The 60,948-nt window shown below is 36.1% G+C and overlaps 2 protein-coding genes across 3 annotated transcripts; one reads left to right on the top strand and one right to left on the bottom strand.

Moving 5' to 3' along the window:
• Positions 1-2,680: 2,680 nt before the first annotated feature.
• On the top strand, positions 2,681-39,177 carry LOC120346917 (pecanex-like protein 1). 2 transcript variants are annotated; one of them, XM_078117659.1, is made up of 49 exons: positions 2,681-2,936; positions 3,508-3,773; positions 4,366-4,399; positions 4,478-4,535; positions 5,069-5,389; positions 5,560-5,724; positions 6,195-6,322; positions 6,783-6,832; positions 7,059-7,131; positions 7,671-7,928; positions 8,476-9,031; positions 9,108-9,159; positions 9,309-9,384; positions 11,613-11,694; positions 12,265-12,454; positions 12,648-12,796; positions 13,328-13,451; positions 13,559-13,675; positions 14,165-14,270; positions 14,761-14,894; positions 15,605-15,791; positions 16,292-16,466; positions 16,988-17,098; positions 17,643-17,740; positions 18,249-18,346; positions 19,033-19,168; positions 19,577-19,669; positions 20,124-20,267; positions 20,865-21,007; positions 21,325-21,502; positions 22,690-22,928; positions 23,321-23,470; positions 23,780-23,904; positions 24,454-24,596; positions 24,839-24,949; positions 29,697-29,927; positions 30,282-30,385; positions 31,040-31,209; positions 32,212-32,350; positions 32,941-33,167; positions 33,705-33,831; positions 34,869-34,996; positions 35,459-35,568; positions 35,920-36,056; positions 36,617-36,805; positions 37,031-37,202; positions 37,454-37,609; positions 37,918-38,047; positions 38,773-39,177. In XM_078117659.1, exons 1-49 carry the CDS (start codon positions 2,778-2,780, stop codon positions 38,964-38,966), a joined length of 7,443 nt encoding a protein of 2,480 aa, XP_077973785.1. In that variant the 5' UTR covers positions 2,681-2,777; the 3' UTR covers positions 38,967-39,177. The 2 variants fall into 2 exon arrangements, with proteins under 2 accessions (XP_077973785.1, XP_077973784.1); XM_078117658.1 differs by having other exon boundaries at positions 6,192-6,322.
• A 9,858-nt stretch (positions 39,178-49,035) lies between these two features.
• On the bottom strand, positions 49,036-53,067 carry LOC120346921 (uncharacterized). The gene has a single exon (XM_039416712.2). It carries the CDS (start codon positions 52,981-52,983, stop codon positions 50,200-50,202), a length of 2,784 nt encoding a protein of 927 aa, XP_039272646.2. The 5' UTR covers positions 52,984-53,067; the 3' UTR covers positions 49,036-50,199.
• Between the last annotated feature and the right edge of the window lie 7,881 nt (positions 53,068-60,948).

The raw sequence follows: 60,948 nt of genomic DNA, 5'->3' as shown, positions 1-60,948 counted from the left end.
CTAAATTAAGAAATACAGGGTGAAATGACGCACCGTGTTTTCCCGAAAATAAGACCTACCCTGAAAATAGGACCTAACCTGAATTTTAAAAATGATTTTAATATAAGAACTCTCCCTAAAATAAGACCTAGTCAATAGCGCGAATTTTTTTTTTCGACCTCGCCGAGGTCAAGAAATATCTCCTACACCTACCCATTTGAAATGATTAATCTAAAACGTGCGAAAAGGGGTGGGAAACGTTGTTTATAAGTAAATGGATATAGGTTTTCACATTTTGTTTATTTTAAAATCCCTTAATTCTCTACTTTGTAATTTTGTTTTCGGGAAATGAGAATATAAGACATTCCCCGAAACCAGAGCGAAACTAAGCCTCAGTGCTATTTTTCGAAAAAAATTTGAAATAAGACCCAGTCTTATATTCGGATAAACACGGAAACAAGTATGCATTTGACTTGGAGCAGTGGTTCCCATAATGGGGATAATTACCCTCAAAAGGGTAATTTGACAATTTTCAGGGGGTAATCCAGTCGTTTACTGTCTTACCAGTCGATTTGTAATTACCATTCTTATCGCTGGTCTGTGAAAAAATGATCGTACAGTGTTCGCATCTAGTCAAAGAGCAGTGTTATGTCACAATGTGGTCAGTAGTGCATACATAATAACAATGCAGTCAGATATAATGGATGTTTCCCCGAGCATCGATTTTGGTTTAGTTACAGTAATCAAAAATTGATACCACAAAGGCTGTGATAAACCCGCCTAAAATTAGCTATATAAGTACCTATGAGCGACACCACGTTCATGGTTTTGAAATAGAATGATAGTTTTGAACATGTGAGCTAATTTGTTAGCGCCAACTCCCCAAAACACTCTCAAAACAAGAGAGCTACGCACAAATATATGAACACGTTAGACCAGAGCGAATCAGTCTTTACCGGTACCTTTGACGCTACCGGTACCGGTACCCTCAAAAAAGTTCTGAATTTCCAGTAGCAAGAATTTTGCAGAATCAAAACGTACAGCCAGTCATGACACCGACTAAAATCCGTGTTCCCATGGATAAAAAATGATACAGCAAAATTTTAGACGAAATATCAAATTTCATAGAATTCACGCAAAATTTTGAAATAAATAAAAGTAATAGCCTTCTAGCGAAGAAATTAATCTTTAACCACTGAAAATTTCAAAGCAATTGGTCCAGTATTCGAAGAGAAGAGCGATTTTTTAAATACGTGTCAAAGAACAAGAACAACAACAGCAACAACATAATATTGAAACGATCGTTATGGCCACTAAACGTGTCCAATAAGCGTTTGAAATTTTGCAATGAGAAAGTATAGGGATAATCTTCCAGGGGTCAAGGGTCGGTGAAACTTCTCTGAGATTCAAATCATAAAATCGACTTTGCAAAGACAGCAATTGCAATGTATTGCAAAATTTTGGGTATGTTTAAAACTCTACGTACTACAAGGACGCTCCAAAATGTCAAAATGTTCTCCCTTTTCGCGGGATTAAACATTTGAAGATCTGTTATGATATATCGTAATCAACAGTTTTTGATGTGCTAAGAATATTTTAGAAGAGATATCTTTTGTATTACGGCAATTTTGTTTGTCCCAGCCTTGCCAAACTTTTCTGAATATCTCTGTCAATCAATAAATTATCTCTTTCTCTCTCTGTTATCATTGAGTTCCCACGAAAAACCGTTCCCGCAAACAGTATTCGCGCAAATTATACCAAAGCAAAGTACAGTCCAGTCAGGCAGGAATTATTATTAGCAGACGGAAGTTTCGTGAGACATAAGTTTGGCAGTCCAGACAGTCTGATTTAGAATCCTGTTTCTTACAGACTGTTGTGCAATAGTGAGGTGGTTCATGTTATCAGTAGTTGTTAAGTCCTTGCATCTAAAAAAATACCTGCAGAACTCAGTAAATTGGGTAACTATTTCTATAACTACTGATGACTGGAACTATCGTCCCACAGATTGACAGACAGATGTTTCTGGCTGGACCCAGAAGGTTCAGACCATACAGGTTCGAGTAAGGCGATGTTTATCAACAATGCTATGTGATTGGAGACCTGGCTAATTCCTTCTATTATAACTGTTTTGTTTATGAAAGTGAAGTAATTTTTATTCTATCTAGGCTATCATTACAGCATTATAATTAACTTAAGGTACCGTATTTCGATATTACAATTCAGCAATTACAGAATTACCAAAACTGAAGGTGAAGTTCAAAGTTCCAATGTAAATAAAATAACACAATACTTGATTTCAACATAAATACTGAAATATGGTGGGTATAAAATCTCGGGTCTAGTGTAGTTTTGTACCTCAAGTACTTCCAGCTGTCCAGTGGGCGTATCATAACAATTTTTCTCATGTCAATCCTAACCCCCAACTGACTGCCTCGTCCAAAAATTACGTCACTACGATGTCACAATGATGTAATACTGTAATAGAGCTCTTCAAACAATACGAATTGTCATCCAAAACGCACATACGATCACTCCAAATATACCCCATTCCATTTGGTGTTTTTTTATTTGACGAGAATGCAGTAATGTCTAAAATTGACAATCCCTTTTTTTTTTACTCATTGTTTTCTTATTACTTTATTATTTGCAATGTTGTTTTGGCATACGGTATCTGAATATTTACACTTACATTATCAGGTGGTTAATAATTTTACCTTATTCAACTAGTCTGAAATCTAAGAACATGGAGCGATGACCAAATACCGTAGTCCTGTATATTATATCTTGGAATTATTACAATGGGTTCAGATGTTGTGAAAGTACTAAGGCAAGGAGTATGGGGATCTTTATCTGGAGGATGGTATTACGATCCGAGACATAGCAAATTTGCCAATGTTTTCCATCTATATGCGTGGTTGATATTATTGTGTCTTCCCTTCGTTTTTTACTTGGTTCCGGTAAGTCGATAGCCTATTCTGTAATCAAATTTTTGATGTATTCTGAAATGAGCAGTAGATTGAATGAGAAATCTGATAGGCGATTACCACAAAACCATGATTATACAAAATTGATTATTCTAATTGAAAGGCTGGGGAAGAATGTAATATGCTTGGAATGCAACAAAATTCTAAAATTAGAATAGATTTACAAATTAGGCGACTACAATAGCTGGACTATTTAATATTCTGGTATGAATAAAATTGGTACCCAGACAAAAATTATATTTTTGGTAAAAATTGGTATCCTTTGTTTTTGGTATTCCCTAACAATACTTTGAATTGCTAAATAACTTTCATATCACTATGCCATAAATGGTAAAAAAGGGAAGAGAATTGTTCTATTATGGATTATAATGGAAACGCATCTAGTTGGTTTGTTTAAGATACAGTATTTGATTTATAACAAACTCATTAGATGTCGAAAAATTCCTTCAATTTTTTCTTACTTCCCATTTTCCCCTCCTGTTAATTTAAAATAATGAGTTTCGTCTCTTTATTTAATTGTAATCAATTTATATATTCTCAACAGACATTCCAAGAACCATGGGCAGTTATTGTAACATATGGTGTTACAATTTTTGCGCTCTTTGCTGGAATAAAAATAACAAACTACAGACTCCACTCTATGTTTGACAAAGGGGATCCTGTCAATAAAAAAACTATTCCAGCAGATAATCAAAATATTGCTGTTGACCACCTGGTTTCTGAAGAGAATACAAGTCCAGTGGACTGGGATCAACCTACAGTTGCCGATGCTTTTCCAGTAGCTGGAAGCACAGAAGTTCTTGAACGACGGTTTGTGTATTTTTATTTTCTCCAGGCCAAGAACACTGGCCTCCGAACCTTTTTACCTCGGCGGATCGATAACCTCATATAACATTGACCTTGCCTACAAATTTTTGATGTCTTACCGAAGCATGCAAAGTGACCAAACCTTTCCTTACTAGGCTCTGCGGAAGCCTTCGGCGCTTTTTGAATAATGTGCCGTTTTCAATAAAACAACGTACAATCATATAGCATTTTCTAATCCTATATAATATGGTCTGAGGAAGACAAAAATGGGACACTGCTTGACTTAAAAGTCTTCGCTCGTATTTATTAAATAAGAATTCAAGTTTATTCACAAATTCAGCAGAATATAAATCACTTAACTCAGCAATGCAGCTTCGCCTTTTCTACTCGGTAAAGTAGTTGTGCCAGTAGATAAACAACAAAATTTCTTGCGAACTGGCAAAAAAATATTTGGGAACCACTGGTCTAGAAGATTGTTGCAGGCTCACAGTGAAAATCTGTTTTTGTTAGAGATTAGTAAATATTTATTATTATGCTTGTCTTATTTTCTGAACAAGTAAGCTAGATCAAATTATTCCAATCAATTTTGTTTCAGGGAAGAGAATGAAAACATTGTTGAAGTACACAAGGTAAGATCACAGTTAATTTTCTTGATTTTATCTTTATCAGATGAAACCAATATAACAATGTTGAATTTATCTATTTAGGAAGATGATGATCCAAATTGCAAAGGTGATGGGCCAGAAAAACCTGTGACAAAAAGAGGTATGTTATTAAGTTTTAAAAAATCAATGTCACCGACAATAGTAGCCATATTTTGTCAAAATAAAAAAGTCAAGAGTTTGATGGGTTGATCTCCTAATTGATCATATGTTGCCATAACTACGACCATCAAAATTCCCACTCCTGTGCTCACAGACTTCTGCTCTTCGAACTGACTTAGCTGAATGAAGATAAATCTTATTTTAAGCAACACCCAATTTCGACTGTGACTGTGATTTTGCATGAAACGCACATTTCAAACTCATTTACCTCATGCTTTTATCTTTTTTTTTTTTATTCATGTATTCTTTTTATGCCTACTAAGGAGTCAAAATAAACTTCCCTCAACTAATGTCTTTCTAATTTTTTTTTCATATTTGGATTGATTTTGATATGGAAGCAGGAAATTAATTTATTTATGAAAAAGCAGGAGAAACATTCTCGGGAAACTTGATTTACCTCCTTAGAGAATGCTTGAGTTCTGGAATGCTGGAATGAATTCAATTTTACTAGATTTAAGTTTTTTCTTATTTTAGATTTGGAGGTTGATGTTCACGTGGATTTAACAAACGTGAAAATTCATCCCAAATCTGCTGCAAAAGAAACTCAAACTGGTCTTCGAAAAAAGAAGCGTCGAGATCGTCGAAGAGCAAGACCTCAAAAAAGTGTTGCATTTGTTGATGGATCTCTATCTAGAGAACGAAGACTTAATATTGGAAGATGCGCCAGTCTGTCTTCTGCTACGAGTGATAGCGACAACACTGATGATGATGCTCCCTCTACAAACACTGATTCATCAGGAGATACTGATTCTGATGATGCGGAAAGTTCTGATCCAAATGGGGATTTTGAAAAAGGTTTGTGAATTACTGAGAATGAATAATCAAACAAACAAAAAAGGAGGCTGCGATGAAATTTAAAGCCAGAGGAGCAATGACAAATCAAAATGGTTCATTCTGTAATGTAATGCTAATATGATATACATAAATATCTTAAGTTCTTATTTTCTTTGTGGTATAACTTATAGATGGCCATGCTACTCGACATCGACAGAGAAGAACCAGAATGATCAAACGCCGAGCTGGTATTAGAGGTCACACCAAACATCCATGGTATAGTAAGTCTCGGCCGAAGACTGCTCTCGGAAATCATGAAGATGACAAAGATGAACTTGATTCCGATACCTCATCAGGTGAGTGCATTTTTTTCAAAACGAACTTCGCAAGCTCACTCTTCTACTCTTTTTATTTAATTGGATCAAATGCAGGAACAGAAATGATGGAGGAAGCCACCGTAATCAGTCAATGATGCCATGAATCACCACTGTTGTGATGAATTCAGCCATTCTTGTACACCACAATCATCCCTCTAATGCAAAATAGTTATAACCCATAGATTTCTTAGTAATTTCTATGGAAATGAAGAAAATTTATTCAACATTTGTGTTTGTCTGTTTGTGTATGATTGTATCCAGAGGATCTAAAATGCACAAAAGTCGTATTTTTTCCAGAACACGTTCCAGGTGTTATGAGTTCTTTGTTTGGTCATCATCTACAATTTACCTGAGCTTTTACCTCTATTACATCTGACAATTTTTTATCTTCAGGAGTCTTTTTTTTAATTGAATACAAAATAATTAAATCAATCCGACTTTCAAAGCAGGATCATCTCAAAGTTCAATAAGCATGAGAAGAAAACATACATCAGGAGAACGTTCTAATGAATCATCACAACATAAGAAACTACCTTCAGATCGAGAAGCTCGAGAAAAGCCTGTCGATGTTGTTGAGGTTAGTATTACATGAACTTTCATTTTGTTTATTTGTCACTCATGTATATGTTATTATTATACATCAGACTGAAAATAAAAGTCTCGATCAATCTATAACTGGAGTGCTAGTTATTTGTTAGATTTCTGATCTTATAGCCATAGAGTATGTATATATAAATGGGCGCTCCGGAAGTATTCGTACCAAGATATCGCACAACCTGAACAACCCCCAACCTGGTACACATACTATGTTCAGGTTGTGCGGCATCTTGGTATGAATACTTCAGGAGCACATATAAATGTTTACATTTTTTGGAATCTTTGGGATGGTTGTTACTTTGACATAGTCTCAATATTCATTAGATGAACGTTGAAAAAAGACTAGTTTGAAAACTAGAAGTTATGCCATAAAATAAGCATATCTTTCATGTATTAGTTTCATGTTTTCTTCCGATTTTATGAGTTGTAACTTTTAACAGATTCCTCAAGTTTTACTTGAAAACACATTGACACAGGAAAACAAGGATGAGTAAGTTGAACATTTTAAGTAGTTTTAAAAAAAAAATTGTTTGCTTTAACGTAATTTCAGTTGAGCGCTTAAATTGACAAGTCGGAATTAAATTTCTTGCAGATGTATACATTTGTGTCATGGCTATTATATTTGTATTTGCATGATTTATAAATTTTGTTATTTATGTTATATTATCTGCTTATTGATAAAGTTAAATCTTATCAAGTATAATCTTACCATGCAGAAATCAGGAGAAAGATGCACCCACTTCTGATCAAGAGCTATTGGCAAGGGATCCTGTCTGGAGAGCAAGAAGGGTATGATATTCAGTTATTTTATTATTCATATTACTAGTGGAAGTATAGTATGAAATATAATAAATTATTTTCCATGTATTTCAATGAATATGTCTCGATTTAGCTTGGTCACCTTGTTCAGTGGCTTTATTATAGTGTTAAATTTACAGTATCATATATTCGTAATATGCTTGTTACTACATGGTTGTCATTGTAAGTTGGAGATTTTGTGATACATCTCGACTGGTATAGTATTTTTACCATCTAACAAGATGATTTTGAAACTCAGTAGCTTTCTACATTTAATAAGGGACAGCTATCCAAAGATTGTTTGAAGTAATTGTGTGAAACCACATACTTGTCATAAACAGTGGCAAATTTTAAATAGGTTTTCGATTAGGATTTGTTGGTGTGTGCATGTTTGGAATCTTGCTCATGCCAGATTTTCATCTCAGATTCCATCATTAACTTTCTTTCATGTGAATTTATTAAATAATATTATTATTACTAAATAGGTTCCAATTTCAATCTGATCTAAGTATGTATGTTTATTTATTCAGTCTCAAAGATACAGTTCAGATCGAAGGTTACCATTTTTTCGCCGTCGTTCATACACTGTGAATTCCATAAGATCCAATCGAAGAGATGACAGGCGCCGACTTTCCACAGTTCCTCCATACAATGGTCGTCGCAGTTCCCCATCTAGACGTCCTGGTTCATCTCTTCAAAAGTTACTCAGTATGTGGTCTAGGGATCCTGTTCCTTCGTTAAGCCAAGGTGATGATGCACCTTCACCTGGACAAATATCCCCAGGACAAGTAATTGTGATTTCTATAATGTTTCTTTTTTCATTCTCCTATTTGTTTTGTCTAAGAACTTAAGATAAAAACTATTTGCAAGTTTGGCAATTTTTTGGGAATTGAATCATACATATTTATACTTTCTTTGGATTTTTCATTTTATTGCCTTACAAACGAAAATCTAGAATCCTGATGATATTGAATTGTGGTATTTGTCAGAATTTGATAAAAGTTTACAGAAAAAAATTACTCGAAATGGTGTTGATTTAAAATGGACAACTTCAAATTTGAATCAATACGACTTCTTCATTCTGATCATTGATTTTTCGGTTTGTTAGATTTCTCCGACTTCATTATACATACTGTATTTTGAGATCTCATTATGCAGTTTTTTGTAATTAACGTGATTGGAATATACTGTATAAACTGTGCTTTTTCTGGCATTATGAACATAATCAATATTGCAAACCAAATTTGTAGCTTTTCAATGGATGTACCATTGTCAGATAATTGTTTACTTCATCACTTTACTGAAACATTCTTGAAATTGTGCCTTTTTTTTCAGATACCAGTTGTATTGACAGGACATTCGGTGGACAATACTGTGTTTCTTGACACCAATAAACCATCTACTAGTGTTAGTTTTTTTCCACCAAACATTGAAGATTTACCATCTGACACTACAAGTGGAAAACTAGATGTTTCGGAGACCAATATTCGTGGTAGAAACAGGTCCGAAAGTGGATCTCATAACTCAAATCCACATTGCAATGAAATGTCTGGGACAAGCCCAAAAGCTGGTGGAGACTGTGATAAACCTACATCATCTAAAAGTAGTCAAGGAAAGGAACGTAAAACTCGGCCACGAAAACCAAAACGCAGTCGCACTTCTTCAAATCCTCCTGGTCCTACAGGTGATGCAAGAGCGGATTTTGAAAGAATGGACGAACATTATCGTGCATTGTATGGCATGACTGCAAGACCTCCGTCTTCTGACCTTCTCGCTACATCTCACAGAAAATCTTGCCCTGAATCTAATGAAGACGATTCAGAAGATATGAATAAATTTGTTACAAATTTACTCGGTGCTCAGGCGAGTTGGCAAGGCGCACAGCAAGCAAGTAAGTGCTTATTCTTTATTGTTTGATATTATCTCTCAAACTTCAATTACTAAACCTACTCTTCTGTTTTTATCAGATACTTCTTCGATAGATCCTGAAACGGGTGCCAAAGAGATTCCATTTAAGAGGTTTGTATTTAATGTTTGTTTTCAGTTTCTAATGGCATTTTTATAGTCGTTGGTCTGTGACAAATTTTCAATGTAGTATTTCATGTACTCATATCTTCTGACAAAAATCTTCATGTGAATCCTGCAAAATAATTTTGTTTTTTCATTAGCAAAATACCTGTCACTTCACTTCGTATCCAAAACAACAGAGATGTTTCAGCTATAGATGGACCAAGTTTGGACAAGGTGGGGTGACTTTTTTTAAGATACCGTAATTGAATGTACTTAGGTCCTATCTATCGTGTTTCCCCGGATTTCAATTTTCTTTTTAAAGATAACACTAGGGCTTATTTTGGGGGGATGTCCTTTATTTTCATTTATCAAAAACAAAATTACAAAGTTGAGAATTACGAGATTTTCAAATATACAAAATATGAAAACCGATATCCATTTAATTATAAATAACACGTTTTTGTTTAAAATAACTACAAAACATAGATTATTGATCATTTAAGATGTGTGGTAGAGATTCCTTGCTATCGACTAGGTTTAGGGGAAGGCTTGTAATAAAATCATTTTTGAAATTCAGGCTGGGTCTTATTCTTGGGGAAACACTGTAATAGCGTTGTATGGGGGATACACAGCCCTTGCTTTCCATGAGACTTTACTGCTCATTCCTTGAGAGTATACGAAGCTTGGTGGTATAGAACATTGGTTCCCAACCGCCGGTCCGCGGACCGGCACCGGTCTTTTTTGCCGGTCCGCGAAAAAATTTCGGTGTTTTGTTGTTTTTATACCGAGGACGAGGTCACGTTGGTTTATTACGCAATTTCTCTTCCGCCGTCATATTGCGACATCTAGGCGCCGAGTAATCATACTTTTCGCTTTTTCGGCTCCGATTCATCTCGAATGCGCTCCGATCTCTTTACTGAAGACGAGGTCGATTTATTACGCAATTTCTCTTCCGCCGTCATATTGCGACGTCTTTCGCGACATCTTGGCGCCAAGTAATCACACTTTTTGCTCATCGTGAATGCGCTCCATCAAATCTCGCAAGATTCAGAAACCTAAAAATTGGCACGCGTGCCTTTTCTGATTTGCATGCTTTTCCTGATTAATATGACCATCCAAATAAAACGTTATGCATATTTTTTTGTTCAAACCAAAAAACCGTCAAGAAAAGTATAATACTCCAGTAAAATATGGCAGGTGGTCACGAGGAGCGAAAAAAAGCTGAGATCTTTCCCAGTATCTTTAGCAGACAAAGTAGGATTTTGAGCCTGGTGCCAAATTAGCGACGACTTTGTCATTGTAATGTAAATTCATTCCGTTTGAAGCATCGATCAACTGCAGAGGGATTGATATGACAAACCCAATGAAAAAGCTTGATTCAAATTGTGATTCTACTTTACAGTCCAGATTTAAAAAAGAATCACTGTCACAATTTTGGATATCTCTTGATAACGAATACCCATCGCTAAGTAATCGAGCAATCAAACTGTTGTCCGTATTTTCAACGAGTTACTTCTATTTTTATTACTTATATATAAAAATATTTTCATCACTAGCAAAGCGAAGCAAGGAAATTGGCTGCACGCCGCTGCAGTGCTACGTGTTGCAGAAACTTCCTTGAGGCATCGTTTGCAATCCTATATTGGAAACTAAACAGCAGGAAAATTTTCACTAGGGTTAATTATGTTTGTACATGATTTGACATGTACATTTTTTTATGTGAGATGTTTTATGTGTGCCTTCCTTACGCATAATGGGTGCCCAGCACTGCATTTCATTACGCAAATATTTTTGGCCGTCATATTATTTGATAGTTTTTCTTCTTGTGAGCTGTTTTTAAGTTTGCCTTTTTTGTCCAGACTCTAGACTCTAGATGCATATTGAGTGCCCGACATTGCATTGTATTACGCAAATATATGTTATTCTTTTATGTTCCGGTCATTTCAATTTTTCGCCGGTCCGCGAGTACATTTAATTTAATTTTACCGGTCCGCCAGGGTAGAAAGGTTGGGAACCACTGGTATAGAATATTTGTGGAGTATGTAATTTTGAAGTGATTTCTGTCTGCTGTTATTCTAGCGTCTATGTGTATTGAATTCTTTATCAGAAAAAATTTGTTGGGAATTGTTTTTTTCAAAACCTTATCGCAAATAATATCATGTAGAAGTGGCCTCATGTACAATTTTGGGTACTCCTGTAGTATGTGTAGGGTTAGGCCATAATTTTATTCCGATTTTTCTTATTTTAGTTCTATTACGAGTTCGGAGACTGTCTATGTTAGTCAAGTGAATATACCCCCTTCCCATAGGCTTCAGTCCCTTTACACAACTTGATGTAAAGTAGGCGAACAAAATTAGTTACCTCCCATATTGGTACACAGTACACATACCTCTGGAGCGCCCTATATTGTTGTTTGGAAATTACTTTTAAACTCTTGTAAATCTTCTTACAATCATTTTCAGCCTTCAGCAAGTCTTCCTTCTACGTCGTCTCATTCAAACAGAGCAAGACATTCGTTGACAACTTTGTCTTTATCTACAAATGGTGAGTTGAAATCCATGTTGAAACTCACTAAATTTGGATAAATATGAGTCGAATTGACATTGGAAAATTCCATCTTGCATGAAACCAATGTTTTTTACGAAAATCAAGCTAGGATGTTTTTACATATTGACCAATGACAAAGTTTACTTTGGCATTAATACCACCTATTTCAAATTATTGTTGCAACTAGATAGGGATTTTTAAATTATTTCAAGTGTCATCTTTGCAGTAAATCACATTTCACCAAAATCTAAAAAATTTTGACTCAAGTCCATGTTGTCTTAACTCAAGTCTCCCAACACTGAATGTGAAAAATTTGTAACTACGGTAGGTATCAAGCAGAGACACTGGTACTCTCGTAGTGTGTACCAGGTTATGGTTAGGCCCTAGTTTTCTCCCGATTTTCCATTTTAGTTCTATTACGAGTTCGCGGACTGTTTGTGTTAGCCTAGTGAATATTCCCTTGCTCATAGGTTTCAGACCCTTTACACAACTTGATGTGAAGTAGGCAAACAAAATTAATTACCTCCATATTGCCCTGATCTAAAAAAATGTTCCTTTTTATACCAGATGCTAGCGGACAACGGCATGCAAGAAATACAGCTCTGAGATTTAGTGTGCCACCAGGTAGAACTAGAAGCAATAGCGGTAGAAGAGTTCGTCATCCAGCTGGAAACAGTGGATCACATTCTCGTTTAACATCAAACACGAGTGAGGAAGGTGTTATGGCAACGTCGCAACAAATTTCTGCTAATAGTTTGTGAGTTCGACACTTGATTAGTACTAAATAAATGGATGAAGCTATAGGCATACAATTGTTTGGTCTCTTGGAATTTGTTAAACAAAATTGTAATTAATTGTGTTAAAAAGTATTTGTGATGAATTAAGATAATCCACTTTATTATTCCTTTATTATTATGTTTTGCATTTTAAGGAATTTATCATTTTTTCAGCACAAGTACTACGGAACTACTGGGGAACATACATGATGACATTCCACCAGAAGTTGCCGAAAAATTAGGTGAAACAGAAAATGATGCCAGTGCTCATATTGCTACAGAACATGATGACACAACTGCTGGTGCTACACATGCTTTTCAAGGTTTGAATTTGATTCATAAATCGGGAATATTTTTTGTATGACCATCATTTTTTCGTGGAAAAAATTGGTTAAATTGAAGAAGTCCAGGATTTGAACCTGCGATGCCACCATAGTTAGGTCAAACGCTTTACCCAACTAGGCCGAATGCTAATGTTTATCATTTTTCAATGCTTTGTAATGAACATATCATTGAAGTCTGGTCCATTTTATGTATGGTTATATAAATAATATCTCTTGCAAACTGTAAACTGTTTGATTAATATTAGGTTAGGTTACCCATTTTACTGGACAGTTAGGAGTAGCAATATCTGGTTTCAATCGCTGTTTGAATGGTCTTCTTTGTAGAGGGTCTATCAGAATGCCATATAGATAACAGGTTTGATTTTTAAGACATCTACACAAGATGTGTACTGCAAGTCAAATTGAAACATTTCATGTAAATGCTTTTTTTCCAAATGACTCCACTAGCCCTAATAATAAAACTGGTAATTATGCTAAGATCTGTATTAAGAATCTGTATTTGTTCCACAGATGAGTATGGTAATTGGTTAACATATACATTTGGAGAATCCAGTGGAACAGCTCATATGTTGTCAGCTGCATCAACAAGAAGGACAAGCAGATCAAGAAATAGATTGATAACTCGTTATTCACTGTAAGTTCATTCAATGAGAAGTTATGCTTTATTCACACTGTAAAATTAAATCTTTTCTGATTAAAATTTGACGGAGGCTGAATTACGATCACTCCTCTTTTATTCAGGCAAAGTGGCGACACTTCTGATGAGGCAAAAAGTCCTCCCACATCCAGAAGAGAACATCGGAATAGTGGTAACAGTGGTAGAAGAATTACATTCCCAAGTATTACCAGGAGATTAAAGTAAGTTCTGATTTCTCTACTATTCTTTTAAGTCTCTACAAACTTTATGTACTCGGGGGCTAAATATACACATTTCCAGTTGAATGCGGCCACATTAAACTTCAAATGATGGCACTGGCACACTTGCAGTGTCGAAAGCCTGCCACAACGGGACATGTTTAGGCCACTCTTAATATATTATCAATACATTGTTTTCATTTACTTATTATCAATGTAAAGGATGATGTTGTTTTTTTGTCATGGTCCAAGCCCTGAAATTAAATGACAACTTTGTTGCCCTGCGGTACATCGTCCAAATGCCGATCTGACAGGCGAGTATGAAATTTATTCTAAGTGTAATGCATTTTAGATAAAGCCGCAGCTCACGGGCCCCAGTTTGCCAACCTCTGCTTTAAGTATTATCAAACCTGTATTTTGTTTGAGAAGATTTGCTTGTTTGCCCTTTACCAGTAGTGTGATAGCAGTAGAATGATCTCATCTCTTATCTAGCTCAAGGACAGGAAGAAATGAATTGTCCAATTTCTTGGAAGAATCAGACTTGAGCGGAAGTTTTACACAAGCTGAATCTCCTGAGATATCTCCCTTGGACTTTATTGTGAGTTTTTATTACTTTTTGTTTCTTTTATAAGCAGAAATAGCCTTTTTCTGCTTAAATTCATAAGAGGTTAAGTCACTTCATTTTAAGACTATTGTGTTGTGCAATCACAAATGTCCAAATTTTGTCAAATTCATTTAACTTGTTAAAACATCATGATTAATATTAAAAGTTTTTGAATGTTAAATTTGGCATAACCATGGCGTTAACATGCAGCAGAATGAGTACTCCATTCTTTGCAATATTTTTAAAATGGAAAATTGTTTTCAAAATGTCATTATTTGCCATATCAGCTTGACGCTAACTATATCATGATTTGTTGTGAAATTCTAAACTATTAAATTTATTAAATATTGAAAATTTATGTGAGCAAAGCTCGACACAAGCATATGCCAAGATATCATTCTGTTCTCTGCTGTCAAGATTTCAAGGAATTGGGAATTTTTTTATAATTATTTATTAGATATTTATTTATATTTTTCTTTATCAGCTCAACAGTGCAATGATTCCTCCTCGTCGTCCAATAACGCCAAAAGTGAAACTTTACTACAAATTTAATTTTCTTCCCTGTAAATCTATAATTCTTCAATATGATAGACTTGCTCTTCATGATTTATTGGACAGGTACATCTTGTTAATTCTTATGTATAAATTGGTAATTATTATGATTATATAAAATAACAATCCAAATAGGTATCTTTGGTATTTTTCATATTGTTTTTGCTAGGTGATACATAGGTTACATAGCAGTTGTATAAAATTTATATTATTTAAAATGTTATATAGTCTGATATATGAAGGCAAAAAATAATCTGAATTTATAAGGTTGAATGAAGAGAGTATAAGATTTTGGCACTAAATGAAATTTGTTTATTCATGTTATGCCTAACTCTCTCCTTTATTCTGAAAGTTGGAATGGTTATTTTCGTAATATATTTATCATAGCTATGTCCCATTTTTGCCTTGTGGTTCACTCTGACCAAGTCTCTGATATTGGAAGCATTGTTCTGTTTGCTGTTTGTTACCTAATCGCGTGGGTTCGCAGGTTCGAATCCCATGCGGGGATGGTCATGTGCAAGAGGATTGCTGGACTCCACACCGCCGTAGGGTGGTTCACGTAACCGCTGGTCGGTTACAGCTTCCTCCACCATCAAGTCCATGTTTCCGAAAACGAATAACTGGCCAACTAATCCCATACCGACATGGACTGGTAACCGGACAAGAGGCTGTGGTTCGTCATATGATTAAGTCGTCTAAGCAGCTTTCCTCTCCCCCGGGACAAATATGTAAATCCTATTTTAAATGTTTTAACTCATTCTAATTGTCTTTGCTAGGAATCTTCATCTGTTTGAAAATATCTTCTCTGTACTTCTTGCTATTATTGTTGCCATACTTGGATTCATTCTTTTGCAAAGAGGTTTCTTTTTTGATTTCTGGCTATTGTGGTTTTGTGCTGTCATAGCAACTGCTCAGTATTCTCTCATTAGGAGTGTTCAACCTGATTCTGCGTCACCTACTCACGTAAGTAAATTTTGAGGAGATTGGTGGCATTCATGATAGGTGTTTTGTATGGCAATGTCAGGTTTTGAATTATGTCATAACGAGCTTGTATATTTTTACTCTTCTCAATAAAGTACCAAATACACTTGTGTGGTATAATGATACTAAGAATAGACTTATTATGAAGGCATATAAATGTTTCTCTTTCTTGTCCTTCTGAAGAATGTGAGCTAATTGTTCACAGCGATGCTTATATAAATTTTAAAGATTGAAAATAAAAAAAATTTTGATATCAGAAGTGTTTTTGTTATGAGACATTTTTTATTTTTGATCTGAATAAAACTGTAGAGTCATGATCTATTTATTTTGGCGTCCAGTTTTTTTGAACAATTTCTTGCGCCCTGCACTAGGTGATGTGTTTTTGATAAACAATAGGAAGACTATATTTCAGTATTGTAATGCCAATACGAATTCAAGTTATCACATTCACAATATTTATTTTTTTAACTGTTTATTTTCAGGGACATAATCGGACAATCGCATACAGTCGTCCAATCTATTTCTGTATTCTGGCTCTTCTTATTTTATTGTTTGATTATTTGGTGACGAATCCAGCTTATCAACCAGACACATATCTGTATGCAAACATGAGATTTACGAAAGAAAGCTGTATTCTTGCAAGAAGTATTTTAATTTGTAAGGGCATTGATTTTTTTTATATAATGAAGTAGACCTTTTGCTAAATTATTGTTCATCTTGTTGTTGATAAATATCGCTTTTTTTCGCAATAAGTGGACTGGAACGATTTTATATTTTAGTACTTCAAAATTCCAAAAAGTTGCCAGGAGGCTATATGTTCCATTTATTTTTAGGACTACGGTGGTCGGATTTCAACTATTTTGCTATTTATTTAACTATGTTTAATTAATGGGAGCACTGTTCTGACATTTAACCGTTGTGGCATAATGTCAAGCTAATCCGCCACCTTCTCAAAATCCTGGTTCTCAGTTAACACCTTACTTGTCCAAATTTGAATTTCTGTAGTGATGGGACTAAATATGCAATTTTGATTGAAGCTTTTGAATTACCATATAGCATAGGTTATTGTTGGACTCTGTTAGTCATTAGACTTCCGTTTATATTTAAACGTTCTCTCTTGTTTTCTAACGTTTTGTTTACCACCAAGTTAATTTTTTTTCCACTTTTTCTTTTTTCAGTTTTGATAATGACCTTGCCTTTCATTTCTCTTTTGGGTTTATTACCTCAAATGAATACATTTATAATGTATCTTGCGGAACAAATTGATATTCATATGTTTGGTGGTACAGGTGAGTTTGCTAATCTTATTACTTACAGTGATTATTTCAGCAGAATTACTATGGCAGTTTTTTTTCTTGAACTTTTCCTGTGTGTTTACAAATTAATGTTTTCCCAACATATATATTCATATTGCAAAATATTTATTTTGAGTGTTTCAGAGCAGGGGTGTGCAACCTTTATTTAATACAGGAGGGTCAGATAGAAATATATGGGTGAAACTGGTGGCCGCACCCCAACATAGGCTATCTAGTAGTTGCAGACACAAAAATTTGGGTTATTGATCTTGAAACATGCGTCGTTTGCACAAGCGAGCTGTTAAGGCATTGTAAAGTCATAGTCCTAGATAATAAATTGAACTCGGGTGTAGGCTTCGCAACACAAAGGGATTTGGATTACTTGCACATACCAAATTAAATTAAAAACTTACTTCTCCGCAGTCTGCAGGTTGCTCACCTCTGTTTTAGAGAGTTTAGAGTAAATATGTGTGAATTTAAATCTTTTTCATTTATCAGAGTCAGTTTTTTTTAATCTCATTTTTTGTTGTTTTTTCAGCATGTACCGGATTGCTGACTGCATTGTACAGTCTGTTACGAAGTTTTATAGCTTGTTGTTTATTATTTGGGTTTTGTTATGGAGGAATGAAAACTGAGGTAAGACAGGTCAAATATTTGATAATATTTCTAAGACTTGGGGGAGAGCTGAAAAGATTGCCAGGCCATGTTCAAAACCACTGATACTGGTCATATTATGAGTATGTGACATAACTAACCAATGTAATGGATAGGCTTGTTTATTTGACGAATCACTGGCACTTATTTATAAAAGGTAAGCTCAGTCAAAATTGCAAATAAATGGTCATTGTCATCTTCTGGGTTGGGTCTGCAGCCTGGGTCTCTGCACTAGGTCATCAGGGTGTTAAAAAAGTAACGCAAAATTAACAGAAGTTAAAATGAAATGCTACTTAAACATTTTTAACGACTGACACTTTTTAACAGTATTGAATTACTGTGAAATGCTATTTTAACATTTCACGATTGAGGTCTTTTGATAGTTACTTTTTTGATGTTGCCATGACGAAAAATTTTATCTTATTTTGCGTAGCTTTTTTAACATCCTGTATATAAGTAAAATCATTTAATGTACTATTTATTTTTACAGGAAAAAAGTCAACATATTTTGTTTTCTGTGTTCTGTGGGTTGTTGATTTCATTCTCTTATCATTTGAGTCGTCAAACAAATAACCCTTTGCATTTATGGTAAGTTTATAATTATGAAAATGAAAATTTATGATTTTGTGGGTATTGAACCTGGACTCGTAATTTTACATTTGTCTGAGTTGAAATTATTCCTTTTCGATTATTCAGTCAGAACTATAGACTTCTTGGAATTGTTTTTTGTTTAAATAGTTCATATGTGCAAATATTTTGATATGTAATTCCAGATCTATTTTAAAACGATAGGATATTAATTTTGAAGCAGTGGTTCCCAAACGGTGGGGCTCACCCCACAAGAGTGGCATAGACAACTTTTTGAGGGGGCGTGAAGCTAATTAAAAATAAAACTATTTGTTAGATTTATTCTTGCCTGCCTTATTTGGGATATTTACATTTCAAAACTTTTCATTTCATTATTTACGTTTCATCCATGTATTCTCAAAGCGTTTTTTGAATAAAACGTACTTATGCCTTACTATCTGTTATTTGTAGCATGGGGCGCGAGACTCAACTGATTGAAAAAGGCGGCGTAGCTTAAAAAGTTTGAGAACCACTGTTTTAAAGTTTTCAGTAGATGATTGATGTGGATAGGATAAGCGATTAGAAAGGTCCAAAATTGAGGAAAAAGGCAGATGTACTTGGCTCAGCTATTCATTGAAGTTTTTATTCTTTAGCTGTTAAAAATATGTCAATTTCAACTGTATATTCACTTGTTCAAATTTATACAGGAAAATTATCAAATCCAAGTTCTTGTCAAAAGAAGATGATGCAAACAAATCAAATGCTGCTGCAGAAAGTGCAGATAAAAAAGACATAATGGAAAATCCCGATGAAATTAGTTCAATATATGTTCAAACTGCATTGGTGAATATTTTTTGTTTTTGCATGAATCTATAAAAAGAACTAAATCTGACCTACAGCGAAAATTCACACTTTTAAAATTAACGGCAGATAGGCCGTAATGCATTGAAAAGAAAATTTGACATTAATAACATTACGACAACTTGATTAAATAAATTTATAAGATGTGCACATTTAATCAATGCAATACATACATTTGTTTTTTGCACATCAATGTTCATAACTCGGTTGAATGTCTAATATTGTCAGTCACACTCTATATAAACGTTATTTTTTTACGAAGTTCCTAATGTGGGCAGATTGGTAATGATTCTTCAGGAAATAGATTAATATTGCACCCACGCTCAGAATTATCACTAGTTTTTTATACCTTTGAAACCTATTTAAAACTTCAATTTTTCATATTTTCAGTGTGAACGTCTTCAGTCAGACCTCATTGTCTGTCCATTAATTGCAATATTTTTGTTTGCAATACATTGCAGTACAGCGTTTACTGAATTACAGGTAACAAAATGACTTATTTTTTGTTATGGTTATTTATGCATCCCTTTTGATTTTTTTATCTATTGATATTTCTATTTTTCCACAATATTGTTACACCAATCTTCAATCCAAATGTTTTTCAAAAGCTTATTTTATATAAACACACTAGACATCTTTCAATTTGAAAACAAAGTCAAATAGCTGTGAGATATATAGATAGATATGAATTGGAATAAGTTTACAGCTTTGTCTTCCAAATCTATCAGTCCTTGGATGAGTTGGACCCTATTGAATATTGAATTTTTATGAATACTTTGGTCAGACTGGTTCTTAACCATGTTGAACTTCATTGTGTTATTACTATATTCGAGCTTTGTTCAATCATATATCGTTTTAAATTTAAACTATCATTAGAGTATTGCCAAGTTGAATTATGTGGTTTCAATCTAGGAATTGGTGATTTTTTTTTTTCCAGCCTTCATTGAGTCTTGTTTTGTATATAATTGCCGGTGTTTTGGGATTATTTGTTCATTATATTCTACCTCAATTACGCAAACAACTGCCATGGCTGCTGTTTTCCTGTCCAATATTGAAGGCAAAAGAATATGGTTTATTTGAGGTTGGTAAAATTTTTGTTGATGAATCAACCATTTATCAAGGCTCCTGAGCTGTGGAGTCCAGATCTTGTTGTTTTTTGTACCATCATGAAATCCCCAACAGATCTGTGGAGTCGGACTCATACTTCCAAACTGGTCGAAAAACTGTTCATTTTGAATTCTCTGGAGTTGTGAATTTCAGACTTGAGCTTTCTAATTAACATAAAAAAGCACTAAGTTGATTGAGAATTACTAATTGAAGGACTTGCGTATTGCATATGCCAAAGTTTTGGTATCAGAATGGAACTATACTCAAATTTTTTTGTTAACTTCAAGTCGGGGGGCAGAGTAGAGTTTAACCCTAGTTATCCGATCCCTAGGCTGAAATTTGATTTTTGATTCACCAACTGAGTGTTGGGATTCATTGAGAATGTAAAGAAACTTTTATTTAGTCAGGAGCTTGAATATTTGAAAAGCAGAGGAAATTTTACAGAATGATCTGATTCTAATTTTCTCCTTGATTCAAGAGCAACTTGGCAAAATATTTCAGTCGCTGTTGTATAGATGAAATCTTTAACTCTTCAAGAAGTTGTGTCTGAAAGTATTTTTTATTTTGTCAGGTTCAAGAAGAAGCGCAAGTGATGGGGTTTGAAAAAGTTTACGTTGTTTCATGTTTCATTGAAAGAAACATTATATACCCGCTTGTTATTATGAATGAATTAACACGAGATGCTCCGTCTGTTATAGAGTTATATGGTCTGCTGTAAGTACTACTTTTCCATGTCTTCTCTAAAACCGTTTTGAAATGAGAGGTGTTGGTAAAATATGAATTTAAGATCGAAACGAACTCTTCATTTCACTTCATCAGTCCTCATACTATTTTGATCTTTACCCCAGCTCAATGTCTTTTATTTGTTTCTTATCTCAGATGCTTACTGTTATTTCAATATTGTGTTCCTCACTTTTGATAATAGCTGAACTAAAATATCAAAAGTTTTTTACTGGATTGAGACTGCCCTATTCCATACCAAAACAGCACATATGAGTAGAATTTAATCTTTCAGTTTCCATACATTGCAGACTCGGGTGCATTTTACTGACGGTCATCGGCCTTAAACTTCTTCGAAGTTCATATAACGTCACATTACTTCAGTATGCTGCGCTCACGTTTTCTGTTCTTTTTACCGAATATGATGCCAGAAAACTACAAGATTCAACATTAGTGACATATTTTCTAGTCAGCATATTTATAGTAAAGGTCAGTATAAAATTTTTGAATCTTGTCCATCTGAAATTAGAATTGTATTCATCCCTTATTAAATGCCAACTTTTTATGCTCTTTCTGGTCTTTGCGCTATAGATATAACGCTTTGAATGTGCAAATAAAAATTGCCGGAAATTGCAAGTTTATTATAGCATTGCTTTTAAATTTTTAGTACCAATTTCGGTTTATTGCCAATTGTGCGTCTTCAATTTTTAGCCTTAACATTTTAAAATCACTTTATACATATAGTTTATCTTTTTTTTTAAAATACTTTTGTTTGGCCGTCCGAACAATTTATTTTTATATCCACTCTACTCATTTTAGTTAACATAAATATATAGAACCAGATAAGAAAAAATCTAAATATAAACCGTGATAGAAATTTTCATACCAGTTTGTATCCTAGAATTTTGTATTTTTTAAATGATTACTTGAATTGAAATTTGCGACAATGTCACATTGTATAACAAATTTTTTTTTTCTGTAAAAATTACACAAATCATATTACTGAGGAAATCTCATATTTTGCGTGAAAACTGTGTTTTGATCATTGGAATTGTCCTTGTTAAAAGTTTTATAAATTTGTTAATGTTTCAATTGAAGTGAATTGTTGTATATTATGTATAATATAATATCCAAGAATTTTAATAATGTCTTAAACGAGAATATCGGTTGGAAACCGAAGACTTATCGATCGATAGTTAGGGGATCCCCCAAAACAGAAACTGCAGTTTCGATTCATCCGCTCTTGTAACTTGCGCACTGCGCATCGCACACACACACTCGGCGGGTTTCAAAATTCTCTCGCTTTACAAAAATCTAGATCACTATATCAATAATTGATTGATAACTCGCTAATTATACGACATAATTCGCCCAAAATCAATAGGCTTCTGGTCCGAGATAAGATGAATGCACATGCAAAATCTGGAGCAGATTCAATCTCGCTTTCGTGAGATATCGCGTGCATCTAACAGACACACAGACAGACATACATACATACAGACAAATACCTATCAATATACTTACCGATCTTAAGATCGATAAGTAATAAGTAATGTTAAACCGCTAGAAAGCCCGCATTCTGCACTTCAGTCATTTAAAGTATTTTTATCTGTAACACTAAAATTAGTTTAGTAAAGACGATAGAAAATTGTTAAACAGTGAATTCTATTTTACAGTTGCAAGACATGCTTTTGAAACTACAATTTATTTACGTGTATATTGCTCCATGGCAAATCACATGGGGTTCAGCATTTCATGCATTTGCGCAGCCATTCTCAGTGCCACACAGTGGTATGTTGCTACTTCATACTCTTGTATCATCTATACTACATGCTCCTCTTGCACCATTTCTTGGGAGCGCAGTATTTTTGACTTCTTACGTGAGGCCGCTGAAATTTTGGGAAAGAAATTATAAGTAAGAATAACTTTGTTTTTTCCTACATTTTTTTTTGCAATGTTTTTCTAGAAAACATGAAATACAATGTCATGTTTTGCTTAATGTCTGTCATTTTAATTTATAGTTGTGCCTAGGCTTGCACGTAATTTACGGAATCAGGGAATTTATTTTCAGTAACGCCGGCAAATTCGTTATTTTCATAATTATGGAATTGATTTTGGTTAGTTACGTGCAAGCCTAGTTGAGTCTAAAAGAATTCAGTTCCTTTTTGGAATTATTGAAAAGTGCGCAATATAGTTAAATTTCACAATAATATGGAGTAGTATATAAGCATTGCTGGGGAACCGTGGGTCAGTGACTTGACTACTCTTCGACTAATCCTTATTTCTTTTCATATTATTAAATTTCAGTACTAAGAGAGTGGATCATTCTAACACGAGATTAGCAGCTCAGATAGACAGGGGACCATCATCGGATGATAATAACCTCAATTCAATATTTTATGAACATTTGACTCTTTCGTTACAAAAAAGCTTGTGTGGTGATATAGCAATGGGAAGGTAATTTATATCCAGTTTTTGATGTTGACATCAGGACTATGAGTATTTGACATGTTTTGGCCAGTGTTGGAGGGTAAGCTGGTGTCTTCACTTTCAAACTCCTCAAAAGCCGGAGTCAAAAATTTCTATTTTCGATGGTGATATGAAGTGCTCAGATAATTAATCACAATAACAGTTTCTACATCAAGTTTATTATTTTTTTCTCACATTTTCATCTGACAGACAAATTAAAGTTCTGAAGATAATTTGATCATTATATCATAATGCAGTGTCTTTGATTTTGTAATGATCCGGTTTATATTTTTCTAGATGGGGCAATGTCTATCCTGGTGATTGTTTCATTATGGCATCGGATTATTTGAATGCACTTGTTCATATTATACAGAGAGGAAATGGTGTTATCACGTTTCAATTACGTGGATTGGAATTCAGTGGTAAGGACATGTTGTTTTACGGATAGAAATGGACATATAGCCAGGGATTCTGTATGCCTTTGATTTTTAGGACTTGTGTCTTACAGTTACGTTATCAGTTTTTTTGTACTTATTTTGTCCTTATCATCAATGAGATAGATGCAATGTAAATTTAAATGTTAGAAAAAGTGTTGTTGATAATTTTTCAATCAAATAGTGTATTTGTGGGGGTTTTCGTTTGGATATCAGATGTTGTTAATGTTTGTTCATTTCTGTGCCTATGCTAAGAAATATTTTTACAGGAAGTGCATTTTTTTCTTCAGTTAACTTTGATTAGTTACATATCCTGCTGGATTTTAGTTTCAATGAAATGCTTTGAACTGTTTTAAACGATGAAAAATGATTGCAGCAAATCGTTGGTTAGGATGAGTATACTTGGGTCAACATCCTTCTTTTGTGTCAATGGAAGCCATGCATATAACACTACATATATCTTGCTATTCCCATTATCCTGTTTTTTGAACTTCTGTTTTATTGATTATTTTTTATTTGTGAGATGTGTTTCATCAGGTACATATTGCCAACAAAGAGAGGTTGAAGCAATTTCTGAAGGTGTTGATGATAATTCTGGATTATGTTGTTGTAGACCCGGTCATGCTAAAAATATGCTTTCTTTCAATGCTGCTTTCAGTCAGAGGTGGCTGGCTTGGCAGGTATTTAGACAGTTATTGTGGTTATAATCAGAACTTTGGCGTTGGAAGTTGGCGTGCTTATATTCATATTGCAGAGAGGCCCAATTTCGCCATGTTAAACTTTTTGAAGTCAAAATTTTGAATTCTTCGGAGTCCTGAATAGGAGTTGAAATTTGATACATTTAACTGATTGATAACTGAATTCAAAATTTTCAACAAAACTATTTTTCTGTTTTTTTATTTATTTCTAACTATTATTCCAGGTTCAGACTACAAAATTTATTCTGGATGGTTATAGTATAACAGACAACAGTGCAACAAGTATGTTGGGAGTTTATGATTTGAGAAAAATACTCCTGTCTTCAATGGTCAAGGTTAGTTATAGGACTCATAAGCACTTGAAATCTGAAAAAGTATGTCTATTTGTAGTAATATTTGAGAAGGTTTCAATATGAGTTATTGAGCTCCAACTCAATATTGATTCAAAATTTTCTAAATATGGTTTTATTGTAGAAGACTTATTTGTATAAGGTAAATTTTGGTTTGAGTGATCTCTTGTTGTTAGTGAACGTAGTTATTGTAGTGAAACCATTCGAGGAAAACTCATTTAGACTGTTTTCTAGGCTATTATTAACTTAAAGATTACTACTATACTAAAACAAGAAAAAGAACAAGTTACAAGATGTAGCAATCCTGACGCACGCTAACCAAATAAAACCTTCGCATAGCCACGAGACTATTAACGATGGTGCCACGTTGGCCACATTAGGTGGCGCTAATTCAATTTCATCACAATCACCCCACCCAGAAAGATCATGTATATATATAACAGAATATAAGGTATGCACGAAAATTACAAAATGAAAATAGTACTTCGTAGAATAAAGCTAAGAGATTCTATCTCCGTACCAATCCGGGCTCTTACGTATTCTACCAGAGCGACGAAGTTGAGGGCTTTCAGTATCTTCTACGGGAGTTTCCGAATTTTCATCCGAAGTAGAATTTAATTCATCCTGAGCTTCTGGCAAATCAGCGTCATTCAAATCATTTGGAGTCTCGGTTGGTTTAGCTTTAGATTGGTCGGGACATGGCGCCAAGTCTTTCACAGAAACTGTAGTTTGTCTTCCATCTGAGTGGCGTACCAGTGCATATTTGGAATTGGCATCCAATAGATCCACCACGTCGCAGAGAGGTTCGGTCTTTGTCCGAACGAATTTTCGAAGCAACACACTACCCCTTGAAAGTAGCCAATCGGGGAGCGATTGGCCCAGCATCGATCGTCGTTGAAAACCAAACAACCGTTCATGTGGAGTCGAGTTAGTAGACGTACATAATAAAGATCTTACGTTATGCAAGGCATCAGGTAAGACAACTTCCCAGGCAGCCTCTGGTAATTTTTGAGAAGCCAAAAGTAGCTTTATAGTCTTCCATAACGTTTGATTGATCCTTTCACACTGAGCATTTCCTGTTGGATGGTACGGAGTGGAATTGCTGTTAGCAACGCCCCTTCTTGCAAGAAACTCCGTAACATCTCTTGATAAGAATGACCGGCCTCTATCGCTATGTACGTATTCAGGTAATCCCACCAGTGAAAATAAGGAAGAAAGGCACTGTATCACAGTTGTAGAAGTCATATCTTTACAAGGATAGGCGAATGGAAAACGACTGTATTCGTCAACAATTATCAGAATATACTGCTTTTTACCGCAAACGGGACCCTTGAAATCAATGCTGATTCGTTCCAGCGGACGAGTTGCTCTAATTAATTCATGCTTGTAATTGCCTTTAAAATATCGCGGCTTTAGCTCCGCACATTGCTGACAGTTGGAGCAAATGTGTTTTACATCTTCAGTAGAGAAAGGCAGATTCTTAGATCTGATGAAATGTGACAATCTCCTAACACCCGGGTGACCAAGTTGTTCATGAATACTTTTGAGGTCAAAATCAGGATTGCCAAAAAGGCAACTTATTCGAGACATAGTATCAGGGGCTACATTATCAATCCCGGCTCGATGAACAACAGTATAATTGTAGCAACTAAGTTCCAATTTCCACAATGACAATTTAGTGTTTTTAATTTTGCTTTTATGGTTTTTTTGGAAAATGAAAGACAGGGCCCGTTGATCTGTAATTAAGCAAAACTTTCTTCCATGTAACAAATAACTCCATTTTCTGACTGCTTCTATAATAGAAGCAGCTTCTTTTTCAATTGAAGGGTACTTTATTTCACTTTTAGATAGTGTACGGGAAGTAAAAGCTACCGGACGACCACACTGATTTAAAATAGCAGCTATTGCGTTATTAGACGCATCACATTCAATGGTGAAAGTCTTGCTTTCGTCTATACTCCCGAGGCAGGCATTTAGTAGAACGCTTTTCAAAATTTCAAAACATCTCATAGCATTGTTTGAAAGTGGAAACCCCGAATTTCTAGTCAAGGGAATTATTTTATCAGAAAATTTAGGAATCCATTTGGAATAGTAAGCAAACATTCCAAGGCAACGCTTTAAACTCTTAGAATCACGAGGAGGCTTCATGTCGAGCAACGGTTTGAAATGCTGAGAATCCGGTTTAATAGTGTTATGTGATACTAGATGACCCAACAGTGATAGTTCAGTAGCAGAATAAAAGGATTTATCTTGGTTTAAAGTTAACTCACAATCTTTGGCAGCAGAGAGAAATGCTTTCAGTCGTTCATCGTGTTCTTCCTTGTTCGTACCATAAATAGTGACATTATCCAAGTAAGCCAAAGTTCCCTTCAAGTCGTATTTGGCAATGATAGAGTCAATATACCGCTGAAATGCAGCTACACCATTAGTAACACCAAATGGAAGCCTGCAAAATTGATAAAGGGAGCCAGAAGCTTCGAATGCAGTTAAAGGTCTATCACTTATTGCCAATGGCACTTGGTGGTAGGCAGATTTCAAATCTATAGTAGAAAATACACGTCCTTTAGCTACCTCATTTACTATCTTGTCAATTTTGGGCAATGGGTAGGCGTCTAAATAGGTGTATCGATTTACCGTTTGAGAATAATCAATAACGAGACGTTTCTTATGCCGGGCATCTTTGGTCACAATAACTTGTGCTCTCCATGGGGATCTTGAAGGCTCTATTATACCTTCCCCAAGAAGACGAGATATCTCGCTTTTAATAAATCGACGATCGTCTGAACAATAATTCCTAGACGGAGCTGCTATCGGTTTGCAGTTGGGTTCAATAAACTGAAAAATCTGAATAGGTTCACTAACCTTTGCAGCAGTTAGGTTACAGGTTTTCTCGACATTTAGATCCTCATAAGCGCCATCAAACCGAAATATAACTCTTCCGTGCTTGCTCATGAAGTTATGCCCCAATATAACATCCACACACAAGTTATTTATTACGCCAAAGTTGACATCTTTGTATGTTCGGGAATTAGCCCTAATATCGGCTGTCACAGATCCCAATATACGAGCTTCGGACTTCTTTGATGCTAGTGAAATTTTAGACATCGGTCCTTCTAGAGTAAGCCCAAGAGAAGACGCGAAATTGCTAGCCATATAATTATCAGAAGAGCCCGAGTCGAGAAGAGCATCAACTTGCCTGCCAGAGATTATTACAGAAACAAGAGCTAGTTTTAGACTGCTAGGTACAACAGCAGCTAAATGTGGGTTTTCAACTTTGTCACGATTTTCATTAGAAGATCTACATACTCTTGCAAAGTGTCCACGTCGACCACACTTGAAGCAATACACATTTCTGGCTGGGCAATTTTGACGTTTTAAGCGATGCACACCTCAACAATAACCACACCTTTTGACAGCAAAATCGAAGTTTGAAGTTCTCGATGTCACAGCTATAGATTTGAAATTGTCATCACGTCTTTCTTCTGTGTCTGATACAGTTTCAGATGCTTCTTTTTCTGACAATGTGGTCATTAATGTGCCATTCGTACATTCTTGATAGGAGTTAGCAAACTTTTCGGCTCTCTCTAATGAATCTGCAATCTGAAGAGCTTTGTCAAGTGTTAATACTTCGTGCTCCAACAACCGTTGACGAATTTCGGCGGATTTCAATCCAGTTATGAAAGCATCTCTTATAGCTTCTTCTCTATACTTATCAGCAGATACGGCTTCGAAGTTGCAGTCTTTAGCTAACGAAGACAATTGTTGGAAAAATTCTGTTACGCATTCGGCACTTCTTTGCTTATTCGTCGCCAATTTATGCCTGGCAAAAACGTCATTTTTCTTCTTCTTGTACAACTTCTCTAATTTGGCCATAGCAGTGTCATATGTTGTTATTTCTTCAATATAAACAAACACATCAGGAGACATGTAGCCCACAATAATTGCCAATTTGTCAATCACAGGCAATGTTGTTGTCGTAGAAGCTCTGGCAGTTTCTGCAGAATTCAAAAAGCTCTTGATCATGCGTTCCCAATGACTGAAAACCTTTTGAGCATATGGCGAATTCGGCGGAGTGTCCAAGACTGGTACACGGATAAACTTTTCCAATTGTTGAGCCATCACGCTTTGTAGTGGTAAAACCGAAGCTAATTTTTAAGTTAATAAAATTGTAGTGAAACCATTCGAGGAAAACTCATTTAGACTGTTTTCTAGGCTATTATTAACTTAAAGATTACTACTATACTAAAACAAGAAAAAGAACAAGTTACAAGATGTAGCAATCCTGACGCACGCTAACCAAATAAAACCTTCGCATAGCCACGAGACTATTAACAATGGTGCCACGTTGGCCACATTAGGTGGCGCTAATTCAATTTCATCACAGTTATTGTTAATATTGTTGCTGTTTGGTTATTGTGTTTGAGAAAAAATCAATTCTTTTGGCAACTAATTGACGAGTTGATTTCAATCTTTAAGATGGATGAAGGCTATTACTTTTATTAAAAAAAAATTCGAGTTCTGCGAGACTCAATATTTCACCAAAAAATGCTGCTGCTTTGTTTTAATTGAAATGGAAACACTTTTTGTCCTGTTACGCTTATACGTCAATCTTTTCAGGGAATTTTGATTCGTGACCTTGGTGTCCATATATTTGAGATTGCTCTCTTGTTTTTCTTGTATTTGACAATAATTTTGTATCTTTTAACATGTTAAATTCTATTTCCTATTCCAGGGTGTTGTCTATTTTCTGATATCTCACAAATCACTGGAAAAATGGTTGAAGGATGAAGCGATACTCGATGCGATAAAATTATGCGAAGTTCCAGATTACGTTGATATCGACCCAAGTTTTTCTGTTACGATTCATGATGATTACGACATGTGGTTGTCTGGAATATCACGAACTAAGTTTCAAGCAGTTTATGGAGAATGGATTAAATATTGTGCATCCAAGTGTGACAAGGTAGGATAGAATTTATTATTTACGTGTTTTAGATCTAGACTTCATGGAGGACGAAGCTGTAACCGACCAGCAGTTAACGTGAACCACCCTATGAAAATCGTAGGGTGATCGAAGGTGCGACAAGTGCATTCTCAAAGATTGACACCACCGAGACTTAATTCTACTGTCTTTATTTGATAACCTTTAAGAAAATGTGAATTTGTCACATATTTGATTAAGATCTTTGTAAAGTATTGTCCTTAGTCTTCAAAGCCATGAGAGACAATGAGTTACTTTTCTGTTTTGAGCATGGCCTTCCCAATGGAATGAGATTTTTATTTGACTATTTTCTTAATATGATCATTTCAATTACAGCCTGTTGAGGCAGATGCTGAATCAAAACTTGTTACATTATGTTTCATGATTTCTGTTTTGAGTCGACGTGCACTTGGCACTGCATCAAGTCATCTAACGGCGAGGTATGTTATTACACAAGTTTCTCACGGTGTATAGATTTTATTGAACACGAGGTGGTCCTCATTTTGATGATTGTTATTAGGGATGTTTGCGATGGGGAAACAGTCGACTACTGGATCAATCAATTTCAAATCAGTACTCAGTACTCAGAGGGTGGAAGAATTAGTTCGGAGGCTGTTGATTTTTCTCTTCCAAATTTGGAACTGGAATTATTCCAAACAAAAATAAATTGTTTATGAGTTCATGGGAACATTTTTATATATGACCTCTGACCTTTACATCCACATATTTAAGCATTAACCTCTTTTTTATTAAAACTTTGATTAGATACATAACTATCAAAATGTTTGGAATGAACTATTTATTTAATTCATATCATGAGATTTAATATAAAATTTTTTTAACATAAAATAATAACTTGTGCTATCGATTGAGTTTCTGTGAGACTAGCTGCTTCTTCGTCTTCTATGCTTTTGTACCCGTGGATCGGTATGCACATAATGCAAGGATGCTGTAGCAAAAGTAGAGATACCTATCCTAAGTGATTCAAAAGTCCTGCTGCACACTAGCACAAATATATTTCTGTTAGTGTGCACTGTGCAGCAAAACTCTTGAATCACATAGAATAATAAATTTCTAAAATATTCTTATTACAGCCATGTTGTTTTGGAGTCATTTTTGTATGGATTGCATTCGTTATTCAAAGGAGATTTTCGTATCACGTCTTCTAAAGATGAATGGGTTTTTATTGATATGGATCTACTTCATCATGTTGTTGCACCCGGGGTCAGAATGTCGTTGAAATTACATCAAGATCATTTTCAAAGTATGACAGAATATTTGTTGATTTATTTATGTGTTATAAATGTTATAAAAAATTGGGTATTCCCAAATTATGTTAACCAAGATGGAGGACACCGGAACGTAGTATTTGTACCTGAAATTATGGCCTATAACCTGGTACACATACTACGTTCCAGTGTCCGCCATCTTGGTTCACATACTTCGGGAGTACCCAAAATTACACTGAATATGTTCTTTTTCTGAATAGGACTATAAAAATAATTATGCTGGTACTAAATACATAACCTGATTTATTTGAGGAAGTATATTAGTCACTTGCTAAATGTAAATCACATAAAGAAAGCATATTTTTCATATAATTTATTTCAATCTAGGGTATATTTATTGTGCAAGGGTACATTTTCATGTGGTGGTTGGCGCATTATGCTGAGTGTTACATTACATTAGCTCACTATCACACCTAATTATCCCAAACATGTTTGCAGGTTCGAAAACCATGGTGGATACTTGGTTTTATGCTGTGGTTTAGGCTACTGGCTGTCGTAGGGTGGTTCACATAATCATTACCACATAAGTCATTTATAGCTTTCTCCACCATCAATCTGAAGTCCATGTATCTGAACAAATAACTGGTTGACTATTCTCATACTCGACCTACATGGATTAGTAACCAAACAAGAGGCCATGGTTAATTATAATACTAGGCAGCATTATCATCATTGATGAGCATTTGACTTATTCTTCTAAGATCATTGTGTTGGGTTAAGTTGTTTAATACATATTGTTTCAATTTGCTTATACATACATCTTTTTGTTTCAAACTCATCTCAAGAAGCCACACATGCAGTTATTTTTTAATTCGGCAACCGCTATCTTTTTAAAAGAATTTTACTGTTTGACTTATTTTCAACCCAATTCATTATACTATATATACTTTGTGGACTGATTGACATTTAACCTGTGTTGTCAACATAGTAGGATCCAACGATCCAAATCACTTTACAAGTTTAACATTTTTTTCCAGATTTGGATGATGAAAATAATTTTGAGGCATTGCATGAAGTGATAACAGAAAATATCAAAGATATGGTTATAACACATGAAGCTGATCCACAATGGAGAAGAGCGGTTTTATCAAACAGACCTTCATTGCTAGCCCTGAGGTTAGATTTATGTAATGATTTCACACACTCTGAAACACGTACAGTACAATATTCTTTAAGCAAAACATCTTTATATGGTATTCAAGTTGTACGTCTTGAATATAGGAAGACATACACATCATATGTAGAACTGCTGGACTTGATACCTCTTCTAAATTTGTTAACGTAATACTTTTATCAAACATGCTTTAACTTTAGTTGAAGTTTTAGCAACTTTCCTGTGTGTTTGTCTTATGTGTGTTGTCATTTGTTGGACTATGACCCGAAGTTCAAATATATTATCTCAACTATCTTATAACTGTTCCACTTCTGTAACATATCGCAATTGATTACACATGAATTGGTAGAATAGTTATCCGCGAAACTTATAGAACTGGTGCTTGAATCTCAAACTGAGATACTCATTGTTTACAGCCAATTCTGGTAAGCTTTGATTTATCTATTATAAGTTATACAGTGGGACCCCCAAAAAAGATTTTAATTACTTATACGAAAGTTATCCTTAGATTATGTTCCAAATTATGTTTTTAGGGAGTCACCTACTTATCATTCATGTGGATTCTAATGTTTATGTATATATTCACATTCAGGCATGTTGCTGGAGATGCAGTGGATTCGTATTTTGTCATCACATTGAAACGTAGATCTCAAGGCTTCAGGGTAGTTCGTGTGAATAAAGAATGTGTTAAAGGTTTGTGGGCGGGACAACAACAAGAACTAGTTTTCCTGAGAAATAGCAACCCCGAACGAGGAAGTATACAAAATGCTAAACAAGTTTTAAGGAATATGATCAACTCATCATGTGATCAACCTATAGGTTTGTATAATTTGATAGTCATGAGTGAATAATCAAGAGAAAGCAAGGATGTGGAGTTGCGGAAAAATTTGGTGATAATTTACACTCTAGTCACACACCAAACCATTTTAAAAACAATCTCCCACTCATAGTTGACAAAAACTTTGACTCGGCTTCCAACGCCAGTTTGAACGTGTTTTTCTGTATTTGTTCAATTTATCCAAAACAGTATAAAAAAGTAGTTTGCTAGTCTCGGAGGGTGAACTGGAGTCATATTTTGAAATTCTGTTGAATGTCTGAGTCGGAACTGAATGTGAATTGTAATTTCAGTCTTGTAAAAATCTGCATTTGTGGCTTCAACAAAGCAGACTTCGTCCTGAGTCTGAGAGTCATTTTAAGAATGACTGCAAGTCGAGCGGAACTTTTCAAAGATTTCACAGCACAGACCACTGGCTAGCTACCATGCCTGCTCTTTTTGCTCCTACAATGAAAATTAATCAATAATACATACAGATTCACACTGGTATTAAGAAGTATTAACTGGTATTATCATTTCAGGTTATCCAATTTATGTATCACCCGTGACAACATCTTTCTCGAATACTCACGATCAATATAAAAAAATAGTTGGAGGATCCATGAGTTTACAGACTATAAGATCATGGTTGTCTGCTGCATGGTCATGGTAAGATTTTTTATATAATGTGATTGAGAGAACAATGCTCGATCATATAGACATCAAGGTTGCACATCAGTATCTGTTAAGGCAGGGTTGTGCAACAGGCAGCCTGTGGGCCACAACCCGGCCTGCCAAGTCTTTTAGTGTGGCCCTCGTCAACAGTCAGATTCTTCCCACTCGAGAATAAAATCCAGTTTATGTTTTAAATCGCGTAAAAATACATAATGTAATGCTCTTGTCGCTGTGTTAAATCTTCTGCCGTTTTGTCTGGTGCCTTTATCACCGTAAGGCTAAGCAATAGCCGCATTCTCTTGTCTTTTCCGCCGCGCTCTGGTTGTTGCTAATGTATTTTTTTGCAGCAGGCATTCATGATGCTTGTTTACAACAATATATTTTTATATAATAATCCTTCACTGTGATTGCTGGTCACTTCTGTCATCAGATTGTTGAAGCAGTTCAGTAGCCTATTTTGCTACTCTGCAATAACTAAATATTTGTGTGGCCCAGCTAGATGTTCGAAGTTGGTTATATGGCCCACCGACAAAATATGTTGCACGCCCCTGCGTTAAGGTAAAGCTATCTAGCTGAGCAATGAGTTTGCTGAGAAGATCTGCTGATTAGCATGAAGGAATATGTTTCTGAGTGAGTGGTAGCGTGTGACCTCTCTTTGAGCAATGTAATTTTGAGTATTCATTCATCTTTAGTACAAGGATGGGATAGGATTTACATATTTATCCCGGGGGAGAGGAAAGGCGATAAGACGGCTTAACCATATGGCGAACCACGCCCTCTCGTCCGGTTACCAGTTCATCTCGGGTATGGGATTAGTTAGCCAGTTATTTGTTTTCAGAAGCATGGACTTGATAGTGAAGGAAGCTGTAACCGACCCGCGGTTACGCGAACCACCCTACGGCGGCAAGCAGTCCAGCAATCCTCTTGCACATAACCATCTCCGCATGGGATTCGAACCTGCGAACCCTCGCAGAGTAATCAGGGGTGCGCCATACCGCTGAGCCAAATTTCTTATACTGTTCTCTATTTAGTTTGCAGCGTAGTTGTGGTGGAGGATGTAACAGCGGAGGAAGTGCTGGAATACATATTGGTGCTGATATTGCTAGAATACGTCATCCAATAACAACAACAACAACAGCTGCTCCACCTACTCAATCTGGTCAGTAATATTCAGACATGATAATTTTTTAATTTAAGTTAATGAAAGTTCAATAACAAAGTGTGAAAATGGATCATTTTGTTGAATTGACCTTTGAGTTGTTGCTGAAAAAATTGGCTTCTACTACTGCACCAATCTATTTTGAATTTTTCAGTATGTGTAATAAAGAAGAAGTCACTAGGAGGCTATTACTTTTATTTTTCCTGGGATATTCACCCATCTATAACAATAAAGCATCTAGAACGCAAAAAAACATAAAGTGTTAAACTATTTCAGTTAAGTTCAGTGGGCCATATTAAATCGCTACGTGACCCGAGGGCCACGGTTTGGGAACCACTGTTTTAAAGGTAAGGTGGTGAGTTAGGTGTTAACCCAATATCCTAGAACTGCACCTATGGCATAGTTAATTTTAAATATTAAATATCTAATTTTTGCAACATGACCTCTATTCATTTTTTTCAGTTCGTACAAGTGTTTCTGGAAGTCAATCTAGTGGAGGTTATCAATCACAATCAAACGTTCCTACTGCACCTACCCATACTTCTTCGTCCGTTAATGTTGATAATGATCAGGTAGTTATATCAAGTCAAACTCATGCAGGAATAATAGTTTGAAATTTGAATTTTACTAGTTAGTCAATAAATAAGAAAGGCTAATCCGGTGATGATATGTAGAAGTCTGTGCTGAAAGTTTGAGTACAAATTACCTCCATATTGGTACACACACTTCTAGAGCGCCCAATGTTTAAAGGGCTTGGCAGTCGGGGGTCGAGTATAAATTTTCCTCGACTCTTCGGCCCTGTTTGCGTTGCAGTAGCAACATAACTTGCCCTCTTTCTATTTTTATAAATTGAAATTCTGCCTTACATCACATTGTTGCATAGAATTAAAATCTTGTAAACTATTTTTTCTCAATGTTTTCAGGCTTCTGTACCTCAATGGCGAAGTTCTCAGTCACCAGTAAGATCGTTATCAAATGAGAATAGAAAAATACTGAGGTCAAACACAGATGACTATGGTGGAAGTGAAAATGTCTTTATGAGCAGTTCATCATTATCCGGGTAATTGTGTATCTGTAATTCCCCAAGTGTCTGTCTTTCTGCGCTCTGTGTCGCTAGAAAATTTCGAACGTGTTGCGAAATATCTATCAATTTTTTTGGAATTTGCTTTTCATCTGCCTGCATTTAGAACGTGAACTAAAACGAATAAATCTGTTAAAATTAACGTAAAGGCTATCACTATTGTCTATTTTAAAATTTTTCTGAATCCTGCAGTACTCTTTGAAAATTTTGCAGTTCTATCCTATGCAAGGATACACTGTTATATGGTGCATGTTTATCCGATACAAAACTTCATTTAGTACAATATTTTTAACATCTGAATAACGTTATGCGTGCATTTTATCTTCATGTGTATATATTTGAGCATTGCTTTCTTGTTTTAAGAAGAAATACAATATTACAAACAGTATAGGTATTGTTTTGTATCGTTTGAAAAAAGTTCGGAATGTATTTAATAAAAATTGAAATGTTTCATTTCATCATCATATTTTTAATATAGGACACTCTGTATAAATTTTAGTGAAAATCCTGCATTTATGAACTTCTGTTTTATTATTCAGAGCAAGGTCTTCTTCACGTTGGAGAACTGCAACCGGTCATCATCCATCAGGCAGTGCATCAATAGAATTGAAACCAATCAATACCAGACATCTGTTGGCACCTGGGATAAGTACTCGTGGTGCTAGACTTGATGGCACTGGTGGTCATGCAAATAGCGATACATTTATTTTCAAGTCATCAAGATCGAGGTATATATATATATGCTTGGTTGTCTACAAAATATAAAAAAGATTTTATCTAAGTAAATTGTTTTTTTCTGTGTAATTTTACTGAACAAAATATAACATATATGATCAATTTTCTATAATATACATTCTTTTAACATTTTTATTATTATTCCAAAATTGTATATATGTAAAACTAAGTAAAAATCCTCAAAACTGGCATCTTCTAATGCAAATTTTTTTTTCTAGCTTACCAACTGATGAACCTCGTGCTGGACGATCTATCTTAACTACAGTTAGTGGGAGTGGTAGAAGGATGCACAAGAGTGTGAGTGGGATTACAGCAGCATCCTCCTCTTCCTCCAGCATGAGTAGAGGAGATTCTATCACTGTGATTGGCGGACAGTTGGCCCCACCTAAGGTATATTGAACATATCATGGAAGTTGTAAACATTTGCTGGAGATTTATTACAAGTTTTCTTTACGGAAACTCACATGAGTTCATGACCGCTGGCTGAGTTGGGAAACACTGCTATGAACTCTTACTTTATCTTATTCATTTTTTTGTGCCATGGGCCACATATGGATTCAGAATTACAGGAAAGTGGATGAGGGCAGTTCATCACATGACTCACCACATAGTTTAGCTATATTATTGCTTTTATATTTTAGGCTGTTCGCAAAGGTTCTGGTGATTCGGTTGTGAATACAAATGTTAAACAATCTTCACGACCAAAACGCACAAAGAAAAATACAAAAGACATTGGAAAGGAGAAAGATAAAAACGATCAAGTCAATATAAATGAACCGGAAAAAGAAATGGTTATGGTTAGTACATTATGTAATATCGGGTGAATATGAATGATGGTTTGCGCTCCAGAAGTATGTATAACAATATGGAGGTAACTAATTTTGTTCGCCTACTTTACATCAAAGGGACTGAAACCTATGGGCATGGGGTATATTTACTTGGCTAACACAGACAGTCCCCGAACTCGTAATAGAACTAAAATACAGAAAATCAGAATAAAATTATGGCCTAACCCTAACCCGGTACACATACTACGGTATCAATATATGAGAAGTAGAATTGATTCTGCATACTACTTGCTCATATCATCTTGCGAATTTAACAGATCACAGATCCAAGCAGAGTATTTGAAACTCTTGAAGTACGTCGACAGGTTGATTACGTTAAATGGCCAAATGAAGAATGGAGAAAATATGGCGGAAGAAGTAAATGGGGAGATTGGAGACCGAAGAAAGGTATGGTATAGTAACTTTCAATTTGCAATATATATTCTAATTTTTATTTTTTTAGTCGTAGGTTCTATATAAATCAGAACTTTGATTGTTTTTGAAAAGTGATTGGGAGTACCTTCTGGCTTCTTTATAGATTAGAATACCTTGATTCTGCCTTGCTAACAATAATGTTAATCAAAATATTTAGGGTGACCCAAAAAACACATTAATTTCTTAATTACTCCTAAGAGAATGAAGAAAATTTAAACACTCCATATTTTGTCTGTGTATGATTGTACCCAAGAGTTTCAATAACCAGAACGCTTTGTACAAAATTCATGTTCTTTTCTAGAACAGTGGTTTCCGACCTTTTATGGCTCGTGGCCCACTTCTGAAGAAGTTTTAGCACTCATGCCCCCCCCTGTTTATCATTGCAGTAATATTTATAGTGTTATTTTTTATTGGAAGATTCAGAATCCCATTAGGTTCCAACAATTCATGCTCAACAAGGTGAAAACACCCTGTGAAATAACCTTGTCGAGCAATAAAACTGGGAAGAACGGGGAGTTTTCTTGTAAAGGGACAAGTAAAATAAGATTTGCGCCCAGCATTGTGGCCCCCGTCAACTGCTCTGTGGCCCCTTTTGACCTGGATCTGTTTATTCGGTTAACACCATAAATTATTTTATTTTTGCCAACTGTGACTAGTGCTCATGTTTGTGCCTTTTCACAATTTTCTACATTCAACAGGTATGGTTGGGGAAGTTGTCTTCAGATGGTATCCAAGTCACAGGGACGCATCTCAGCGATCTCATGTCGGTGAAGTTATTGTACTTATGAAGATGGAAGATGCTAAATTCGACAAGCCCTTCTATGTTCCTATCCCTGAAAAGTGTGTGACGGAGCACGATACTAAAAATGGTTTGGAAACGACTCAACTGTAAATGTGACACTGTATTTAAATATGTAATATATTGCTAGTATTAATTATTGAGTTAGTTCGTCTTTTCGTTGCATTTTACCACGATTTTTATATTTCGTAATTTTGCCTTTTTTGCTATATTCTTTTTTCTTAATTCTGTTCTATTGTATTGTATTCTTGTGCTTGAGGCAATTGCAATATGCAAGTAATATATTAAAAAAATGCAATACATATTTGTGTTTTGTGAAATGTTTTTTGAAAATTGGCTTTTTGCTGAAGTTCGAAATTTGCAATCTGAAAAGGGGATAACAACTGCCCAAAATTGTTCCATCTCAATTGGTTGCAAGCTTAACTACACTCTAAAAAAACAGCCAAACAGCAAACTATTAAAGAAAATTTTACCAGTCACATGCGATGCGTATAAATATTGACTCGTTTTCATAATACCAGGCGTCATTGTCAGTTTTCAGGTATGCTTTGAGAATTATGAATTAACTCGGCGGTTATAAGAAAATTTATTTAAAGTTTGGTCACACGACGAAGAAAGTTTGAAGTTGAAGTGACCTGCTGTAATCCCCATTACGAAATAGGTATGATGAACTGGAATAAAATGATCTGTTAGTACTTTTTATCAATCAATCGTTTATTTTGTCATCACAAAAAAAAACACGTTCAAACATAAAGTGACACAATGAATAAATTACAGTACTAATCATGTTTTTGCGTGACCGGAGTCGCGAGGGACCTAAGAAGATCTTCAAGCAGCGACACCTACAGCGCTACAGGTTAGAATAAACATAATTAAATGAGGGATAAAATGAATAAATTCTAGGAATAAGTCACAACTGATACAATTACAGCGACATTCGAAATGTATGCGATTATGACACAGTAAAACAGAAAATGTAACTTTCACGGAATAATTACTAACAACTAATAAAAACGCGAGGAAAGCAAGATAAAAGCACAGAAAAAATATAGGAAGGGCAAGTTTGGCGGAATATGCAACTAAAAGCAATATAAGGCAAACAGTAAATCGAAAATATTTACAGCAAATGCAATTTAGGAGACATTTACGAAAAATTGATAGAGTCTAATGAGGAATACAAACAAACTATTACATATATAACGTACATAATAAAGAGGAAAAGATAAAAGATTTTTACAGAGGCTGCTTTGAAATTTTAGTACTAAACAATGATTTCCAAAGTACAAAAACATAGAAGCCAATGCTCTGGAAACATCTATAAACCGTGCACACTCTGAAATACCAGAATTTGAGGTTTGATAACAATGTTCAAAAAATTTGGTTAGACATTAAGATTGGCAGTTTTCCAAGGGGATTCATAATGTATGGCGCATGTTATAGCAAAGTGGTATGAAAATGAGATCCGATGAAGAAGAACAACGTATTTGACTTTTCTAAACCACCGCCGGGATATAGGAATTGTTTTTGCCGAAGCAAGCACATACGATCCGTTGAACGTGCCTGACTTTCCTAAATCCTTGCCAGAATATAGATAGAATTTGTGCTCGTCGAAGCATGCACATACATCATATTAAAATGGCATGACTGTTTCTAGCTACAAACAATGAAGTGGAGAATTTTCATTGATTTTTTGGCAATTTGCGACATGCAAACGTATAAAAATCTTTCAATTTTGTTTTTTTTGTAGCCCTGTATTTGAATTGAATACGTGTTTTTTTTTCACTTCGAGCTGTCAAGCCGTTGTTTTTATAAATATTCCTTTCTATGCCAAAACTGATCGATACTATTTTAAAATTCCTACAGCATTTATATATAATGTATTACTGAATGTACTCACCTTTAACTACAACCGCACGCAACGAAACGTCTGCAGAACCTACCATAATCTGTTTAATGAAAGTGTTGAAACAAACTTTTGAATACGTAGGCTACTCTCAAAGCAATTTATGATGCAATTAATTCAAGTGCTTTAAACCGTTAGATGTGCCCTAAATGACACATCATTCACGCATCTGAATCACAAATATCATTTTCTCATGTTCTAGAATACTTGCTCTTCAAATTGGAAAAAAAATGAAGAAAAATGTGCAATTTAAATGTAAGTCGCAGACTTTCTATCCCGTCCGTCCCGTATAATCAAAATGATAACAATACAACAATATACAAACAAAAATGAATATATATATAATTGGAATAGCGACTTTTTGAAATACCGGCGTATCGTTATCGGCATTTTTTCGTTGGAATCGGTATCAAGTACATACTCTGATGCGGGGGTAACGAACCTATTTGCTATCGCGGGTCAATTCATCAGTTACCACTGAGTAAGCACACCTTTTCAGTCATACTATGATATCAGTTGATCACATAAGAATGTCGTAGAATGTAGTTCGAAGATGGTTGTACAATGGGCTTCAAACTGGAGCATTATGGCGCTACCCATAGCGCAAGTGTAAAACTTTTAGCCTACTGTGCAGAAATGGTTCCATTATCTTTGAACCCGCGTACATTTGAACCCGTACATCTGAACCCGTAATTTGAACCCAGAACAATTGCACCTGTATACTATTGCACCTATGGACATTTGCACCTACGGACATTTGAACCCATACATTTCCACCCAGGGATTTTAGCACCCGCATACAGATTGAACCCGCGGACATTTGAACCCGTGTACGTTTGCACCCGCGTACTTTTGAACCCATGTACATTTGCACCCGCGGACATTTGAACCAACGGACATTTGAACCCGCGTATATTTGAACCAACTTATATTATATTTGAACTCGCGAACATTTGAACCCGCGTACATTTGAACCCACGTACATTTTCACAAAAAATGTTTGCCCCAACGGCAATTTCCAGTCGCAAATAATTTTCATGTTACAGAAATCATGTACATTTCTCAATATTCTAAATTTCAACACTGTTTCTCTTATAGTTAGTTTTGGTGTATATGCATTTACCCGCTTCCACGAAGCAAGCATTTTTGAGTGTCATTGTAGTCCGAGGGATAAACGTCTGTTAACGATATAAACAACATTGTTCTGCCAAGGTCTTTTTTCTTTTGCTGTTTTTTTTACATTGCCATTTGTAAATCCTTATCTCATTCGTTAGCCGCGATCTCCAAAACAGACGATGACCTAAAAAGCGGTATTTCAACGAAATACCAGGGCTAATACGGAACAAATATCTCACAGACCAATGAAGTCTTAAATGAGGGTCTTACTAAAACTAGCTTTACAGTAATATTTTTAGTGGTCAACTCCTATAAATTTGTTCTGAAATTATTGCACCGAAAACGCCTACTATGATATCCCGCCCAGCATGAGATTTGGGAGCTCTGTGGCCACTTCATGTTTTCTTGCTAGCATGTTTACAAAATTGTTATATGTATGCATACACGACCACGCTTTACTGTTGAAAATGAGTGTTGTCTCAAATCAGGTTTTGTCATTTTTCCTAAAATCAATCTATAAATTGAATACTATTGTCTGTATATAAATAAATAAACGCACAGATTCTTCGTTTCTAAGAAAATATGAAATTAAGATAATGAAACTATGCCATTATTGTAACAACATGTTCATAGCCAAATGCCAGTTTTATTGAAGTATTGTTTCATTAGAATGTCAGAACAAAACTATACATAGAAATCGTAAGTCATGTAAATATGTTGAATATTCGAAAGTGAAGAAGTTTTAAAATCATTATCGTGGCCAAAAATGGTTTTTGCTGTCTACACTATTTAGAGTAAATCGCACATATTCAGCATATAGGGTTTGTTAAATATGATATTGCAATTTACAAACGACGTCATAGGTTACGGATTACATTTATTTTAATATCTCAATAAAGTTATCACTCACAAATTTGTGTCGAATGGGCGATCAATTTTGAGATAGAGTAGCTATGGACGTTTTACAAAATATAAATTTATCAATTATGATATATACAATAGTTAAACAACAAATCAAAATAATGACGACAAACGAAATTTTACGATATCACGATCAAAGTCAAAATCAAATAGACTGCATTTAAGCTATTGAGTGGAGATACCTCAGCTTGCCGGTTTCAGTTCCATATGAAAAAACTTTAACTGACAACCTAACAGCAAGTTGTACATACTTTGATCTTTGGTGGGCCGTAACTCCTACATGAGCATTTGCCGCAGTCAGTTTGTGGACCGCAATGTTTTTTCGTAGGCCATTCAGCAAACCCCATATACTCGGATGTTTGCATCGGAACATTCCTTGTAAGGCGTTGTGAAATTCTTCTACAGCGTTTGTTGTTCTTGGGCCCGAAGGCATCATTTCAATCTCTTTGGCATAGTTCCACAATCGAGGGGGAAATCTTGCTTCTCTTGGACGTAAACCCACTTGAGGTCCACGAATGTAGGTAGATTCAAAATATTGCAAAAGTTGATTGCCTTCGGGCGAATCTTCGAAGGTGTCGCAAAGCAAGGTGAAGACTTCGGCAACCTCGAAGGTTCAAATAAGGTTCCATTATCTTTGAACCCGCGTACATTTGAACCCGTACATCTGAACCCGTAATTTGAACCCAGAACAATTGCACCTGTATACTATTGCACCTATGGACATTTGCACCTACGGACATTTGAACCCATACATTTCCACCCATGGATTTTAGCACCCGCATACAGATTGAACCCGCGGACATTTGAACCCGTGTACGTTTGCACCCGCGTACTTTTGAACCCATGTACATTTGCACCCGCGGACATTTGAACCAACGGACATTTGAACCCGCGTATATTTGAACCAACGTATATTATATTTGAACTCGCGTACATTTGAACCCGCGTACATTTGAACCCACGTACATTTTCACAAAAAATGTTTGCCCCAACGGTAATTTCCAGTCGCAAATAATTTTCATGTTACAGAAATCATGCTCAATATTCTAAATTTCAACACTGTTTCACTTATAGTTAGTTTTGGTGTATATGCATTTACCCGCTTCTACGAAGCAAGCATTTTTGAGTGTCATTGTAGTCCGAGGGATAAACGTCTGTTAACGATATAAACAACATTGTTCTGCCAAGGTCTTTTTTCTTTTGCTGTTTTTTTTACATTGACATTTGTAAATCCTTATCTCATTCGTTAGCCGCGATCTCCAAAACAGACGATGACCTAAAAAGCGGTATTTCAACGAAATACCAGGGCTAATACGGAACAAATATCTCACAGACCAATGAAGTCTTAAATGAGGGTCTTACTAAAACTAGCTTTACAGTAATATTTTTAGTGGTCAACTCCTATAAATTTGTTCTGAAATTATTGCACCGAAAACGCCTACTATGATATCCCGCCCAGCATGAGATTTGGGAGCTCTGTGGCCACTTCATGTTTTCTTGCTAGCATGTTTACAAAATTGTTATATGTATGCATACACGACCACGCTTTACTGTTGAAAATGAGTGTTGTCTCAAATCAGGTTTTGTCATTTTTCCTAAAATCAATCTATAAATTGAATACTATTGTCTGTATATAAATAAATAAACGCACAGATTCTTCGTTTCTAAGAAAATATGAAATTAAGATAATGAAACTATGCCATTATTGTAACAACATGTTCATAGCCAAATGCCAGTTTTATTGAAGTATTGTTTCATTAGAATGTCAGAACAAAACTATACATAGAAATCGTAAGTCATGTAAATATGTTGAATATTCGAAAGTGAAGAAGTTTTAAAATCATTATCGTGGCCAAAAATGGTTTTTGCTGTTTACACTATTTAGAGTAAATCGCATATATTCAGCATATAGGGTTTGTTAAATATGATATTGCAATTTACAAACGACGTCATAGGTTACGGATTACATTTATTTTAATATCTCAATAAAGTTATCACTCACAAATTTGTGTCGAATGGGCGATCAATTTTGAGATAGAGTAGCTATGGACGTTTTACAAAATATGAATTTATCAATTATGATATATACAATAGTTAAACAACAAATCAAAATAATGACGATAAACGAAATTTTACGATATCACGATCAAAGTCAAAATCAAATAGACTGCATTTAAGCTATTGAGTGGAGATACCTCAGCTTGCCGGTTTCAGTTCCATATGAAAAAACTTTAACTGACAACCTAACAGCAAGTTGTACATACTTTGATCTTTGGTGGGCCGTAACTCCTACATGAGCATTTGCCGCAGTCAGTTTGTGGACCGCAATGTCTTTTCGTAGGCCATTCAGCAAACCCCATATATACTCGGATGTTTGCATCGAAACATTCCTTGTAAGGCGTTGTGAAATTCTTCTACAGCGTTTGTTGTTCTTGGGGCCGAAGGCATCATTTCAATCTCTTTGGCATAGTTCCACAATCGAGGGGGAAATCTTGCTTCTCTTGGACGTAAACCCACTTGAGGTCCACGAATGTAGGTAGATTCAAAATATTGCAAAAGTTGATTGCCTCAGGGCGAATCTTCGAAGGTGTCGCAAAGCAAGGTGAAGACTTCGGCAACCTCGTTAATGACCAGTTAACAAAAGCCAGAGCTGCCAAACTTCTAATTTTCAGATTGAAAGAGGGTGAACATTCAAACTTCTCTTTTAATCCGATAGAACCAACTTTTCGAATTATAGCTTGTGACAGGTGAAAATAACATCCTTTAATATAGGCCAGAGGAAATTGTGCATGGAATGCATTGATAGCTGCTATTTCAAAATCAACAATGATTTTGGTGGGGTTAGCATTTGGGAAAATGATTTTCAACACTTCCAACATCTGAACGTATGTTTCTTGTCGCTTGTCTCGTAATAGGAAATATACGCATGGTGGATAGGATGCGCCCACTTTACAGTGAATTGTATACAACTGGAAGAAAATATCGGGCACCACATCAAATGTACCGTCGCCAAGATATGTGTCACTATCTAGATGTGCAAGTAGTGTTCGATCTCCAATGGCCATTATCCGATGACGATCCTCCGGGCCAGTGTCATGCAAAATGATATCTAAATATTCGCTCGGAATATCAAAGCTTGCACTTGTAGGATTCGTACGTGAACAATTTTTCTGTCGCCTTACTCTGCGTATATTGGCCTCCAGAGTCGACTTGCCTGGCAAACGCATTAGTACATCTGTTGATCTATTATTCAATACTTCACCTAAAATATATCTTGTCGATGTATTTGATGGTGTTGATGCTGCTTCTTTTAATGTTGCACCGATGATCCCAACTTCAGTCTTAATGCTGTCGCCAGAATGACTGTGATATCCTAGTTCTTTTAGTACATTTTCACCGATCGTAATAACAGTCGATTTACATTGAAATTTCCTAAACTGACGGCAGCGCCAATGAGTAGCATCTGAAACCCGATCATTTCGCTTACAATATTCGTGGCCTTTGTAAATCAGTAAGTCGTTTCCTCTTGTGGTCTTGGAAAATGTAGGCGCCATGTTTCCAACTTATTTTCGCAAAGGGACTTGTCATCTTCGCAGCTGCAACGTCCTGAAGAAACAGTGTGGAATTGTCTGCGAGGGAAAAAGGGCATTGATGCGAGGAAAAATTTTGCGCGGGATCGAACTATCTGCGAGGGAAAAAGGGCATTGATGCGAGGAAAAACTTTGCGCGGGATCGAACTAACACATCAATTAAAATCCTTGCTAGCGCTCTTCATGAGTCGTCGACCGTTCAAAGCACAAATCATACTCCCCAATTTTGGCTCGCATTCTACAGCGGAACATTTTGTCCATTGAGTCTTATGATATCGACAATTGCGATGACAATGACAGACGGAGTATAATATAAATATATAATATAATTTAAATATATAGAAAATAGTTGTAATAAATTCTTCGAGTATATAATCGAGAATTCCATGGTGTTTTCGCAACGTATGCATTTGGAGAAAGTGTACCTTCCAATCCTTTATACTATAGTATATAGCATGGAAGGATAAGGGTGTATATGTAAAGACGCTAATATCCGTAAATGCAAATGCCCATGGGTGTAGATGTTCATGGGTGCAAATGTCTGTGGGTACAATTGGACGCGGGTGTAAATGTATGTAGGTTCAAATGTACGCGGGTTCAAATGTACATGGGTTCAAATATCCGTGGGTGCAATTGTACATGGGTTCAAATGTCCGCGGGTGCAAATGTTCGTGGGTTCAAATGTTCGTGGGTTTAAATGTACATGGGTTCAAATGTCCGCGGGTGCAAATGTACATGGGTTCAAATGTACGCGGGTGCAAACGTACACGGGTTCAAATGTCCGCGGGTGCAAATGTACATGGGTTCAAATGTACGCGGGTGCAAACGTACACGGGTTCAAATGTCCGCGGGTTCAATCTATATGCGGGTGCTAAAATCCATGGGTGGAAATGTATGGGTTTAAATGTCCGTAGGTGCAAATGTCCATAGGTGCAATAGTATACAGGTGCAATTGTCCTGGGTTCAAATTACGGGTTCAGATGTACGGTTCAAATGTACGTAGGTTCAAATGTGCTGTCACCTGCAGAAATATGTGCAAATCGTCCCAAGAAGAGGTGACGAGCCAAAGCCGTAAAAACTAATTGTTGTCCTAGATTACGTGGAGTTAAATTCGACGATAATTATCTCAAGCATAAAAATTTCAAAACCAGAAACTCTATCCTATAAACGCCTATTTTTTTTGGATTTCAGCTTTCTAATTAGTTCACATTTCAAGTGAATCCGTAGACTACCGTCAGAAAAATAATTTGCTTTTTTTAGATTTCAGCCTCTTATTGATTCCGAAATCACGCCACATTGAAGAAAACCGTTACTTGTTATTTTCACCAGCACATTTAGCTTTTTAAGAAGATTTTTCAGAGAAGAAACTTCTTCCGTCGAATTTTAGTGACATTATTTACCTTAGCACGGGAAGGAATTTCAGCGAATAATTTCTTTCGAATTTCAGCGTTTGAGTGACTGCATTTGCCCAACTTTCCCGTTGTAGGTTTCAGTCTTATAACATTTTTAGGTTTAAAGAGCACTGAGATTTCCAGATTTCATCGACATCGTTTTTTCCTTCAGTCGTTTGGCGCTGTCGGTACATCTGCTAAACCAGGGATGGCATTTCCTACTGTGTGACGCGATCGTGTAGTTTAGTTAGAACAAGCAATGCCATATTTCTTGCTAATTTAGGCCTATAAATAATTATTAACAACGGTATGCGCAATGTCTTTGCATCGATGTTAATAATGATAAGATGATAATAAGCATATTAAAATATTTCTACCGATAAATAAAGCTTTTATCCAGAATTTGACTCTATATTACGTCAATTGAAATCTGCATTATATGTAGCTTCATCTGATGAAGAGCATAGCCAGCCCAAACAGGGGGGGATACGACGCCCACTCGTGCCTTTTGCTTCGAACAAAGCCAGATAAAAGTAGCCACTGTTATCCAGCAATATCTTAAAGCATCGCTCTACAGATGTACTTTACTGTTAAAGTTTTACAATGCAAATAAAAGCGCATTTTCATCTAACTCGTTTGGTTCATTTGGTGAAAGAATTATTGTTTTTAGTGAAGCAGTCAAAAATAGAGCAAACTTGTGCTGGAAAAGATGTATGAATTTATGTCTTGCTGCAAATCACGCAAAATTTCCTTTGGGGAGGGGGACATGTACCCCCACCCTTCCAGTCTGACGACTTGAAAAATCCCGTAAAGATTGATAGCGAACATGGGCTTTACATCTAGTGTCGAAGCCAAAAGTCAATTGTTGACTTAGGAAAAATTAATATTGCCTGTATACGAAGTAAAATTATCGGCTTCACTCGTAAGCTTCTCTACTCATTTTATTTGGGGCGTGTCAACTGAGTGAAATATTTAACATAAGGGCTACTTATTGAACCAACAACTGCCAAAACCAATTTCTTGGTCAAAGGATAATGGTTGAACTATGATAATGAACAAAAGTTCCAACACGCAATATAGTGCTATTCATTCCCATAATAAATCCATAGTCATAATATGAACTAAAGTATCGCACAACTAAGAAATTTCAAAACTACTGCAATCTTTATCTTCAAGTTGAGATATGTAAGAAAAAACCTGGTTATAAAATGACTTCTAACAAACAAGTGTAGTGAGAGCACTTTTCCTCATTAAAAACAATTTTATTAGAAAAGAGCAAAAAATGATACACTGTAAGTCAACATCAAATAATGCGGCAGGTAATGACTAGTTAAGATGATATCAACAAGGAACAAATGGTCTTTTGTAAAAGATATTCAAAGCTACACATAAACAGAAGTTATTAAGTAACCAACATTACAAATCTTGCACTAAAACAGAACTTATTGTAGATGGTACAATTGAATAGGGGAAAATTTCAACCTTTCAAAAATTAAATAGCCTTCAGTTAAATGACATTTAAAGCATGTTTATTTGAAAACATATTTTGATACTCCTGAAGTATGCGCACTAAGATGCCGCACAACCTGAACCTTAACCTGGTGCACAACCTGAGTTCAGGTTGTGCGCCATCTTGGTGCGCATACTTCAGGAGGTCCCATATTTTTTAAGAACGTGCCATAAGTTCCTAACGAATCTTTTTAAATAGGTTATATACAGCCTTTCGAGGAAAACAGATGAAGCGTACTAATGGAATCAAACAAGGTGTTCAAATGGTCTGAAATAGTAAAAAATATTTGCCGAAAGAAGTTGGTACAAAGATGACTAAACGCGTAGATAGGCACTGGCAATTTTCCATTCTAGCAAAATGCGGCTTGAAGGATTTATCCTATAATAAAATGGCATATTACCTAGTATATGTCAGATCAAATTACACCAACAATATTAATTAACCGATTTTTTCTATCATACACTTAAATATAATAAATCATCCCTCCCCTCAACTCAAAAGGAAGTTGTAATGCAATTGTTTCTTTAAACTGTTTCATATCCCTAGCATCTGATATAATTGCGGGAGAGTCGCATACAAACATTGCTGAGATTTTGCTGCATATCAGATCAATTCATAGAGAATAAGATCAATGATGTTGGAATCTGGAACCTTGGAAAAAATGAAACCAGTGAGTGATATATATCTGTTTATATACTGCAACAATGACAATGTTCAGTACATTTCATCTCTCTTTCAATGTTTCACACAGGTTCACCACACAGTATAATACATCTGATAGCAGGTATCTCCAAACTCAGACAATCATGGTGGATTCGTCACCAAATAATTGGATTGACATCGTGCTATCTCAGCAAGAACCATTTAAACAAAGGTCATTTGTGTATTATCGCGATCAATTCAGTTTTGCACGTTTTCTTGCAATTGCATCCTCGACTGCCCTTAATTGTTCAAGTAATTCAACTCTCCTATTAGATGGTGGCTTCTTGGTTTGACCTGAAAGTTCAGAAGCAGGGCGTTTCCGATCTTTAGCAATACCTGGTTTATCAATGATTGTCATTTTAACGTCTTTTCGGCCAGGTTTAGATGGAACTGCTACCTTACCTTTTTGAGCAGCAACCTTGGGAACAGTGGGAGGTTTGTTACCACCTGCTGATCCAGTAGACTTGGCAGATTTTTTTGATTTTGTTTTATCTCCATCAGAATCTGAAGAAGATGAACCAGAAGATGAAGTATAACTAGAAGATGAACTGCCGCTACTTCCAGAATCAGAGCCAGAACCGCTTTTGTTTTTACCTCTAGATGGTGATGGAGACGCTGAACTATCCGACCGAGAAAACTCACTACTACTTGAGGATTTTCTCTGTTTCTTGGGCAATGCTTTATCTTTTTTAGCAACAATAGGCTTAATGGTAAGATTAGTAGGTACAGGAAGGGATGCATTGTTGGCAGCATTAGAAAAGTTTTTGGCAACATCAGGTGGAGCCTTGGCCTGTGGAATAATTTGTTTGTCTTTGCTTGACTTAATTTGTGTTACTGGTTTCGTACCAGTGGTATTTTTACCTACAATTTGTGGGGCTTTCTTTTGTGCACCAACAGCGGCATTGCGTTGTTTAGCGGAGGCTAGAATTTTTTTCTTCGACTTTACACCTTTCGAAGGTGCTGGAGATCTACTTGAATGACTGCTATACGAGCTGGAATGTGAGGAACCCGATGATCTTGATGATGATCTGCTGCTTCCTGAAGATGACCTCGATGAATATGATGAATGAGAGGATGAACGGGAAGAAGAACCTGAACTTGACCCTGATGATGATGAAGAAGAATCTTTATTCTTATTTCTTCCTCTAGCTTGAGGCCGGGCACGAGCCCATGGATCCACCCATTGATCACTTCTTACATTAGGGGCCCCGTTTTCAGCTAACTTGAATTCATCTATTTGGAACTTTTCATCTTTGGTCTGGTCACGAGGCGCTTCCCTGCGATCATCATGCAACGGCAAATGCTGGTCTGGTCTTTGCATATCTTTATCAGGACGTCTATCTCGATTTCCATCTCTCTGCTCATCCACGCGATGAATAAATCCTGAATCTTTTGGATGACGATCTTTGCCATAGATGGGTTGATGTGGTGACATTCTCCTCATGTCTGGTGGATAATGGCCAGGTGGTGGTAACCTGTGAGGTGAAGGGGGCCTTCTTTCGTGAGATTTTGGATGTAAAAGATGCTCTGGAGGGGGAAGTCTGTGGTCTTTCCCAGGTGGGTGACGAATTGGGGGTGGTGGACCCCCACGCTGTCTTTCACGATGCATTCTCGCTTGACGACGCATTTCTTCAGGTGTTGGTACAGCATATTCATCCGCTTCAATTTCCTGAAATGGATCGAATCCTTTGTTTGCTGGTCCAAGAGGTTTATGATCTACAAATTCCATATCACGATCCTCATTCAAAGCCAGATTTAGAGATAACACCTCACGTTTTTGAACAAAGTCAGGCTCCTGTACTTTGCGCTGCAAAGCTCTCTTTTTTAATTCCTTTGCATGTCTCAAACCTTTTTCCCAAGCAGTTTCAGCAACTGGAGGGGGCATAAAAGGTGGAGGTTCATTTTCCCATGGTGATCTGTATCCTTGGGGTTGTTGATGAAATTCTGGAATGTCCCTTTGGGTTTGCCTATTGCGTTCATTATCACTGAACATATTATAATTACCTCTGTCATTTACTCCAGGGTGGAGATATCGACAACGGTCACCCCAAGTACAGTTCCCCATTAAAAAAAATCTACAAGGTCTTTTCTGTTCTTGAGGGACATCTTGTGGACCATCTCTAGTCTCTCCTTCTTCAAAATCTTCTCCATCACTTTTAAGTTCACCATCGCTATCACTATCAACTTCACCATCAGATCTTTCTTTTACGGCACGATCAATTACACGAAACGCATCAGTTGACAAATCTGTGTTTTTTATTCTAATATCAGTGTCATCCTCATCATAGTCCAATTGTTCAAGATCATCCGGTCTATTATCATCTATTCCATACCCTCTTGGATCATCATTTACTGATTCTGAACGTTTTATTCCATCACCAGCCGATGTATTTTCTGGTTTCGATTCAATATTTGTTCTAGCAGTTTCATTGATTGCAATATTGTTATTTGTTGTTAAATCATCAGGAACATTATCTTTTTCATCATTTGAATCATCTAGTTCACCCTCTTCAGTTTCAGTAGTGTCCTTAACCATGACCGCACCATCCAAATTCTGTCCATCACTTTCCACTTTAATCGTGTTGTCGATTGGTTTAGATGTTTGATCAGTATCATATGTCATCTTACTAGTTTGATTATCATTATCCGATTTAATTTCATCCTTTACATCAGAAATATCTTGTTCCAATGACCTGCTTGGTTCATCTTTAATTTCAGATAAATTTTCATTTAATTTAGCAACAAAATCAGGTTCTGTTTTCACTGTATCAACATTAGTTTCACTGGAAATGTTAACATTATCTTTCTCATTTGTTTCACTGTTTTTATTAGGTAATCCAGCTTCCACAGGTTCCAGTGATTGATCCCCACTTTCTAGTTTTTCCTCAACATTACTTTCAGTTAACTCACTATCATCATCATTAGAAATAATGGAGGGATTGGCAGATTTATCAGTGATTATTTCACCTTCTTCCATATCACAGGTATAACTGCACAATGTGACAATGTCAGATTTTTAAGAATATCAAGTCCTGCTATATATAACTAAACAATATCAATGTAAAAAATATGAGTTAATTTTATAAATTAAAAACCCAGCAAAAATGATTAGCATTTGTCAAATTAGAGACAACTAAGCTCATCAGTGGGAATACACAGCCATGTTCATCCATAAAAATTTAAGCTCTTAGATAGGGCTGGGAATTTTAGTGAAAATACTTTAACCGGGTAAAATTAACCGGTTAATCGCAGCGTGGAGTTTGACGTAAAAAGATAAAAGTTTAAGGATTGTCACGTCACAATGGCCCCAGAACAAATGTACAATTTTTTTTATTTTACGCGGTGGCGAGGTGTTTTTTTTGACAATGGCAAAAAATATTGTAAATTTAAAGCGTTCGTCACTACTTCTCTAGAATGTCAATATGCTAATATCCCTGCGGCAGAATGCACATTAAATAGACACTCTTGCAACAAAATCGTGAACATTATAAACAACAACTTTTTTCATAATCAGCAAGACTAGTACTTCAATTATTTCCCTACATTTTCATGGTGCTCACCATATAGTGATATCCTTTTGAATTGTACGTCACAGGAAATAAATTTGTGAAAAATCTTACCACTTCATGGCAGCTCCTGCCACGAAATAACCGCGGCAGCTCTCGTCATGATTTCATAGCGCTATTCAGTAATCCGTATTAACAGGATATTCACAAATTGATGTACCAGATTTTAATTGATCATGTGGAATTATATCTACTTAAACCCTACCCCAAATCCATCAAAACTGTATCCATAAGAAAAACGTTCCAACTTACCCAATATTTGTCACCACCTGTTCTTACGGCCCACCTGCCATGGTTACGGCAGCAAAATTTTACATGCAATTGGTTTGGTTTTCAATTTGCTGCCTCGGTAACGCAGCTCGTCATTGGTTTGTGGCAGCTAAAAAGTCAGTCGCCATAGGTTTGGCCGTAGCGGCCATGGTATGGAAATACCGTCATGGTTTTGCGGCAGCTGCAGACGCCACAGAATACCTAAAACTGCACTTGCGTAATAGAGCCCTTCAAACTATACAAACTGCCATCCAAGACGGGCAAACGAGCACCCGAAATTGAACAGTTATCGGCACCAATGCCATTTCGGGCGATTGTACGTATATTCAGATATTAGGCAAGCTCTATGACGTGATTGTGATGTCGTACCGGTAGTGACGTAATTTTTGGATGGCGCAGTCAGATGGGAGTTAGGATTGACATATCAAAAAAATTTTATGCTACGCCCACTAGAAGTATGTTTGGTATGCCTAAACTTGTTTCTGGGGTCTAGCGCAAAACCCCTTTTGGCATGGAAAATAAGTTCAAAACATACAAATTTTCCATCACATACCTGCATACCGGTAGGATTTAGGATCACATAATTATGATGCACAAGTGCCGCCATTATTCACTGGTCATATCAGTCATTCTGTACGGTACCGTACCGGTACCTTAGTTGCAGTAATGCAAATTCATCAACTCAAAAGTCCGAAAATGTTTTGCTTTTCTAGTTTCACTGCAGTACCGGTACCGTACGGTACAGTACTGTTTTATCGTACCCTATATCTAGCTCTACATCTACGATATTTTAGTATTCAGGTCACAAGCTCAGGTACCGTACTGCAGCGTGTAGACGCAGGCCCAGTACCGGTACCGTACCGATAACCCTTACCGGTACCTTGTTACTCCCACCCTTTCTGTATTTTGTACGGTACCGTATCTCAAATTGTCGTCGCCATTCTCGCTAAGACCTTAATAAATATTTTTTTTTTTTTGATAAGAATAGTGACGGGGTGAACAAAATAGATACTGTATTGAATTTTGAACTCGTATATTTTATAACTCCATATATTACGATATAATGCACCTCATGCATTCATGAGGTTTCCAATATCTGGACATGCGAAAAAGCAAGTGCGCCAAGCTTAGTACGACGTCAAAGTGTGTGTGTGTGTGTGTGTGTGTGATAGGGGTCGTAAAGTGCTTACAGCTCAATCAAAGCTTTTTGCACCAGGTCGTGATAGGCTATTTATTTATCTAGGGGAAATTATTTAAAATAATTTCTTTGTTGCTATTAAATGGGTCTACCAGTAGATTCGACAAATTTTAGCACATGAAATAAAATTTTACAATCTGTTAGTAAATATTGAAGCCGAAATGGTACATCATATTCGGCACATAATTTTAGTAAATTGGATCGTTGATTGTTGAAACGTCTGCAGAACAGAATTAAATGAGCAACGGTTTCTTTTACGTGACAAAAAGAGCATAGTCCGTCTTGATGACATCCCAGTTTTTGTAAATGGCTATTTAATCGACAATGTCCCGTCTGTAAACGAAAGAGCATTATTTCGTACTTCCGGTGTAAGTTTGAATATTGAATTATGGGTAGTTCTGGGTGAAACATTTTAAAATGATTTGTATCTTCACTTTGTATATATTCGGTATCCCATTTGCGATGACAAACATCAGACAACAAAGATTTAGCTTCATTTTCTTCAATGTCTATACAAGCAGCAGAGTTTGGAGAAATGGTAGCTTGCTTTGCTAGTAAATCAACACGTTCGTTTCCCAGAATGTCCTTATGCCCGGGGATCCATAAAAAGGTGACTCGTTTCCCCATAGCGATAGTTTGAAAATATGAAGATTTGATGTCAACGACGAATTCATTAGAGGAATCCGTGCAGGCTTCAATAGATTGTAATGCACTTTGGCAATCTGATAAAATAACGGTTTCGTATGCATTGCATTGATCGTTGACCCATTTCAGCGATTGTAGGATTGCATTTAGTTCTGCATTATATGAAGAGCTCAGTTGAGGTAAGGAGTAGCTGTGTTCGACCGATCTCGATGGTACGAAAAAAGCGGATCCACAGCCATTTTCATTTTTTTGATCCGTCTGTGAAAATTATTGAATAGTTTGGATAGTAATGTTCGAGATGTTCCGTCAAAGTCAAACGTACTACATCGCGAGAAACATCTTTTTTCAGAGTTTCAGCTAGGGTAAGATCAACATATGGGCAATCATAGTTCCAGTATGGTAACGATGATGTTATTCTTGGTTTTATTTTAAATTGTTGGAATATTGAGGATTTCGTGAGCATATTGAATGACTTAAATGTGACGGAGTCTGGATATATCTCTTGCCACGAGTCTTTAATTATGGAATGAGCAGGATGATCAATTATGCTGTATGATAATAGATGACATCTATAAGTTAGGCATTTCAGAAGATGTCGGATGTGTAGTGGCATTTCTTCAGATGCCGCTTGCAAAGATTTGATGCTGGAACTTGACATTGAGCCACAACATATCCTTAGACATGATTTTTGAATTTTCATCATTGGATCGAGCCATGTTCGTGGGGCAAAAAAATATGCTTCAAATCCGTATTCAATCAATGAACGAATGAGTGTCCTATATAGTATGAGTAATGGACCTTTGGCAGATCCCCAAGTATTTCCTGAAAGTAAACGTAGTAAATTTATTCTTTTGATACACTTTGTCTGAATATATTCAATATGCTTTTTATAATTAAGAAGCGGGTCGAATATAACAGTGGTTCCCAACCGCTCGTCCGCGGACCGGTGCCGGTCCGTGAAGCATTTTTGCCGGTCCGCGGGAAAATTCATTTTGTTGTTTTTCTACCGTCTCAATCGCTTCACCGAAGTCGAAAAGACGAAGTTACGTTGGTTTATTACGCAATTTCTCTTCCGTCGTCATATAGCTGTTTGATGCGTGTGGGATGGCCCGGCTACGTCTTAGCGCCGAGTAATCACACTTTTGGGTTTTTCGGTTTCGATTCATATCGACAGCGCTCCGTCAAATCTCGCAAGATTCAGAAAACTGGAAATCAGCATGCGTGATTTTTCGTTCTGCATGCTCCAAATAAAAGGTTATGAATATTTCCTTGTTTAAACCAGAAAACTGTCAAGAACAGCATAATATTCCAGAGCTTCACCGTGACACCCAGTAAAATATAAACTTGTTGCGACCCTGCAGGTGGTCACGAGAAGCATAACGAAACCGGGGCCCGCTGGGATATATTCCGGGTGATGCACAGCAGGATTTTTAGCCTGGTGCTAAGTTAGGAACGACTTTATCATTGTAAAACAAATTCATTTTGTTTTGGGCGTCGATCAACTGCAGAGGGATTGGATTGATATGATGAAGCCGATGAAACCTCTACTTCACAGTCCAGATTTATAAAAGAATCATTGTCACAATTCATTCTTGAGCTCTCTTGATAACGAATACCCATTGCTGAGTAACCGAGCAACCAAACAGTTGTTCGAATTTCCAACCAGTTACTTTTAGCATTAATTAAAACGAAGCGAATAAATTGACTGCGAGTGGATGCAGAGCTACGCGTTGCAAATCCTTTTTTTGATGCATCGTTTGCAATCCTGTATTGAAAACGAAACAGTTCTCGCTGGAGTCAATTGGGTTTGTAGTACATGATTTGGCATGTACATGTTTTTTTTATGTGAGATGTGTGCCTTTTTTACGCATAATGCAGCACTGCATTTTGTTACGCAAATATATGCTATTATTTTATGTTACACCCATTTCAATTATTGGCCGGCACATTATTTGATAATTTTTCCTCATGTGAAATGTTTTTAGTTGTATCTTTTTTTTTTTTTCTAAAAGCATAGTAATTGCCCGACATCACGCAAATAAATGTTATTATTTCCTGTTCCACACATTTCAATTTTTGCCGGTCCGCGTGTACATTTTATTTAATTTTACCGGTCCGCCAGGGTAGAAAGGTTGGGAACCATTGGAATATAACACCTAGATATTTGTAATGCATTGACCTTGTTAGTGAGTCCGTACCAATATTTAGACTTAGATGAGGTATTTTTCGTTTCCGTGTAAAAAGAATAAATGTAGATTTAGATATTCGGAAACCCCAGAGTCCGCACCATTTGTGGATTGTATTCAATGACTATTGTATTCTGGGTACAATACATTCAATATTCAAGTCGGTTTCCCAAAATGCAACATCGTCAGCTAAAATACCCATTTCCGAAGTTATTCCTTTTGATATGTTATTAATCATGATAGTAAAGAGCAAAGGGGTTATTACACTACCCTGTACTATGCCATTATCAATTGTTTTGACCGCTGATAAAGTATTTCCTACTCTAACTTGGAAAGTTCTTCTACTCAAAAAAGAGCCAATCCACTTATACATAGAACCTCCTATACCTATGACACGGATCTTATAAAGAAGTCCATCTCTCCAAACCATATCATAGGCTTTCTCCATGTCAATGAAAACCGCAATTACGGAACGCTTGTTCGGCAACGACTTATATATATACTTCATCGTGCAATCGGAGAATATGGTCAATCGTACGCCTTCCGCGGCGAAAACCAGACTGCAATTGTGAAAGTAATTTTTTTGATTCCTGATACCATCTTAACCTGTTTGTATCCATGCGCTCCATTGTTTTACATATATTGCTTGTTAAAGAAATAGGTCGGTAAAATAAGGGATCTGTTGCTGGCTTATTAGATTTAAGGATAGGAGTGACTATAGAATGTCTCCAGGTAGATGGGATATCGCCCGACGACCATATTTTGTTGAAAAGATTCAGAAGAATTTTTAGATCATGAGGAGGAAGGTGATTTAGCATTGGATATCCTATACCGTCCTGTCCAGGAGAAGTTGCTTCTCGTGGTTTCAAGGCTGTTTTTAGTTCAGCCATAGTAAAAAGAGAGTCGAGAACTTGATCTTGTCTGGGTGGTAGTTTGGCTATTTCCTCTGTCAAATTGAATTCTTGCTTTCGAGATTTAAAGTTTGTGTCATAGTTTTCCGAACTTGAAACAGCTGCAAACGTTGTTGCAAGAACATTGAAAATGTCGTATTCAGTTACAAAATTATGTGGACATGTATCCAACTAACGTCACCTAGCTTCAGTTTTAAGGAGTGTGTGGGGGGGGGGGGGGGCAAAATAACTGCAAAACATAATCAATCATTAAAACGTGTAGGAGATATTTCTTGCTATCGATTAAGTAGGAGAAAAAATTCGCGGTATTGACTAGGTCTTATTTTAGGCTTATATTAAAATCATTTTCAAAATTCAGGCTAGGTCTTATTTTCGGGGTAGGTTTTATTTTCGGGAAAACACGGTAGTTTTGTCTCTATTAATAAGGGGAAATGATCAGACAAGTCATTAGTTACAATATTTGTACACGTTTCTAATTGCAATCATTGAGGTATACACGGTCTAATAGGGTTTCACTTGTCAAGCCTAGTCTTGTGGGCTTGTTTACACCACACACAAAAAAACAGCCCTATGTATAGCATCTACATAATTTTTAACTTTGTGATCAATGTCATATTAAGTAAATGTCAATATTGAAATCCCCAAGAATAAATGAACTCGAACCATATGAGCTGAGCTGTGAGATCATTGAAACGAAACTTTCTTGGAATTCAGAATACGAATAAAGAGGATGTCTATAAACAACTCCAACTATTAATTTTTTTGTTGTTGTATATTATAACTAGTATTACTAATTTTCAGTTCAATCAAAATGTTCTCACAGCCAAGGTCTTCAAAAAAAACAAGATTGTCACGTCCTATAGTAAGGCTGCCCAACCCGCGGCCCGCCCTATGAGGTTTGTGAGCAGACAGTTATGTTTATTCTATGTTATAAATCAATATATAGGCTTAAGTATGTTTAGTGATTTTGGTGTGATTGTTCCTGCCATCCATCTACATTCAAATGCCGGTTCTTATTATTACGTATGTGTCAAGTCTTGCACCCTGGTGGACATGGACGTCAGTTTTTTATTTCACGTCGAACTGAGCGTTTTGTTCGAGGAACGCGAAAGATATTGTGCGATCATTGAGGACGAACGCTGAGCGCAATTATAGGAATGAATTCGGATCCTGAGTTTGCAAACTAATTTCATTCTGATTGTTTCTTACGTGTCTGCTTTGATCGTCTTTATCGGTATCGTTAAAAAAATTCAACAATATCTTTGGTAGGGGAAGGTGGGGCATGTGGGACATGGGGCACAGTGGAAAATCAGCTATCACACTGATACTATATCCGCAATCCTGTCCGCGGCTCGATGTTCCAATCCGCCCTTTGGTGAGTTACAACGTCCCCGCGAACGGACAACGAACGGGTAGAGCGGCGCAAGCTATGGGGTGAAATTGGTTTTGGGAGGTTGAAAAAAAAATTTCACCGTTCCAGTTTTTTCTTTTTTTTTTAGTTTAGCCTTTCCAACGAGACAAACCATCGTCTGATATTCTTTAGCGTCAGTCCACTGTAAAATATTCCTAACGTTAGCGAGCGGCTGTGCCTTCCGAATTTTGCCGTGGGATGGTCTGAAAATATTTGTTTCCTATGGGGAACAATGGACCGGGGTTCAGTGGGACATGCTCTACAGGGCACAATTCGACAGTGTTTGATACAATAAGTGCTTAGAGACTTAGAGATGCGTTATATTTTGTGTAAGATTACGGTTTCTTTCGACCCATGGCCCAATATGGAATATATTCAAGAATCAATAATATTTCCAGATTTAGATTCGAGGAAGGAAATAATCAAATTTTTTTGCAAAATGTTTTGTCAAAATATCTGAACTATTTCAGTTGAACATTGATTTTAAAAATATTAAATCTTCAAATTCGAAGTCTCCCCGTACTTTAGACGATTATTCTGATTAATTGCTTATTTTTAAGGGCATACTTCGTGGAATTTTGACAGTCTGACCCATTGTGCCCCTCTAGGCATTAGTCCCGCAAACTTAAGAGAATACGCAGAATTAACGGCTCAAAATATGCAAAAGAAAAAAAGTGTCCCAACCTTGCCCAGTTCCCCCTACTTACTGATCCCAATGACATTAAACAACATGATAGGCAACTCTGACGTCACTC

The sequence above is a fragment of the Styela clava genome, chromosome 11 (genome assembly GCF_964204865.1).
Source record: "Styela clava chromosome 11, kaStyClav1.hap1.2, whole genome shotgun sequence".
In the NCBI taxonomy this organism is placed as follows: domain Eukaryota; kingdom Metazoa; phylum Chordata; class Ascidiacea; order Stolidobranchia; family Styelidae; genus Styela; species Styela clava.
Note: the sequence above shows the minus strand (reverse complement) of the source record. Positions and strands in the feature narration are given on the sequence as shown.

What these genes read in the sequence shown, in the direction of transcription:
- LOC120346917 (XM_078117658.1), top strand. Translation starts at nt 2,778, where the DNA reads ATGGGTTCAGATGTTGTGAAAGTACTAAGGCAAGGAGTATGGGGATCT. An exon ending in AAAGAGATTCCATTTAAGAG is followed by an intron (nt 9,160 to 9,308) that starts GTTTGTATTTAA and finishes TTTTTTCATTAG; the next exon opens with CAAAATACCTGTCACTTCAC. An exon ending in TCAGCATATTTATAGTAAAG is followed by an intron (nt 21,503 to 22,689) that starts GTCAGTATAAAA and finishes TCTATTTTACAG; the next exon opens with TTGCAAGACATGCTTTTGAA.
- LOC120346921 (XM_039416712.2), bottom strand. Translation starts at nt 52,983, where the DNA reads ATGGAAGAAGGTGAAATAATCACTGATAAATCTGCCAATCCCTCCATT.